Genomic DNA, 72,089 nt, shown 5'->3' on the forward strand with positions numbered 1-72,089 from the left:
AACGGGTTATTAGTTGATAGCGCTATTTAGGTGTTTACCAGCCTCACACCGTGCCCTGGTTTGGGATCGGTCGTGAACTAATGTACTCAGGCATCCGTCAATGATGATAGAACATTGACATCGGGGCATCCTGCGGATACGCAACGGTTACCTAGTGTTCGGTATTGGAAAAACAGTTTAGTCGCTAACTTTTGGGGTAGCTCCCCAGGGCATGTATAAACGGATAAATTAACCGGTGAAACAAGTTTTTGGTAATTAAAACTGGACAACTAGTGAACTCACTCAGCATTATTGTTGACCCCTTACTGCATGCTTCGCAGGTAACCAGTGACGAAGGAGCTTGCAGCTTGGGAACGTGTAGTGTCTGTTCACCCTTGTGTTGGGTGTTACCTTATTTTGAATCATGAACTTTGTTTTAAACTACCTTACTTATGCTTCCGCTACTTATTACTGTTTTGAACTTAAAACTTTAAACTTTGAACTTAATATTTGCTAAGCTTATGAATAGTAAGTATTACTTTTGTTATCAACTTAAGTATTCGGTATAATTGGTGGCTGGATCCTGGTCAGTCACGCCCTCGAAGCGGGTGTTATCCGCAGGTGGATTTTGGGGGTGTGACAGCATGCATTAGCTAAAGTTTGGTCTATGTGTTATCCAATAAGATAGGAAGGCGTGCGAGAGTTTATGCGTTTTTCCTTTTTCTGTTTCATGTTTTTTTTTCTTGGGAGACATCTTTTTCCACTTCTTTTTGGTCGGAAAGTTTTGCCAAGGAAACAACTTATGGTCCATGGTTTAATAAAGTTTAAGCACGCCCCTTGTAGGCGTATTGTCTTACATGTTATGTACCGGCCGTGTCAGACGTCTTACCACGAACAAACAATAGCTATTATGCATGCCGTGCATCGCACGGGCTTTCTCCCTAGTTGTTTTTAAACTACAACGTATATTTTTCTAACTTATTAATACCTATTTAATAATTTATTGATCAAACCCCGTGTAATACACGGGTTTTTTAACCTAGTTTTTATTATAAAAAAAACTCTTATGTTTATATCTGTTTCTAAACTAGAAGAAGTCCAAGATCTTTTCTGAATTCAGTTCTAATAAAATTACCCCAAAAGCAAAAAGGATTTGCAGCTTATAGTGGTTTATTCCAGCTTATCCACAATATTCTTTTTTAATCCAACAATATTTTTGAATTTTTTTCATAAGCTAAATGGTGACATGAAACCCACAACCATTTTCAAAATTTACAGTTAATTAAACTAAAAAAACTAAAAAAAAAACATTGAATCAATATGGAAACTTGAATAAGAAACTAAGAGTCTCCTCCTATAAAAGTTGAATCCCAAGGTCTAAACCTTCAACAAATGTGCCTTTACCTTTTTGTTTGGTTTACATGCTTATTTTGATATAAACCCATTTTAAAACCGAAAACCGAACCGACCCTAGTCTCAAAACCTATAACCTAACCGAAACCGATCAGTTAACATTTTCTAATAACTGAAAATTTTGGTTTTGGTGCGGTTAGTGTCTAAAACTGATCGTAATAGACCCATGCACACTTGTAGGCCTTGTCTTTGTCTTTGGCGGTTTTCTTCTGTTAGTGTCTAAAACTGATCGTAAAGATTCACAATCAATCTGCCGGTTCACCACTGGTAAACACTTACCCTCATCTTTTTGATCCGGTTTCCCCCGCAAACAATTCCTCCGGTAATCGAAAACAAGCTCTGGTCTCATCGGCTTTTCACATTTCCCTTCCAACCGATCGAAATAATTATCTGAAAATGTAAAATTCAAGAGTTTTGGCAACGTACAAATAACATCAACTACCGTACCAATCAACTCATTTTGTGCAACGTCAACCATCTCAATACACTTCAAATTACCAATCCCTCTTGGAATTGGCCCCACAAAATTATTATTACTCAAATCCAAAACCTTTGTACTATGAAGCAACCCTAGTTCTTCCGGCAGGCAACCCGAGAGTTGATTGTTAGCGAAAATAATCTCGTCTAAGTTAGGCATTTGGCCAATACTCTTAGGAATGTGTCCTTTAAACTCATTATCCGCGAACACAATCACAGATGCTTTAGAATTCCCAATGTTCTCCGGGATAGTCGAAGAAAATCGATTATGGTTCAAGAAAATAGCATCAAGATCTTTGTCAAACAATTGAGGTGGTAACAATCCTTGGAATTTATTGTACCTAATATCAAGATACTTTAGTTTGGGCATATCCAAGACAACGTTAGGAAACGGTCCATCAAATTGGTTGTTACTTATGTCGAATTCGTTAAGGATTGTAAGCCTTGAGAAGGTGTTTGGGATAGTCCCACAAAATCTATTAGAGTTTATATGAAATGCGCTAAGATCGGATATTAGACCAAGATGAGGGGGGAGTTTGCCCTCGATATCGCCATGGTTTAGATCAACTACCGCAACCGTTGATAAATTGGGAGCATCGGGTGCTTTTGCACAAAACACACCATTATATGAGCACACTTCTATGCCATCCCAATTTTTGGTCATGCCTTTCGGGTCCGAAGTAATTACCTTTTTCCATTCTTGGAGGGCATAATATGCCTTTTTAAGCCTAAAATTAGGAAAATGTAAACGTACATCAACACGGATTTCAAAAACATTGTCTACAGGTTCTGGGCCTAGGCGACGACGTGTAATGGCAGTCGCGAACGCGTTGTTTAACGAGATTATGGAGATGAAGAGGAAGCAGCATAAGGCTTTCATGTTGAAAGCTAGGTTTGGGTATAGTTTGGGTTGGAAATTATGGAGGGTGTTATGAATCTTGCATCTATATTTAGCAACAAATCCTCTCCATGCACCTCTGAAACAAGATACAACTTTATTTCTAGAGACATTCCTTGATAGGCGCTAGACTTGTCATTGAAATAACAGAAGGTTGTTGTTATTCTTTCCTTAAAAAAAGTTTTAGTTATACCCCTTCACAAGACCACTTTTATGTGCCATAGTATTTTCTCTTCTATATTACAAAACATTAGTTTTAATTAGGGCTCTCAATCGTGTGAAATTAAGCATAAACAACAAATTATAATACAAAGTCCTGTATTTTTCCTAAATGGTTCAACTACACTACAAGATATATAAAACTTATATTTAGTCTCACATATACTATCAAAGTTTGTGTAATTTGTGCATAATTAGGTATGTCATCATCATCATCATACTCAGTATATCCCACCAATAGCAAAGCTAAGGTAGGGTCTGAGGAGGGTGAGATGTAGACAACCTTACCTCTACCCCGTAGGAATAGAGAGGCTGCTTCCAATGAGACCCCCAACTCGATACCAAAGACTAGCAGTACAAACCCGATATGAAAACCTAAGCAAACATTCCCCTAGAAAGACACTTGGATCTTGAGACTTGAAAGTTTTCTAGAACAGTCTAGGTCATTTTGGCATTATCATGTACTATTTCTTAAAGAAACTATAAGGGCAAACACCAAGGAAACAAGGCACCGAAGAGTTCTAATGAATAAATATCATATCAGCATTGTGGCAATTGGATCTTTAAAACAAATTCATGAGTAGAGTATCTGCATAATACACCTACTTGTATATGTATACATATAAACATACATACATATACATAAATATGAACATACAATTATACATATATGTTGTAGAATGTAGATCCATGAAATGGCTTATATCACATACATTGTAAATTCTATAGTTATCAATGCTCACAAACACAAAGAACCAAACTGTTTATATTCCCAAAATAAATAAAAAGGATTTAAAAACACATATATGTCACTAGAAAGACTTTGCCAACCACACTTCATCAAACCGCCACCAAAATGGATAAAAATATCATCTTGAAGCCCTAATGATCAGTTTTGATTATGACTATCCTACTATCTAGGGACTAGGTGAGTAGGTGTCAAGTAAACCGATTACTTAGGATATATTAAGGGTGGTGGGTGTGGGGGGCGCCACCCGGCCACCTCAGCCTCTATAGCGCCCTCAGGGGCTCCATGACCACACCCTCCATGTTAAGGAGGGGGCGCCATCAACCTTCAGCCAACATGATGGCGAGTGAGGAGGGGTTATCAGCTGGGGCCCACTTGTTTGCACCAATCAAGTTTTTTTTTTTTTTTTCTCTATAGCGCCCCTAGGGGGTTATACCACACCCTCCATGTTAAAGTGGGGGTTATAAAGCCACTTGGCTGACGTGGCGCCTACGTGGCGCTGAGGTGTCCTTTATAACCCCCAACCCACACCCTCCAGCCTAAGAATTTAAGATCGCTTATTAATCCCTCTTCTAAACCTTATTAAAAGTAATACCAAAAAGAAATATATAACTATTGAAATTATACACTAGCAATCTTTTTCAAAAAGCTTGTTAACAAATAATGTATACAACTTATTTTAATAACTGATAAAAAAATGTTGTGTTATTTCACTAGTTGAACATTATATACATTTTGGTCACTTTATCTGTTGGTTCCTAAGGAACTCCAAATTGAACAATCCAAACACTATTTCCTGCAACATGTTCTGATCAATTGTTATATTAATCTCACATACATCATTACAAAACGCACATCTAAACACCCCGTTAAAAACCATCGACCATTGTCACACCTTTCCAAACCTATATCACTATGAAACTGATCTATGCAGTTCTACACTATTTAGGACAATGGTTTACCATTCAACACATTATTGGCATGCTCACTTGTAACACTATGCATATGTAATGATAAAAATGTGACACTAAGGTAACTTATTAGGCCAAAACACATTGAAAAAAGCACAATCAGTATCATCCAATGGTTATAACTACTGAATTTTAGAAGGATGACTAACCCGGAAGGAAATTTGCTATCCGCACGAGCCTCAGCTCGAAGCCACCAAAGCATCACTTTCTTCCCACAACGACCTAGTGGTTCCACCATAGAAGCGTCCTTAACCAAAGAAAGAGGACTCCCAATATCATCCTCTCCATCCCCGGCCACCACCACGTCCAAATCTTTAATCCAATCCGGCCTAAATTCAGCTTCCTTCCATACCAACCGTGAGTTCATCACAAACCCCGACCACTCTAACTTCCTCGGCAACACAACTGCCATATCACCAATATAATTTGCATTCCTTCCTTTATATACACCAGTATTAAACGTGTGCCATCCGCTCAACCGATCAGATGCATTACAAGCCGGACCTTGAACCGCCAATGGTGATTTCTTCTCATCTTCTTCATCCACCGCTTTTTACCATGAACCTCAAACGGATCCTCATCCGAATGACTCGAATGCGAAAGAATCCCAACCGAAATCGCACCGATCCATTCCACATTTTGGATCTCATCAAAAAGCTCCAAACTATGCATATTACTATCATCAGCAAACATCACAATCCCATCCAGCTTCTGTTCTCTCACAACTCTCAAAGCCTTCAACCTCATTTCAGACTCCACCTTATGTCTCCCCTCCCAAAAAATCGGCATCTTCTTCTCAAATCCAATATGCATAACCTTCACCTTCACCTTCGATTTCGCAAGCAACGCAGCCGTCTCGTTAGTTGCACCACCGGCTTCCACAACAATCCACACCACATCATAGGGCAAATTCATCAAAGTATGCATCAATCCAGTCAAATGCAAAGCTTGAAAAGTCCTCACATAAGTCGGAGTCACAACAATCAAACTTCTAGGGTTCTTAATCCCGTACTGCACCTTCTGTTCTCGCTGAACCGCTTCAATTATCTTATGAGCCTTCATAACCTCCACCGGATCCGGATGCGGCCACGGGCGGATCCGGATCCCGTGCCGCCCAACCACCACTCTGCAAAAATAGTTATGTATGATGTGTAATTTGTAAAACAAAATTACATAGTTATACCCTTCACAAGATCACTTTTATGTGCTATAATATTTTCCCCTCTATATTATGAAACCTCAGATTTAATTATGGGTCTTAGTCGTGTGAAATTAAGCTTAAACAACAAATTACAATACTAAAATCCTCTACTTTTCCAAAAATGATCTAACTACACTACAAGATATATAAACTTATATTTAGTCTCACAAGTACTATTTAACTATATATTTTAGTTACTTTGTACAATTAATTGTATATGCTCCGTAAGTTATAAAAAACCAATTACATAGAATTGAACACCTAAGAAAAGTTGAGCGTAAGGGTGTTGTTTGGGGGTTTTTATTCAGGTTTTAGGTTATCAGAATCCAACCCGTTTACTACCAAATAAGATTTAGGTTATTTGGTATTCCAGTTTCTAAGTACAAGTATGAAGCATACACCTAGATGGCTCGTATTTTTGTATACCTTGTATGAATCCGCTGCAGTGCAAGAAATTGGATTGTAATGGTGGTCGATTAGGTTGACAGTGGCGAAGCTTGAGATTTTCGACCGGGGGGTCGAAAACGTATATACCAAAAATTTCTATACGAAAACTACATCTTCTCCACTAACAAGCGAAAAATAAAGACGATGAAAAATGGCTTTGATTCTAGAAGAAACTCCGCTTCAGGACTTATAATGGCACTTGACCTAGGCTCGTATGATATTCGAACTTATAAGAAAGCACAATGGATCTCTCGATAATATGAAGTCTTGAGCATATGAAGAGCCAAAAGATATGAAGCAAAAACCGTTAAGAACCCGTATAATTAATCGGATTTTTTTTAAAGTTTATTTGGGATAATCGTGTTAACCCGCTAAAAACAATTTCCTAATTCAAATACCAATTTCGGGTTCAGGTTAATCCTTAAACGAGTTCGGGCTAACCAGGTTCCAGGTTCGGGTACATACGACACCCCTGTTAAGTTACTTTAGAGGAAAATAAAAACCTTTGATTCACATTAGAAAAACACCAGATAACTTGATTCCTATTGGGTAGAATTTTATTCCTAAATCATAGTACCATTTTTTGAACTTAATTTAAACCAAAATCTTTATATTTTATGGGTCGAGTTAACATTTTACTTAAACCTGTTTACAATACCCTTAAAGAAGTGAATCAATCTTCAATATCATAGTGTTGAAACATTAGTGGTGATAAGCTGATTTACTTCTTTAAAGAGTGGTGTATCTTATCTATACCGCACTAGTGGTGATAACTGATAAGTTGATTGAATTTAATCAATTTATTGAGTTCAAGTAGCTAAAAAATAATGTTTGGGTACCAGCATGATGTTCTAGTAATCTGATTTAAGGAGGTTTTATTTGTTTGCGTGTAAAGATCTTCTTTTTGACGTTTCGAATAGTCAGGACACCCATTCGTATTATGAACAGAAGTAATTAATCAACTTTTAATATCATAATGTTAGGTCATTGCTTTTGAGAAGCAAATGATGGGGCCTAGGTTCACATATATTCATGAACTCTTGTGACCGAACATGTTGAGAAACCTCGGAGCATCTTGGGAAATTAAATGAACATACAAACAAGAAAACCTAAATCAAAACGCGCTTAACATGCTTTGTTGTAAGTGCAACGTAGTGGTCCAGCCTTGGCAGTAAGACCAGGCACTTGAGACCCGTGAGCAACTGGGAAAGATTGTGCTCCCGTATAACCTGGAGCGCAACTTCCCCATCCAGACGGAATGAAATATGCTCCACCCACAAACACGTCTTTAGAGGACCTCCATTTCCAATTCGTCCAACCTTTCTTAACCTCCCTTTTAGTCACCTACAAATGATTTGACAATTAGATCTTTAGACGTATAATTGGAAATCCGAAAACCCTAATTATAGCTATTCAAGTCTGTACCTCTTTGTGAAATGGATTTTTAGACGCGAAGTAATAGTTCCCTTCACTTAATATTGTTGGATTCGCGCTTCCACCAATTGCATACATGTCCCATTCATCGTAACGATTGTTTGCCACATGTGCATAACCTAACCGCACCCTGATATTTCATTTGACATGTAAGATCAATAAAGTTACAACGTTTTTAATCACACTCATTTCGTAAATAAAGATACCTTGGCATCCTTTGTACTAGTCCTGGACCAAAATGGTTATAAACAACAGTCACTTTCATAATTTTATCTTCCATATTGTTGTCGTTGTGGCCGAATAACATAACCTGCATCATTTAGTACGGATCAACACGCGATCTTCATGATATTATCATTTAACTACACATGATAAGCTAGAGTTTTTACCTTATCATGTTGAGAAAAGAAGTTATTAGAGATTGTGACGAAATTCGAAGCATGAATGACATCAATTAGCCCATCATACGCTCGGGCCAGGTAGCAATGGTCAATCCATACGTACCATGATGCAAATATTTCAACTGCGTCTCCATCTGAGCCACGACGGTGGCCCACATGCATGGGAGTGCTTCTTACAAGGCCCGCCTTCCCGGGCTTGCAATCATGAATGCTTATTCCATGTATGATCACATGGCTCACTTTTTGTATAGTTATACAAGGCCCGTTTGCGATTTCCACTTTCGCCCCTCTTCCATCGATGGTCTTGTAACTATTCATTATGAGTTCATTCTTGAGATTGATCACCATATCCTTAGCAAATATAATCCACAATGGCCTAGTTTGGATCACTCCATAACGAAGTGTGCCTGGTTTAGGGTTGATGGGATCGTCTGAAGGGTCTGTAACCACATAAATTGCACCATTTTTTCCTCCTATGGCACCTTTACCAAACCCAATGGCACAATCAGCTAATGCCCGACGATTCGACGCCCATTTTGGAGTCTTAAGCCGACAAGCATCGATCAAGTTAGAGGCTTTGGAACTCGTTTTTGGAATGTAGGTGGTGAGTGATTTAGGGGCATTATAGTAAACTGCATGCGAGATTGAAGCATGAAAGCATAGGAGGCATAGGATGAAGAATAGTGAGGCCATTGATCTTGCGAATTGAGATGATGAAACCTTCTGAGAGTTCATCAAAATATATAAGATTGGATAATTACATTTTTGAACCCTTAATTTTGTCTTTTCTTTATTTTGCACCCCTCGTTATTCTTTTATTACAATTCATACCTTTAGTATACAAAGCCTTTGAAATATCAACTTAAATCGGAATCAGTTTGGGTCCAATAATTGTATTTGTTGGATAAGGTGTCAAGTATACACAAATATAAGGTAGTTATATGCAAATAAAGCTATAACAATGTGGTACACACGATTTTGACTTGCAAATTTGCAATGTGTGTGGAGACGTGAGGGCACGAACTTATGGAAAGTCAACTTCTAAAAAATTGTTTGGTCAAAGAAGACTTTATTTCCGAAAACTGTTAGGCTTTTCGATAAAGGCCTTCCGTACAAAGTTAGAGTTGATATATCTTTTAATTAGGTTAAAACCACGTGTATTACACGAGATAGCATAAATATAATTTTATATAATAAATAATAAAAAGATATATCTTAAAAATCTCGTATACTACACGTGTTGAAAAAAATGTCATATGTTAATAAAATTAGTCATCAAGATTTATCTTTTAAAAAGAGTAAACTTTTATTTTGCTCTCTTTGGTTTGGTCGTTTTAACGGTTTTCCCACAATCATTTAAAAATAGTCATTTTCCTCCTATAGTTTGCTATGTTTTTTTTCATTTAACTCCCTGATATTAACTCCATCTAAAATGTTTGTTAGGGGGATGGGTATTTAAGTAACTTCAAATATAAAACTAATGGTATTTTAGTAAAATTACAAATAAAGATAAATCAACTTATATCTTAAAATAAAAAATAAGACAACTGAAGTTTTCCAAATCTTAAAAGATAAGTCACGATTTCAATTAATAACTTAATTCGAAATAGTGAAAGATAAAACTGATATTTTAAAATTAAATAAATACATATATAACTTTTATTTTAAATTAAACTAGGGAAAAAGCCCGTGCGATGCACGGCATGCATAATAGCTATTGTTTGTTCGTGGTAAGATGTCTGACACGGCCGGTGCATAACATGTAAGACAATATGCCTACAAAGGGGAGTGATTAAAGTTTATTAAACCATGGGCCATAAGTTGTTTCCTTGGCAAAACTTGCCGGCCAAAAAGAAGTGAAAAAAGATGTCTTCCAAGGGAAAAAAACATGAAACAGAAAAAGGGAAAACGGATAAACTCTCGCACGCCTTCCTATCTTATTGGATAACGTCATCCCCAATCCCATCACCAGCCAACTGACTGCAGTGAAATAACGAAAAGAAAACTATTAAAAATGGTATACTATGTTTATGTATATATGCATCGAAAAGTAGTACAGGTTTTCATTACTAACACTAAGTGCAGACGGCATACCTTTCATGTGGGTCACTGTCAACTGTTTCTTCTGAATCCGAATCTGCATAAGCAGGCCTGCGAAGGAAAAGCACGAAACATTTATGTAGACGATTATCTAAAAATAAATATGCACAATTACATTGTTTATGGAAATCAATCAATTACAATTGAAAGTTTTTTTGTTGCCTTTCAATTTATAACGATACCAAGTTTATTTTTTTTCAAAAGCCAACTTCTCCCCTTATATGTCTTTACACATTCGAAGTGATGCGTTACCAAGTTTTTTTATTCCTATTTTTTTAATGTAGAGTAATGCACTTTTATATTTATGAACTCAAGTTTCCGACTGTTGTAGCCTCCTAATTTTAAAATAGAGTAAACATATACCAGGTATGTAAATAACATTCAGATCGAGTAGAAAAGTAAATAGCACATCTTTAATTAAAATGGTTTATTAAACAGGGCACGAATAAAGTGTAAGCCGATATATACCTTACGATCGCTTCAACGCGCTTAACTTGTGTCGGTATAGGTAGCACCCCCTTGTCTTTAGCTGGGATCGATGGAGGTGTGGAAGAACCAAAGGGCTTACAACCATCCCCATCTAGCAGGACATTCTTGCAGTTGTGGCAGAGTATCTTTTATTTCCACAAAAAATTAATATCATCTAACCTCATCTTCTAGGACAATTGATTTTATCAAAGAGAGCATGTGATGGGGTAAAATCTATCACATGTGCTTAATAATTCTGAATTTTCTCACAATTTCAGTTGAGGGCTTTCCTCTATGACATCAACAACAATTGCAGCATTATATAGATACAATCATTACACTCTTGTCTCAAAATAGCAAACCATATTTTACCAGGCACAAAGAAACCATTTTTTCCTAGGCACAAGGCTTTTCCCAAGCCACCTGGTTTAATATCTAAAAAATAAAATTAGATAAATATAAAAATACAAAGATTACTAACTTATAAAAGAAAAGATAAAAAATACAAATCAAGTCATAAATTTCCATAGTCTATCCATGTGTGCCATTGGCCATTAATCTTAAACTTAATCCACTTTTGCTAGAAGAACACAACATGAGTGTACATGCTCACAGGCAACCTCATACGCCTCACGGTCATGGGAAAACATTTCAGCATACTTTCAGTATACTATATTAGTAACAAAATATTAAGCTCGAGCCAAGATACAACAAACGATCAATGTTTAAGTTGCATATGGGAATATTATAGGAAACGTTCAACATTAAGCAACTATGGTGGATTTTTATATAACTTACTTGCAGTGAAAATTTTGCCTTATAGTTATTTGGATGCGGTGATTAATCAACAACCCAACAAAAGTGGCAGTTACCCCTTCAAGATCTGCTGGTCAATCTGGTTATCTTTAGTCTTTTATCAGATTGTTTTGTTTATCGGGTCAAATCCGTTGATAAAACAAAACCCTCCGTCGTGCAACAATAATAGAAAACCCAATTAAAGTAACTCTTAATCAGCATCTATCCTATATCGACAAAAAAATATGCAAGTCAAGAATGCGCAAAGCACATATGATTAGCCATTTGCAAAAACATCTCATATTTGGCCAATTTGATATAAAGCATATACCAAACATGTCCATTTAAACAATTAATTAATGAAGTATATACATAATTGGAGGCTTTTAGCATAAATATACCTGAATTTTCATGAACCTATCAATCGTGTCAGCTTGTCTTGGCAATTCCCGTTTAAGTTCATCTTTACGAATAATAAGCAATATGAAGCATGATCATCGACAAATTCTTATATTCGTAAAACAAATGATTAAAATAGGAGTGTGTACCTAAACTTGCGAATCGAGTGATGATCGGCTATTACTCTGGCTCTACACCCTCACACTATACTTCCCAAGGCAGCTTACCTGTTTCCTGAACAAAAAAATAGCATTGCATCACAAATTCTAATCAGAAAGAAAACTATAGATGCACGCATATGGGTTGTTGAAACAAAACACACTGAAGCAAAATAATGCACCCAAAAAGGTTGCTGGCGAGAGACGCTATAAAACATTTATTAAAATGTTTAATTAATAAACAAATTACAGAGCCACAATGAACATGAAAAATATAAACATTCACCTTAAAAGCATTAGGGATAGTGGATTTCATGCGATCTAGGATAAATTCACATGGCTACTACCCCCACAATTGTAATTCCTCCAAACAACAAATCAGCATTGCTCTGCAAACTATAAAAAAAAAAAAAAAACTCAGGCTTTTCTTTCTTTATCGCCACATAATTAGAAAAAAAAAATCATACCTATTGAAATTCATCTCCACTCAAGCATGAGCCCAAAAAAACACTCAAATATAAGAACATTAACCTAAAGATAACTGAAATTAGAAAGCTTGTTCGTACCTGTTGGAGCCCTAATCTCTGACGAAACCGTCGCTTGGGTTGTGGAGCCCTAAGGCCGACTTCGATTTGGGGAAGATCGAGGGTGAGGCAACGTTGGTTTGAGCCAGCGCGTGTGGAGTAGCGGTGTGGCTGCCGGCAGAGCGCTGGTAATTAGTGGTATTAAGTGGAGGAGTGGTGTCGATGGCCTAAATATGGATGCAGTATGAGCGATGGATGACACGTGTTGGTACTGTTTCTAACATCCTACGCAAAATGTATATATAGAATAATTTCATGGCGTCGGTAGCCTGTGACGCCGGGAACAGAGGCGATGGTGAGTCTGGTTGGACGGTGGTGACAGCGGCGGCAACGGTGACAATCGGTTTGTATTCGTGGAGCCACAGTGGGTGGGTGTTGTGGCTTGCAGAGACAATTGAACGATTGTATAAGAACCGTTTAATAGCTTGAACATCTAATTTTCATCATAAATCCTCAATAACTATCAAAGTCGGTTTAGAATTTGGACAGTTTGTGTTCTAGAAGATTACATTAATAATATTCATGAAAAAAAATCAATTAATGATGTGCCAAAATCACTAAAATACCCCTAAAGTGTCTTAAATTTTTGAACAATTAGCAACTTTACCCCCTCTAAAATGGCTTGACTCTTTTGTACATGTTGCTTGAAGATGTGTACGTATAGCAAAATTACTAAAAGGGTAGAAAACCCAGTTCTCTTAATAAAGGTATATAGATAGATATAGTATTATTTTAATTAATATTATTTTAAGTATTGCATTTAAAACTTCATAAATGTTGATTTTAAAATAGAACAATAATTTACGGTATAAACACATGCGCAATGAATGTGGAGGTCAATATTACCATTCTATCAAATGCCAATTAAAAGACTATGTAACTGAAAACTCTTAAATTATGCAAGGATTCATGTATGTATTTTTGTGTAAATTCATATACGTTTTTTTTTAATATTTACTTAACAAAAACTCATGATATTAGTTATGTTTATAATTCTAATTTCTCCTTTAATTCCATTAATTTAGAGTTAATGGAAGGAGATGAAGAGTTGTTCCCTTTAATTCTATTCTTTAATTCCATTAATTCAGTTACGTTTATCTTTAATTTTATTTTAAGCCTAATTTGTTAGAATTATAATATTAATTTTGTTAACTAAATTTCTACATATTTATTTTAATCAATATTATTTTAAGTATTGCATTTAAAACTTCATAAATGTTGGTTTTAAAATAGAATATGTAACTAATTTTAGATTATATATAGATAAATACATATATTAAATAATGGGTTTAGGCGATGACTCACCATATAATGACATGTGTTCTCAATTGAGTTTCTTTTATTATATAGTACTAGCGGACCACGTGTATTACACGAGATAGCATAAATATAATTTTATATAATAAATAATAAAAAGATATATCTTAAAAATCTCGTATACTACACGTGTTGAAAAAAATGTCATATGTTAATAAAATTAGTCATCAAGATTTATCTTTTAAAAAGAGTAAACTTTTATTTTGCTCTCTTTGGTTTGGTCGTTTTAACGGTTTTGCCACAATCATTTAAAAATAGTCATTTTCCTCCTATAGTTTGCTATGTTTTTTTCATTTAACTCCCTGATATTAACTCCATCTAAAATGTTTGTTAGGGGGATGGGTATTTAAGTAACTTCAAATATAAAACTAATGGTATTTTACTAAAATTACAAATAAAGATAAATCAACTTATATCTTAAAATAAAAAATAAGACAACTGAAGTTTTCCAAATCTTAAAAGATAAGTCACGATTTCAATTAATAACTTAATTCGAAATAGTGAAAGATAAAACTGATATTTTAAAATTAAATAAATACATATATAACTTTTATTTTAAATTAAATAAATACATATATTATATAATGGGTTTAGGCGATGACTCACCATATAATGACATGTGTTCTCAGTTGAGTTTCTTTTATTATATAGTACTAGCGGTAAGACCCGTGTGCAAACACGAGTCGTTTCTTAGAAAAACATGCATAACATATATTGACAGAGAGTAAAAAAATAATTACTGCAGACTTACAAAATTGATATAAATTAATGATCAATAGCTTTATTCAACAGCAATTCCTTTATGTTGAGAGCAAACTACTTTACAAAATTACTTTAATGATAGGGTGACTTGGGATTTTGTAAAAATGTTTGTTTTTGTACTACTTTACAAAATTACATAGAATTCAAGAAAACGAAACAACAAATTAAACAGATATTGAGTTATTCAAAGTTCTGTTGAATACTAAATGAGATGTTGACCAGAATTAAAACAGATGTTGACCAAAAGTCAATTAGATGTTGACCAAAAGTCAATTAGATGTTGACCAATAGTCAAACAAATATTGACCTTAAACAGATGTTTGGTTTAACGCCACAGATCTGTTTATGGCCATACATCTGTTTAAGTCCAAATATCTGACATAGAAGGCCAAGCATCTGTTTAAGGCAAAACATCTGTTTAAGGTGAAACATCTGTTTATGACCAAACATCTGTTTAAGCACAAACATCTGTTTAAGTCCAAACCTCTGATATAAAAGGCCAAACATCTGTTAAAGGCCAAACATCTATTTAAGGCCAAACATCCGTTTAAATCTGAACAGATGTTTAACTTAATCAGATCTACTGTCTTCTCACACTGTTTTCCTCTTCAAAACACTGTTGAACCTAACATTGGTTTCCATTATTGACCAAAAGTCAAACAGATGTTCAAACCACTGTTTGTTATTGTATTTCCATTAACTATTGATCAAAAGTCAAACAGATGTTCAAACCCTGGTTTTGACAACATGAAACACAACATCATCATGCCAAATACAGTCATATACATCCATCCATTATTCTGAATTCATAAACCCAAAAATGCAGAAGAATATCACATTTGAGATTAATAAACCAAGTTTCTGCTAATTGCAGTTACTATTAGCAAAAAGAAGCATGATATCATCTATATATAAAACATAAAGTGCTAATAACAGTGTTTTATCATGTTAGCTATACATAGCAGGAAAACATCAAGTTAATAATTAAAAAAAAACATACAATATCACCATCAAAAAATTCATAATTATAATATCTGATATCAGAACATACTTAAATGTCGTTGTTAAACTGAGGTAACTTGATTTAATATGATCTTCTGTTCCGAAGACACGTATGTGAAGTGCAACATATCACCAAATCTCAACTTATTCTCAGTCATAAACTTTCGCCAACTGTCCAACGCATAACGTGGCTTCAAATCATTTAACTCCGACTTAACATCATAAACCTCCACAACTCCAACCATGTTTTGAACTTTCAAAGGATGAAGATCAACAGAAAGACCTGCTCGTCTGGCAACTTCAACAGGAAGACGCTACATGAAAGAATGTGCTTGACATACGTACCTTGAATACATTCTCAACATAATCAGCCTTCGATATCTCAAGCACACTATCATCATCAAATTCAGGTTTCTTCGAAAAGCAAATCTCAGTCTCATCTCTATAAACTACTATGTCAAAAACAACATCATCAATTCTGCTAAACACAAGCAAATCATCCTCCAGTATTCCAACATCTTTACACATTTCCGGCCATCCTCTAGCAAATACAACTTTCGTATCAACCTTAGACACTTCATCATTCCACTAGGAACCCTTATAACAGATTTGAAATTTGCCACTTGGTGGGCTGTTTTCGTAAAATTGTTTAATGAAGCAGTCTTCGATTACCTGCATAAAATTAAAAATAATGAATACTATACGTGAAGTATGTGACTTATGAGAATAAGCATTGACAGATTTAAGATGCAAAAGGATTCAAGTTAAGATCAATAGTCATACTGTAAAACCAAATCTTGCATAACGATTTAACGTGAAATAAGATTCACCACACATGCCATCAACAAAACATGAAAGTTCAAGCCCAAAATCACCTAACACTCTGAAAACCAACAAAGTATCCCTCGGCAAAGTGAGATCTTTAACAACACTGTCCCAACCGTCAGTTATTATTGGCGTTGAATTTTCTATTCTGACCCTCACAAACCACTTTTTACCAGACTCATGATAGATTCGCTACTTATTTTTTTGGCAACAGTCTCCCCACTTTTGATTAGCAAAGGCTATAGGTACATCCTATATATAATTTTTAAGTAGTGTAAGAAAATATAAACTATAATAACTATTAAATATATATCTCAATAAAAATAAATTATGTATATAAAAACATGTCATACCAGTTTCAAAGATTCTGGGTTACCAAGAAACTTGACAAATGTAGTATACATGACAAAACCTGAGTCAGTAAAGATGTTAAAACATTGAAATTAAAAAGTTGGCTTCGAAGATGAACATTAACTTTTTGTATTAACAGAGTATCTACTGAAATTAATCATAGAAACAGAGTATGAGTTAAAAATTTTCTGCAAATAATAACTATTTTAATATGTTATCAACAAATGATCCAAACACCTAACTAAACCCTTCTTGAATGTATAGCAATAAACTTAAAATCGTATTTGTAGCAAGATAAGATTTGAATTTTTTTTTGAATTAAAATCGGTTAAACAATATAAAGTATTACAATATGAATTTACATACCAGTTGTTGAAGAAAAAACAACAAAACCTCCAGTGATTAAAGTGTAGAAGACCGAGAATAAGAAAGTTGAAACCCTAGAAAATGACTGGGAAGAAGAGATTTTTGAAAGAAGTCAGATGATAGATGTTTGATGTGTAATAATGCTAAAGAAATAATGACCGTTGTGTTTTCGTTTTCCCATATTTTCAACAAATGAAAAATATTTACATATAGACCCCTTATTGAATTTGTTATTTACATTTAAAACTTAATAAAAGATGTCTAACAAAATGTGTTTGGAAACCTCTATTGGTCGTTGGAAACAGTGTAAGTCAAACAGTTGTTAGATAAACAGAAGTTATGACAATAGATGATAACTTTCAGCAGTTGTTTTATTTTTAGCTAACATCTGTCCACGTCAGAACCTCTGTTATCATAATGCATGACAGTCAGCAGTCAGCACTATAGTAAATGAACAGTCATTAGGAAAAACAGAAATTATGATAACAGACGGTACCATTTAGCAGTGGATGTGTTTTAGGCAAGCATAAGTTTCAAAAACAGTTGTTTTCAATCAGTGTAACTCAACAGTGGTAAGTCTAACATCTGCTATTAGCCCAACCACTGTTAGGAATGACTGAAATAATTAAAATGAAGATGCGACAACAAAGATTAATACTATTTAAATTTATGTCATTTAGTCAATAGTGGTAAATCAAACAGTCGTTAGCATACACAGTTGTTTCATCATCAGCAGATTCTTCAAAAAACTACTATCAATGATCAAATTCTGAACATTTGTTTTATCTTTGCACTCATCTGTTCACCATCAAACCAACCCCTGATGCTATAAAACCTCTGTTCACTTACCAAGCAGATTCAGACAGAATTCAACATCAACATAATATGTTAACCATCAAACCAACCGTTGATATTATTAAACCTCTGTTGACTTACCAAACAGATGTTCAGACACAATTCAACATCAACATCATCTCTTCGCCATCAAACCAACCCTTCATATTATTAAACTTCTGTTGACTTACCAATAATTAAACTAAATCAAACTAAAAAACTAAATAAGTAAAACTAAAAGGCAACATAGATTCATAAATTTAAAATTTATTCATTTATTCATGACATTAAAAGTCCAATAATTACATCACATACTGAACAACATTAAAGTTCAAATCTAACACTAACAGCAAGAATGAAGAAACTTTAGCTTCAACTCCATTGATTGCTGAACCTCTCGATGTATGTCCTTCAGCATCGCCATGAACTCCACGTCTCTATCACCGCACTCTATATTACTAACAACACAAAGCTCACGAACGGAAGTTGAAGGCATGCGCATAAGATCTCTGGAAACCTGCTCTCTAGTGAACAGGCCAACCTGCAATCCATCAAAACATCTCTTCAACTCTTGAAGAGTAGCCCTGTCTTCATACACCTGTTCCTCGATTTGTCTGACAAAACGCTGCTTGAAATCATCCGATTTTGCATCTGTGAATGAGGCATTTGAATAAACTATATTACTCGACTTTCCTGAAAGTATGATATCTTCTTAGGAAAACGTGACGAAAAAAAGGTGAAGTGACTATGAGTTTATATACTGAACTTTGTAATTATGAAAACGTGTAGATTTAATATATATAAACATATTAATGTAAAATTCAAAACAACAGTCTTTTAATGCAAAAACCTTTTCAAAACCCCAACTTTTATGGGAAAACCGTAAAATTAAATATCAAGAAACCCAAGGGACAAAATATCGAAATTCAAAGAACAAAAGCAGATTATGAAAATTACAATTAAACGATTCATTTTCCATGTAAACGCATTTTTTTAAACTCTATAAAAAACCGATGATTAGTTTTGATTCAAAACATCAACAACTCGTCCTACAAATCACTTTCTGTCAAAAATAGTTCCAAATCAGAAAACCTACAAAAAATCTACATAGCAAAGTTCAGTTTCTACCACTGGTCAGACACCAACGATCTTAAAAAACAATTCTTGATGTGGTCACTCAAAGAACAAAGAACAAACCAAGAAGTAAACAGGAAAGTCGACATAATCAACAACACTAATAACAACAAAACCTGGAACAGCATAGTATTGCTCGATGAAGTCCTCCACTCTCCTCCATCAGACTTCCAGAAGAATGCAGAAGAGTTTCTTAAACAACTTCTAGAACAGGATCAGAAAATCTGCAACATGCTAACTGACCTGAAATTAAAAAGAGAGCATGAAATCACATGGAGAAAGGCTAGAGTCTATGAAATCTTAGCAAGTGTTAACCCTAGCGTGTAATACTTTATAAATATTTCATTAAATTCCTATTTTTATCTATAGTAGTTCATTTTAATAATATAAACATGCATCTTAACAGTTAATAAAAAATAAGAAACATACCTAAAATGCAAAGGTCTCTTCTCAACTGGTGTAGCACAACCAGGGGCGGATTCAATGTGCACTTAGCCGTAGCACGGGCTACGGCTCAACCCGGTATTCGCATTCGCAGTGTAATTTTTTTCCGATTTTATACATAAGATACCCCTAAACATATACGATGAAACCCCTAAGAGAAGATTATGAAACTTGATATTATTCATTGAGCCCAAAACATTTAGGGGCTGTTTGGCAACATCTGAATGGTTAAGTGCTGAACCAGTAAGAGGTCTGAACCATTAAGAGTCTGTATAATGCTTAACCGTTCAGAGGTAAATGTCTGATCAATTCAGATTAGAGGTCTTACCCATTCAGTATCTGTTTAAATCTTAACCATTCAGAGGCAAATGTATGAACCATTCAGACATCTGCTTGTGAAACAAACAGTCTGAACCATTAAGTGCTGAACCAGTAAGAGGTCTAAACCCATTAAGAGGTAAACAAACAGCCCCTTAGTAACTAAGAGCATTTACATCCAATCCATCAAATTATACATACATTCCACTAAAAAACAACTCCTATATCAATATATTTCCACTAAAAACAAATACTTTTTCTCTCTCCTTTCAATTAAATAATATTATCATTACATTTTTCTCTAACTTCCACACACAACCACTTTCAAAATATATTAAAAAATTATAACGGGTGAACAGTGTCCCCCCAAATATACAGATGAACAGTAACATTTTCTCTCTCCTCTACTCACAACCACTTTTTATACCCTTTATAATATAAAAACCCCTCCTCACATAATTTGATGGTTAGGATGTGAATGCTCTAAGCCCAAAAAAATAGTTTTATGATAATTGTAATAACTAATAAAGCCTAAATAATAAAATAATCTATTTGAACAATGCCCTGGTTTGTGCAATTGAAAATGATTTTTTTATGACGACGATGTGATGGAGCGATTTCAAGCCATAAAAAAAGAAGAGGACAAATCTATTAGGTATTTGCTTTACTTTATTTATTTATTTATTGTCGTTTTTCTAACATTGTATGACTGCACGGTAAAAAAAATTTTGGGATACCCCTGATTTAATGGGCTAGTTCCGCCACTGAGCACAACTGACTTTTTCACGATAGAAGATATATATCGTCGGTTGAAGTTACAACTCTCCCATCAAAGAATGTAACACATGCAACTTTTCACGATGTTACAACAATTATATTGCAACATCGACATTGAAAGGTTGATGTGTGATGGCCAACATCATTGAAACGACGATGTTGGAACAATGATACCGGAACGATAACATGTAAACAGAATCATCAAATATTCGAACACAATTGTGTAATCGGAGAATAGCGGCTGAATCACGAGAGTCGAGAAAGATGCATTTGAGAGAGAGACACGCTTGCAGATATCAGCGAGAGAGATTTGAATGTGCAGCCAGATAATTATGTCTTATTTATAGAATTAGAAAATATGGTTTGAATTTTTAATTTTGAATGTGGAGCCAGAATTTGAATTGGGAACAGATGTTTGATTATAAAATGTTGAGGACAGATGTTGATTAGAGAGAGTAATTGATATGTTATATATATGGAGCCACTGTAATTTTGAATTTTGAATTTGGAGCCATAATATTGAATCGTGAGACGTTTTGAAGTTTGAATTTTTAATCATCAGTGGTTTGGTTACAGTGGTTTGATTACATTCTTTTGAATGGGCAGACCTTTGAATGGACAATAGTTTTGATTACAGTGGCTTGAATGGACATTGGTTCGTATTATAACAGAGATTTTGAATGGGTAGACCTTTGGAATCTAAATGTGGGCCAACTTTGAATTTTAAAGTCTTTTAATATTAGGCTTTATGATGTAATAATGAGATAAGAAAAGCCTTGTTGGACACTCTCTCCTGCTGACACATCAGCTTTTCTTATGTCACTTGGGTTTCTCCTTTAATAGAAAGTATAGATTGATTTAGAGTTTTATGAGTTAAATGCCATTTTAGTCCCTGTGGTTTGGGCCATTTTGCCAGTTTAGTCCAAAGGTTTCATTTTTAACCCGTGGGTCCAAAAAGGTTTCACAGTTGCCATTTTAGTCCACTTGGTTAATTTCAACCATTTTTTCTGTTAACGAGAAGGCCAATTTGGTCATTTTGTATGTAATTCTGTTAACTAAAAGGGCAATTCAGCCATATAAAATGACCGAATTGGTCTTCTCGTTAACAGAAAAAATGGATGAAGTTAACCAAGTGAACTAAAATGGCAACTGTGAAACCTTTTTGGACCCACAGGTTAAAAATAAAACCTTTGGACTAAACTTGCAAAATGGCCCAAACCACAGGGACTAAAATGGCATTTAACTCTTTAATTTCACTAGTAAAATTTGCGTAGGAAATTTTGCCAGTGTTGGTTTGGTTCATTTTGGCACCAGCACTCGCTACAATAACCGAAAAAGAAAACCTAAAGGGAAAATTACTTTTTGAGTCTCTATGTTTTAGGGGTTTTAACCACTTGAGTCGAAAATCAAAATGTTTAACGCCCTGAGTCCCTACAACCACTTTTTTTTAACCATTTGAGTCCAATTTTTTAACTCTGTTTGAATTTTTTGTTAGTTTTTCATTAAAAGACTAAAATACCCCTGCATATTATTATTATTATTATTATTAATATTATATTATTATTATTACTATTATTAATATGTTACACACTCACACACACACACTACACAGTGATTACTCTCCCTCTCTTTCTTCCTCATCTCTCTCTTCCTTCTCCCTCTCTCAACCCTAACACCACAATCACCATCAATCACCACCAATCCTAACACTACCATCACCGTTGCAACACTCATCTCTGGCACCACCACCACCATCACCACTGCACCTCCACCAACGCACCATCACCTCTGCCCGAAACCCTAACGCCGCCATCACTGAATGTTTTTTGTTCACCGTTTTTGTTATCTGTGATATCTTGATTATGCTTTAATTTATCTTAATTTTGAGCTTCCAATATTTCTTACAGGTAATTAGGATTCTTAATTACTGGGGAACAAAGAGTAAAAGAAAAGTATTTGCTCATAAACTAGTTTAGGGTTTACAAACTCTTTATCATTTAGCGGTGGTTTTTGTTTGTATATGGTCTCTGTCTGATCCACAAGGATTTAAAAGGAATAATTTTTTTTATTTAAATGGTATCCGTTGTTGAGGTTGTTTAGTTCAATGATGGAGGAGTTCCGTTGAGATATCAGTGCCGGAGAGTAGGTAGCGGAGACGGAAGAGGTGCGACGGTAAGTGTGGTTTTGGCAGTGGTGGTTACAGTGAAGTGAGGGTGGGACGACACTGATGGTGGAGGGATCTCGGCAATGGGGGTGAGACAGTGTTAGTAGGTGTTCGGAGGTGGAGGTAGTGGGGGTGTCAGTGGGGTGTTAAACATTTTGATTTTATATATTAAAAGTTTATGCATTAAATACTTATTCCTTGTACTCATGTGTATATAAGACTTGTACTTTGTGTATAAATGACCAAATTACCCTAATAGTTAACAGACTTGGTGGATGGTGTTAGAAATTTAGACTCAAATGGTTAAGAAAAGTGACTATAGAGACTCGGAGCATTAAACATTTTGATTTTGGACTCAAGTGGTTAAGACCCCTGAAACATAGGGACACAAAAAGTAATTTTCCCAATACCTAAAAAACTAAAGTTATGATCCGCCCAAAAAGATATCGACACTTATTTTACATTGATCAAAATCTATAGTATCAGTATCGGTACGGTACCAACACTTGTATAGATTCAAGTCGTGATACGCGGTTGTGCTTAAGTTTTTTCTCGCCATTACAATATAAGTTGCATTTGAAAAAAGGTGTATCGAAATAACTGTAAAATGATGAACTGACTTGGTATATTAATATCCACAATGGTTTTATTACACAGAAGTTGTAGAAGTTGTATGATGTAACTCAAAAAATAATGTCATCTTTTAAATCCATCGACCATAAAAACGATACCGATAGCGATATCGAAGTTGTTGGTCGGTACAAACTTAGGTGTTGTTCGTTTTTTTTCCAGAAAAGCTCTGCGCAGGCTCTTTTGTTTGCGCCACGCAGACCACGCGCAGACTGTTTGTTTTTCCAAAGACGTTTCTTAAAAAAACGTCTTTGCGAGCTCTTTTTGGTGCAGACTTGGCCCAACCACTTCTAAGATCTTCTAAGGTTGCAGAGGGTTACACACCACCACCCACCACCACCGTCCATCGCCAACACCACGACAACCACCGTTCACCACCCACCACCGTCCATCACCACCGTCCACCACCCACCACCGTCCATCACCCCCACCACCATCCATCACCACCACCACCGTCCACCACCCACCACTACCATCTACCACCATCACCATCCATCACCACCACCACCACCACCTACCACACCAGCTTATTTTAGAAGTCTATTGTCACACCCCAACCGATGGCGGAATCATCGGGGTATGGCACTGAGCAAAACAGATTGTCCAGAAGTTTTCATAACAACTATCATCACTATTCATTTTAAATAACACGTCCCATACCGTGTCCCAAATAATAAAACAAATTATTACAGATAACAACCAGTCAAATATTCTGTTCCGACAACTCAGATTTAAATGTAAATAATAAAATATTGTTCAAATGCTTCTAGTGACCCGGCCTGACAAGATCTACAGATAATTATGCTCTAGCTGCTTATTCCTGACAGACAACTATTTGCTGGGGGGCTCTAGAGCTTTATTCTAGCCTCGCTTTCCTAGCAAGCAAACATCTTAAATACCTGTCACATACGTTAAAATAAAGTCAATACATATAATGTAAAGGTGAGCATACAAGTTTGATAATAGCATAACAGAGTTCGAATAGTTTACGCATAACCAGCACGTACACAGAGGAAAACGAAGCATGTTAATTATCGACATGGATCTATCGATACCAATGACTGCGGGTTGACTGTCCGAGACAGTTCGCAATACATGATTACCACCGTAATCCATGCAAGTAATTGTCCTTAACAACCCCCGTGTGAATGGGTGCTGAGTCCAAACTATAGTACTACGTCGTTAAAGCACGTAGACAGCATTCCACGTGTAAACATAACAACAAGCATTCATTTAGTCACGTAATTCATGCGAATCGGTTAGCGTTCAAATAATTGAGTAGTGTGACCGATTTTGTTTTGAAATAAGTAACGTGTGTAACACCCTGCTAAAAGAAAAAAGGGGATCGAGTATACTCACAGCGATTGATTGATGGATTGAAGGGAGCGCTTGAGAGTAGGGTTAGTCTGAACAGTTTGATAGCATAACGATGAATACACATAAAAAGGAAACAAGGGATAGTGGGTCGAACAGCCTAGTCGATCGGATTGTAGGTTCGATCGGATGGGTTGTTCGTTCGGAGAACCAGTCCGTTCGGACAGTCTGTCCGGTCGGTTGGTCGGACCGATCGGATGGACTATTCGAGTGGATTGTCTCTTCCTTTGGAAAGGATGTGTTTGTGTATGATGGTTTGACCTTTTGAGGTTTTCGTCGTGGTATTTGAGAACATTGAAGTGTTCTTACCTTTCAGGTCGATCGATCGAACGGGTCGTTCGATCGGTCGGCTTAACCGATCGGTTAGACACTTCCGTGGTGAGTCCTCAGCAGGATGTCACCTGATCAGACAACATGTTCGATCGGGTGGCATTCCAATACGTCGAACGAGTTGAAAATAGATTAAGTGTTGAAGCATACTATCTCATGATCCGAAGAGTAATGTTTACCAATCAGTCATTCGATCGGACATCACTTCGTTCATTACCATACTTTGTGAATTTGTCAATTTGTGGGGCCATATGCTAGCCGATCGGCTGGCCCGGTCGATCGGCTGACATGTCCGATCGGTTGGGCTGTCCGTTCGAACAGCCTAACCGTTCGGTCAGCATCCAAACCTGGTCGGCCTGTTCGTCTAACACTTGGCTGGTCTGATTATTTGACGTTATGTTGAGGTAGTTTAACAACGAGCTAAACCATGGAACTTTCGTTCTTAATTGTTTTCCCTGCTCGGACAGGAATCACCCAAGTCCGGCCGGTGAACTGTTCTGAACGGTAGTTTGATGTTTAACTTGAAGTCGATGAACCTCGTGGATAGAATCAGAATCTTGAACCACTCATCCATTAGAATGATTGGTGAGTCGGCTTAAGCTCCGTTTCTACCGGTTTGAAGGCATTGAGTGTAAAAGAGTTGAAAGGAAGTTGGAAATCCTTCTTTCAATCCTTCACACCATGTAAAGTTCAGATCTGTGATAGATCTTAGTTTGTTTATGTGGAAATCAGTTAGATCCAAGCTATTCATGGTGAAATGAGGCCAAAACATGATGTTCTTGAAGAACACCATGATGACATCATCCTAGAATGCTTAGATCTTGATGATTTCATGGTTAGAAATCAAGATTTGAAAGATAGAAAGGTGTAGGAGTGTGTATTGATCAAGAAAGTACAAGATTGAGGATGAAAACTTACCGAAATTGGAAGAAATAAGGGGAGCACGAGCTGGTCGGTCAGAGAGTTTCCAAAAGTGGAAAGAATGACAATGACAGCCCTATTTATAGGCTTCCCAAAGAGGAAAGGGCTGGCCGATCGGCCAGGCATCCCGATCGAATAGCCTGCTCGAGCAGACAGTCCGTCCGATCGGCCTGGCTGTTCGATCGGCTGATAGCCTGATTGATCATCAGCCTGGTTCGAGTGTTCGGTGCGATGATTTTTGACGTTTCGATTTCGGTTGAAGATGATACGAATACGATAGAGTTTCCTATTCAAATTACTTTTAGTCCCAACTACTATATCTAACATACAATCATCTACATCTAGCATAGTCTCTTCTCTGCCAATTATCACAACTTGATTTCGATTGAGTTTCGAGTTTCGATTCGATTGATTCGATTGATCACCACACATTACATAAAATAAACACGCACAAGTAACATATAAGGCACACACACGTATAATAACAACCAAAGTTCGCGTAATTCGAGGTTCGAGTTCGATGATGGTTCGATCGGTTTGATTATTGATTAGTTAACTTTATCGCATTGTTACTTCCTACTATTCACAGTCGTAAATCGTTTCGCGTCGATTAAACATTCGATTAGTTCGATCCTCGATTAACAACACTTACTCCACATAATACAAATAAATCTTAAAATAGACTATTTACAGTCAAAGAAGTCAACTCGACATTCGAAAACACGGGGTGTTACAGCCTCCCCTTGTTTAGGGAATTTCATCCCGAAATTAGGCTCGAAGCTGCACATCACCGTGAATGATTTTACCAATTTCTCGCTTCAGATCTTCATTCAAACAACTGCGGGTACTTAGCCTTCATGTCGCTTTCGAGTTCCCTAGTGAACTCTGCGCCTCGTTTGCCTTCCCATCAGACCTTCACGATAGGGATGCGTGAGCGCCTGAGTTGCTTGGTTTGGCGATCCATGATTTCGACAGGCTTCTCCACAAAGTGTAGCGTTTCGTTTACTTGAAGGTCATCGAGCGGTACAATCAGATCATGATCAGCGAGACACTTTCGGAGGTTCGACACATGGAAAGTTGGGTGGACGTTACTAAGTTCCTCCGGTAGTTCGAGTCTGTAGGCGACTTTTCCGATTCTTTCCAGAATCTTAAAAGGTCCAACATATCGAGGCACTAGTTTCCCTTTCTTGCCGAATCTGACCACACCTTTCCAAGGTGATACCTTTAGGAGTACGTAGTCGCCAACGTCAAATTCAAGGGGTTTACGTCTTCTATCAGCGTAACTTTTCTGTCTATCCCTAGATTTCGACAAGTTATCGCGAATCTGGAGGATTTTTTCAGTCGTTTCTTGTAATAGCTCGGGACCAGTTAGTTGCGAATGACCGATCTCATGCCACACAATAGGCGAACGACATCTTCTCCCATATAATGCCTCGAATGGTGCCATTTGTATGCTGGCATGATAGCTGTTGTTGTACGAGAATTCGACTAACGGTAGGTATTTGCTCCAACTACCACCGAAGTCTATAACACACGCGCGGAGCATGTCCTCAAGAGTACGGATCGTCCTTTCGGTCTATCTGTCGGTTTGAGGATAGAATGCAGTACTCAGGTTAAGCAACATGTAACACCTCGAAAATTCACGCCCTATAATGTAATGACACGTGTCATAAGCTTAAACGTGAGAAAGAATACTCTAGAGGGACTAAAGTTGACAAACATGGAAAGTATGTGAATATAAGGGTTCAAAAATGTCAATGATGGATAAATATATTCTAGAATAGCCCTACAAAATGTATATACCTTCAAACGAATAAATCATGGATCATACGGAGCTAAATGTGAAAGAAAGTGAGAGATTACAAACTACAGGGGTTAAATGTGTCAACATGTTTAAGTTATACCTCTGAGTGACCTTTTAGCAAACCCGAAGCTTTGTAACGGTAAATTATGCTCACTAGAATGCACGGTAAAAATTTCATAAAGTTTCGTTATAATATGAGGAAGTTATGATGAAATTCGTATATGAGGGGTTAAAGCGTAAACATTGAAAATTATGACTTTTCGGGTAATAACAAAGTGACCAAGGACTTAACAAAGTGGGTATAAGTCTCGAGGTCCTTATACGTAAATAAGAAGGGCTCATAATGCAAAGAATACCCTTTCGAAGAGCCAAGAGCCAACATGTAATAATTGAAAGATTTGAAATCTTACAGCAGGTCTCAGGCGGGCCGCGTAAGACTTAACAGAGTTTTACGCGGGCCGCGGCAGATGCCCAGATATAGAAAATGTAGACAGCAGCCTGTTCAGCCTTTTAACCGACTTAGAACGATTATTTTCCAGCATGGGCGACCCCTAAACAGTTCCTAGGCCTTAGGGGCCCTTGTAAATGGTCTGGGAACAATGCTAGACTTAGTTGTCATGATCACAAGCCCTCAAGAACACTATAAAAGGCCCTTCATGTTGCAACATTTGATCACACCTTCCATCTGCTTTCTTGGACCTTCCTGGAGCATAAGAGCAGACCCAAGCCATCTCTAATAGTGCATTAGACTTTGGTAAGTATGCTTGACCTTCCTTGATTGAGTTTTTGCTTAGTTTTAGCTTAAAAGTCAAACCGTCGTAATTAACGTTTGACTTAGCGATTAATCAGTAATGGTTCAGTGTTTAGTCGAATCAAAGGTAGTTATAAGTTGGTAATCATGTGGGCTTTAAACCCTTAAAAGGGCACCCTCTGATTCCCGCTCTAACTAGATCAAATGTCGGGTCAAAGCTTGTATTAAAAAGTCAATAGAAGCATGATTTTTGAATTAACATATAATTAGCAATGCTGAAGGTGTGTAACCTATTTTACCACTCTTATAACTTAGTAATAAATGTAAGAACATGTCTAAACATGTTCGACCCGACAATTTTCTGTTTAGACCCGGTTCAGAACCGAAAGTCGCAAAACTTTGACTTTTGCTTTGACTTCAGTTCTGACCCAATATAGTATGACTTAGATATGCCTTAGAGCTTCCTTAGGACCAAGTTACATAATGGTATAACCCTCTGTGATTGTTTCGTTGTTTGTCGATTTCATTTGCACGTTTCCGTTAAATGCTCAATGTTGACCATAATGCCCTTTTGACCATAAAACAAGAATTTTGGAAATGTGAGAGGACAATAATCTTTGCTACTGATTTATTAACATGTCCCTAAAATTTCATGTCAGTTAGAGGTCTAGAATAGGAGTTATGCTAAATAGCGCATTTAAGAAATCTTTTGTTAATTAAACGGCGCACTTAGCATAAAGCCTATCTAAACCCAATTTCAACACCAAACCTTTTACACACTGATGTAATATAATATTTTGGGATTTTTAAAGATTTTTAATTATTTTTAACCTGCTTATAACCAAAGGTTATGACCTTGATTCGGTAAATACCGATTATACCCTTTTTGGTTATAAAAAGAGCTCTACATAGTATTTTGACGCCAATCCAATTGGTACTGATTTCATATAATAAATTAAGTATTTTGAACCTTATAACCTAATCGGAAAACTCAGATTTCCTGTATAACCCAGAAATCGCTTAAAATGGCTTTTTACGCGTATTAAACACCTAGTATGGGTTTAAAACCATTTTTGTCATATAAGACTTATTACCAACTGATAAGATCTATTAAAATAAGTTATTTTACTGATGTATCGAGACCCGAGTCTCAGAATTATAATTAATCTCTTTTATAATCTTTAAAATGACCAAAATACCCCTAAGGGGCTTAATATGAGATTAAACTCGTTTTGGGCATAATGGAAGGTATCCTACTGATATAACAACATATTTAGAGCATATTGACTTAGGAAACCTGTATAGGACTCTTACGGTTACCCGTTACGCTAATTACGCGTTCGGTTCGGTTTATGTAACTAGTTTGCATAAATTAGCCGAAACGGGTCAAACCATGTCGTTTTATCTCAAAATCCAGAATGTGGTTGGATTACCCATATTATACAAGTCTTCAAACTTGTCGGGTCTAAATCACATTCTATTCCGGTCTTCGCTTAATCACGCGTTCGAACCGTATCCTTCTTTAAAAACTAACCGGTCTAAGTTTAGACTTAATTAAAGACCCGTTAGGATTCTAATAGGTTATTATAAACCTTCGTTCCAGAATAGGAGGCCTGGTAAAAGCTACTTGCAATTGCTGTTTGTGAATTATACTTTGCAAAGGTAAATACTTTTAACTTAATTTTCCCTTATACGGGCTTGGGGTACGGTATATAAAATACTGCTTGGTCCAGCATTGAATCTTTAATCGAGTAGAGGTTAAATCATTGATATGCTCCGTTTTGAAATGTTTTGTTTGCTTAAAGCCTTTGGAGGGTTAATGACCATGTCATGGATATCCTTGGCATTATCTTACGAGATGGCCACGACCTGAGCACGGGGTGTAGGCGTACACCCGTCAGTGCATAAATATATAATGTGGTGTGTCTGTTAATCTTTAACCCGTTCTACGGATCGGGCTACTGAACGCATAAGGAACATGTAATTCTTTAACAAGTATTATATTCAAATAATTATCCCAAGTTATAAAGAGTTTGTGCCATGTGCATTCAAACCGATTTTATTAAACCTTTTCAAATGAGTCAGTTGAATGTATTTACCAGTGTAAACTGATGTATTTTCCCAAAAAGGTTAAGTGCAGGTACTACGCGAACTAGGCTGGCTTTCTCCTAGCGTCCACAATAAGTCTCGCAAGCTTGGATGTCAAACTGTTGAACAATGTTTCCTATTTATTTTTGATCCACCTGTGGATTACTTTCAACTGTTGTGGTACTTGATATTACAATTCATTAAAGTTGAAATATATCTATCTTTTGCTTCCGCTGTGCATATTTAAATATTGTGTTGTTTGACTGTAACGTTACCAACCACGTCACGATAATCCCCCACCAGGCCCACCGGTAATACGTGGAAATATCGGGGTGTGACAGGTTGGTATCAGAGCCAACGTTGAGTGAATTAAACACTAGCCTTTTGTGTTTAATCTCAATGACACAATTGCACATAATCGAGTCTAGACAAGAACTTAGGATGATTTCTAAATTGTTTTAATTATCCTTATTAGTCTTGTTGTTCTTTCATTTATTTACAAAGGAAAATGCCACCAAGATTCAGAAGAGGAGGACGAGGCAAGGGGCCAATCGCCGTTCCCAACGACCATGAGGCCGGGCCCTCTCAACGGCGAGCTTCTTCTGCTACAGCGAGTGCCGAACGGCAAGGACCCTGGAGGACCTACACAGAGCCCGCTAGACGATCTGTCTCGTATAGCTCAACGCCTCCTTATCATCACTCATTTGGACCCCAGTCCGAAAGTGAGCCCAACAACCCAAAACCTTCATATATACCTCTCCAGCGATCCCTTTCGCACCACTCCTTTGGCGACCCTACCCCTGTCTTTCAGGGCCGGTTTAACCCGACAAACTTTATTCAAGAACCGGTAGGTTTTAACCCATTGGGACCAGAGGATCATTTTTCCGAAGATCATGCCATGGATATGGATGAGGACACCGACCCTGTTGAACCACCAGCTGGAACCCCCACGCATCCTATTGAAGTCTCTGATGGATCACCTTTCCATGGATCACCTTACCGTGGTCCAGACATTTACCAAGCAAGGTTCAACCAACATGAATGGTATTTTACGCCCTCTCACCATTCATCACCACACCAGCAACAACAGCAGCAACAGGATCCCTCCGAGGATTCACGTTTCGTGGCAGTCACGCCACCAACACTGCCAGTACAACTAGCACCTCCAGAACCCCCGAGGCATAGAAGGACAGGCGCACGAATAACCACGCGAGGAAGGGGTTTTCACTTTAGCACTCCCCGTCACTCAAGTGGAAGTCACTACCCGCCACTGCCTGAAGACGCACAAATGGGTGGGCCTTCAAACCCATATCAGGAGGTGAATTCTGCACCTGTTGCACCACCGCCGCCACCATTCGGTTATGATAACCCGATTCCTGCATACGCCGGTTCGACGAGGTACAATCCGTTTGAGCAACCGACGCACACGAACTACAATTATGCTGAAGCTGACCCATACCTAGTAGCAGCAAACTACAACGCCCTTCATCCCGAAGGACCATATGGAACTCCCTGGGGAGTGGGATACCCAGCTCATGGGTATCAAATACCTGCTCGACCTTCGATTCAACAGCAGTCGCAGCCACCACGTTTTTCCCCACCCGAGCAGGAAGAAATCCTTAACCGGTTAATCAGGGTGGAGCGAGATTTTGAAGAAGAGCGTAAGAACAACCGTGGATTCCTCAAAGGCCTGGCAAGCTTGTTAAAAGGAAAGAAGAAGAGGGATCATTAATCCCTATATGTACTGTCGTACTTCCTATTTTAATCAAGTCCCTGCGTGGACATTTATCTGTCTTTTCAGTCCCTGCGTGGACTTGTCTTTTAGTCCCTGTGTGAACTTGTCTTCTTAATCCCTTCGAGGACACCTATCTTAGTATTTGGTCCCTGCGTGGACTTGTATTTCAGTTTAACCTCTGCGTGGGTAATTTGTCTATTTAAAAAGTCCCGTTTAGGGCAATGTGTAATCCTTTTTAATATGTATTGGAATGCTAAGTTTATAAATTTCATCTTGTCATTATATGCATAAATATATGAAATAAATAAATCAAAAATCATTCCTTTTAAAATAGATCTGCCTATTCAAATATTAATTTAGAATCTTAACGGTATAACCTAGCTTTCGTGTCATTATAAGATCTAGCCAAGATGGTAAGACCTGGTTAAAAGATTCAAATCTTTGTTAACGTCTGAAAACATGTTAACACTCTTGGCAGACGTGATTCGTTAAAATCACACGCGTCATTCTTATATAAGGATCCTTCAAGGGATTCCTAAACCTAACTTAATGATTTATAAATCATGGGTTTAAATCATCAGTTAAGATGATCACATGTCAAGCATCCATTAGTGATGTAGTGCCTACGGGCCATACTCATTGTCATATAAGACAAGAGACAGTAGTAGTCTATGTCTCCCTGTCAAGAAAAGGTAAAGAACTATGTTCAAACCTTCATGCCTTGATTCTCTGAAATCATGGCTTATAATTTAGGACGTCCCTGTGACTAGGCTTTTGTGCCACTAATAATACTGCTATTGTTTATAATTAGGATAAGTTATAAATAAATGTGAGTAACAAATTAACCAAATATGGTCTATGTTTACCATGGTTAATGAATTGCCCAAAAAGGCAATTCCATAATAAACTCCCAAATAAATTTTTGTCAACACCTTATGTAACAGTTCAAGATACAATGGCTGATTCGGATGTAATAAATAGTCACCCAAAGGAGAATCAGAATGATGCTCGGATTAATATAGCGGGTGCTGAACTGCAAGCGTTAATAGACAACGCTGTTACAAAAGCCTTGGGTAGGCAGTATAGTGAGTCAAGCAGTACTCGAAGCAGGACCCAATCAGTACCCCACTCCAAGCCTAAGACTCATTCAGAGGCTCATAGCAAGCCACCCTCCAAGAAGGACGAGCCAAAGAAAGATGATGAACGCCACTCATCAAACCTAAGGAGTGTTCCCTCTCAAAGGACCATACTGAACCAAGGACACCGTGATAAGGGTTGTTCCTACAAATACTTTGTGTCATGCAAACCCAGGGATTTCACTGGGGAAAAAGGGGCTATAGACTGCATGACTTGGTTGGATGAGTTGGACACAGTGGTTGATATCAGCGGGTGCGCTGATAGGGATGTGGTAAAGTTTGTGTCTCAATCATTCAAAGGTGAGGCCTTAGCCTGGTGGAGATCATCAATTCAAGCTACGGGAAAGATTCCACTACAGTATGTCATGGGAACAATTTGTTGCCCTCATCAAGGAGAACTACTGTCCTCAACATGAGGTAGAGAAAATTGAGTCGGATTTTCTGTCATTGGTTATGAAGAATCTGGATTGCCAAGCTTACCTTATGAGCTTTAATACAATGTCAAGGTTGGTTCCTTATCTGGTGACCCCGGAACCCAAAAGAATAGCTCGTTTCATTGGGGGCTTAGCCCCGGAGATCAAGGCAAGTGTAAAAGCCTCTCGGCCAGCTACTTTCAGATCGGTAGCTGATATATCCTTGTCCCTCACACTGGATGCGGTCAGGCAGAGATCGCTGAGGAACACGGATGTCGAGAAAAGAAAGCGCGATGATGACAACTCACGAAGGTCAGACAAGAAGCACCGGGGAAACAATGACCACAAGAAGGGGCCTGGTTCTAAGAAGGATGGGCATCAATCTGGAGATAAGCCCAAGTGTAAGACTTGTTAGAAATATCACTTTGGGAAGTGCAGACTTGACTCAAAATCCCAATCTAAGCCAAGGCCTTGTAGGATTTGCAAGTCTTCAGAACATAAGACCCTAGAGTGCAAGAAGCTGAAGGATGCAACATGCTACAGTTGCAACGAAAAAGGGCACATCAAGACAAATTGCCCAAAATATGCAAAGAAAGCTGATGAAGGAAAGAAGACCAATGCTAGGGTCTTCAGAATGGATGCAAAGGAAGCTGTGCAGGACGACAATGTGATCACATGTACCTTCCTTATAAATGATGTTTATGCATGAGTGCTATTTGATTCAGGAGCTGATAAATCATTTGTAGATGATAAGTTTTGCAAATTGATGAATTTACCTGTCAGAACCTTAAGTGTGAAGTATGCGGTGGAACTAGCAGATGGCACCTTAGAAACTGCCTCAACCACATTAGAGGGATGTTTCCTATCCATTAAGAACCACTCTTTTCCCTTGTCCCTACTTCCTTTGAAGTTAGCCGGTTTCGACATAGTTTTGGGTATGGACTGGTTATCTCATAACCAGGCCCAGATTGTCTGCAATAAGAATCAAGTGGTGATAGAGACTCCGTTTGGTGAGTCACTTACCATTCAGGGAGATACCCAGTATGGACTGTCGGAGCAAGTATCTATGCTCAAGGCCTCTAAGTGTCTGAAGAAGGGATGTGTCATCTACAAGGCACAAGTAACTATCGATGAGCCGAAACCCAAGATTTAGGATATCCCTGTCATTTCTGAATACCCTGAAGTATTCCCCGAAGAACTACCTGGATTACCCCCAGATAGGCAAGTGGAGTTCAGGATTGACATTATTCCTGGGGCAGCACCTGTTGCAAGAGCACCCTACAGATTGGCACCAACAGAGATGAAGGAATTGAGAACACAACTGGATGAATTGCTAGCCAAAGGTTTCATTAGACCTAGTTCGTCTTCTTGGGGAGCACCAATCCTATTTGTCAAGAAGAAGGATGGATCGATGCGTCTGTGCAACGATTACCGTGAGCTTAACAAGGTCACTATCAAGAATAGGTATCCATTACCCAGGATCGACGATCTGTTCGATCAACTTCAAGGGGCAAGCTACTTCTCTAAGATCGATATGAGGTCAAGCTATCACCAACTGAAGGTTAGAGATGAAGACGTACACAAGACGGCATTTAGGACCCGATATGGTCACTACGAGTTCCTAGTGATGCCTTTCGGGCTCACTAATGCACCAGCGGCATTCATGGACCTCATGAACCGTGTCTGTAAACCATAGTTGGACAAATTTGCCATCGTCTTCATTGACGACATCCTCATCTACTCAAGGAACCAAGCTGATCATGAAAAGCATCTTCGATGTATTCTTTCACTACTTCAACAGGAAAAGCTTTACGCCAAATTTTCGAAATGTGAATTCTAGCTTCGAGAAGTCCAATTCCTTGGACATATGGTGAGTGAGCGTGGTATCCAAGTGGATCCCGCTAAGGTGGAAGCTGTCATGAATTGGCAAGAGCCGAAGACGCCCACAGAAATTCGCAGCTTCTTGGGATTGGCAGGTTATTACAGGCGCTTTATTGAAAATTTTTCAAGGATTGCTACACCCTTAACTTCTTTAACTAGAAAGAATATTAAGTTTAACTGGGGCCCTAAGCAACAAGAGTCCTTTGATATCCTTAAGCAGAAGCTAAGCAATGCACCTGTGTTGACATTGCCTGATGGGATAGAAGAGTTTGTGGTATACTGTGATGCATCACACACCGGGATGGGGTGTGTGCTTATGCAGAAAGGCAAGGTTATTGCCTATGCTTCACGTCAGTTAAAGGTGCATGAAAAGAATTACACCACCCATGACTTAGAATTGGGTGCCGTTGTATTCGCACTGAAGCTATGGAGGCACTATTTATATGGAATCAAATGTGTGATCTATTCTGATCACAAGAGCCTCCAACACTTGTTTAACCAAAAGGATTTAAACATGAGGCAGCGACGATGGATGGAGACTTTGAATGACTATGATTGTGAGATAAGATACCATCCTGGCAAGCCGAACGTAGTCGCTGATGCCTTGAGTCGAAAGGAAAGGGTGAAGCCTATAAGAATCAATGCCAAGAGCATTGAGATAAAGAATAGTTTGAATGAAAGGCTGTTAGCTGCACAGAAAGAAGTTGTACTAGAAGCTAACTATCCTAATGAAAAGCTAGGAGTAACTGAAGAACAGTTATCCTATGGAAAGGACAGAATTCTAAGGTTAAACGGACGAATATGGGTTCCAGTTTATGGAGGACTACGAGATGTTATCCTCCAGGAAGCCCATAGTTCCAAATACTCCGTTCATCCTGGAGCTGACAAGATATACCAGGATTTGAAGGCAAACTTTTGGTGGATAGGCTTGAAGAAGTCTATAGCTACCTATGTAGCTAAATGTTTGACATGTGCGCAAGTCAAAGCTGAATATCAGAAGCCGTCAGGTTTGCTACAACAGCCTGAACTTCCCACATGGAAGTGGGAAATGGTGACGATGGATTTCATCACCAAGTTGCCAAAAACAAGGAAAGGAAATGATACGATATGGGTAATAGTTGATAGGTTGACTAAGTCAGCACATTTCCTGCCCATTAAGGAGACTTACAACTCCGACATGTTAGCCCAATTGTACGTAGATAAGATTGTATCTCTACATGGCGTACCTATGTTTATTATCTCTGACAGAGATACTAGATACACATCTCATTTTTGGAAAAGTTTCCAACAATCTTTGGGCACGCGCTTAAATTTCAGTACGGCTTACCATCCTCAGACGGACGGACAGAGTGAGCGTACAATCCAAACTTTGGAAGACATGCTTCGTGCATGTGTGATTGACTTAGGTGGTAGTTGGGATAACCACCTGCCATTAATCGAGTTCTCATATAACAATAGCTACCATACGAGCATTAAAGCTGCTCCTTTTGAAGCCTTGTATGGTAGGAAGTGCAGAACGCCCGTTTGTTGGGCGAAAGTAGGAGATGTCCAGTTGACAGGACCTGAAATAATCTTTGAAATGACGGACAAGATTGTCCAGATTCGTGACCGTCTGAAAGCTGCCCGAGATAGGCAGAAAAGTTACGCAGATTTGAAGCGTAAACCTTTTAACTTCGAGGTAGGTGACAAAGTACTGCTTAAAGTATCACCCTGGATGGGAGTGATGCGATTTGGTAAGAAAGGCAAGTTAAGCCCGAGATACATTGGACCATTCGAGATCATCGAACGTGTCGGATCAGTTGCCTATAAGTTAAACTTACCGGAAGAGCTCAGTGGTATTCACAACGTTTTCCACATCTGCAATCTGAAGAAGTGTTTCGCTGATGAATCACTAGTCATACCGCATACAGATGTACACATAGAAGAGAGCTTGAAGTTTGTTGAAAAAACTGTGTCGATCGAGGATCGACAGGTTAAGAAGCTTCGAAGGAAGTATGTACCGATTGTAAAGGTTAAATGGGATGCCCGTAGAGGTCCCGACTACACGTGGGAGGTAGAGTCCACAATGAAAGAAAAGTACCCTCATTTGTTTCAGTAAATCTCGAGGTCGAGATTTCTTTTAAGGGGGTGAGGATGTAACACCTCGAAAATTCACGCCCTATAATGTAATGACACGTGTCATAAGCTTAAACGTGAGAAAGAATACTCTAGAGGGACTAAAGTTGACAAACATGGAAAGTATGTGAATATAAGGGTTCAAAAATGTCAACGATGGACAAATATATTCTAGAATAGCCCTACAAAATGTATATACCTTCAAAAGAATAAATCATGGATCATACGGAGCTAAATGTGAAAGAAAGTGAGAGATTACAAACTACAGGGGTTACATGTGTCAACATGTTTAAGTTATACCTCTGAGTGACCTTTTAGCAAACCCGAAGCTTTGTAATGGTAAATTATGCTCACTAGAATGCACGGTAAAAATTTCATAAAGTTTCGTTATAATATGAGGAAGTTATGATGAAATTCGTATATGAGGGGTTAAAGCGTAAACATTGAAAATTATGACTTTTCGGGTAATAACAAAGTGACCAAGGACTTAACAAAGTGGGTATAAGTCTCGAGGTCCTTATACGTAAATAAGAAGGGCTCATAATGCAAAGAATACCCTTTCGAAGAGCCAAGAGCCAACATGTAATAATTGAAAGATTTGAAATCTTACAGCAGGTCTCAGGCAGGCCGCGTAAGACTTAACAAAGTCTTACGCGGGCCGCGACAGACGCCCAGATACAGAAAACATAGACAGCAGCCTGTTCAGCCTTTTAACCGACTTAGAACGATTATTTTCCTGCATGGACGAGCCCTAAACAGTTCCTAGGCCTTAGGGGCACTTGTAAATGATCTGGGAACAATGCTAGACTTAGTTGTCATGATCACAAGCCCTCAAGAACACTATAAAAGGCCCTTCATGTTGCAACATTTGATCACACCTTCCATATGCTTTCTTGGACCTTCCTGGAGCATAAGAGCAGACCCAAGCCATCTCTAATAGTGCATTAGACTTTGGTAAGTATGCTTGACCTTCCTTGATTGAGTTTTTGCTTAGTTTTAGCTTAAAAGTCAAACCGTCGTAATTAACGTTTGACTTAGCGATTAATCAGTAATGATTCAGTGTTTAGTCGAATCAAAGGTAGTTATAAGTTGGTAATCATGTGGGCTTTAAACCCTTAAAAGGGCACCCTCTGATTCCCGCTCTAACTAGATCAAATGTCGGGTCAAAGCTTGTATTAAAAAGTCAACAGAAGCATGATTTTTGAATTAACATATAATTAGCAATGCTGAAGGTGTGTAACCTATTTTACCACTCTTATAACTTAGTAATAAATGTAAGAACATGTCTAAACATGTTCGACCCGACAATTTTCTGTTTAGACCCGGTTCGGAACCGAAAGTCGCAAAACTTTGACTTTTGCTTTGACTTCAGTTCTGACCCGATATAGTATGACTTAGATATGCCTTAGAGCTTCCTTAGGACCAAGTTACATAATGGTATAACCCTCTGTGATTGGTTCGTTGTTTGTCCATTTCATTTGCACGTTTCCGTTAAATGCTCAATGTTGACCATAATGCCCTTTTGACCAGAAAGCGAGAATTTTGGAAATGTGAGAGGACAATAATCTTTGCTACTGATTTATAAACATGTCCCTAAAATTTCATGTCAGTTAGAGGTCTAGAATAGGAGTTATGCTAAATAGCGCATTTAAGAAATCTTTTGTTAATTAAACGGCGCACTTAGCATAAAGCCTATCTAAACCCAATTTCAACACCAAACCTTTTACACACTGATGTAATATAATATTTTGGGATTTTAAAGATTTTTAATTATTTTTAACTTGCTCATAACCTAAGGTTATGACCTTGATTCGGTAAATACCGATTATACCCTTTTTGGTTATAAAAAGAGTTCTACATAGTATTTTGACGCCAATCCAATTGCTACTGATTTCATATAATAAATTAAGTATTTTGAACCTTATAACCTAATCGGAAAACTCAGATTTCCTGTATAACCCAGAAATCGCTTAAAATGGCTTTTTACGCGTATTAAACACCTAGTATGGGTTTAAAACCATTTTTGTCATATAAGACTTATTACCAACTGATAAGATCTATTAAAATAAGTTATTTTACTGATGTATCCAGACCCGAGTATCAGAATTATAATTAATCTCTTTTATAATCTTTAAAATGACCAAAATACCCCTAAGGGGCTTAATATGAGATTAAACTCGTTTTGGGCGTAATGGAAGGTATCCTACTGATATCACAACATATTTAGAGCATATTGACTTAGGAAACCTGTATAGGACTCTTACGGTTACCCGTTACGCTAATTACGCGTTCGGTTCGGTTTATGTAACTAGTTTGCATAAATTAGCCGAAACGGGTCAAACCATGTCGTTTTATCTCAAAATCCAGAATGTGGTTGGATTACCCATATTATACAAGTCTTCAAACTTGTCGAGTCTAAATCACATTCTATTCCGGTCTTCGCTTAATCACGCGTTCGAACCGTATCCTTCTTTAAAAACTAACCGGTCTAAGTTTAGACTTAATTAAAGACCCGTTAGGATTCTAATAGGTTATTATAAACCTTCGTTCCAGAATAGGAGGCCTGGTAAAAGCTACTTGCAATTGCTTTTTGTGAATTATACTTCGCAAAGGTAAATACTTTTAACTTAATTTTCCCTTATACGGGCTTGGGGTACGGTATATAAAATACCGCTTGGTCCAGCATTGAATCTTTAATCGAGTAGAGGTTAAATAATTGATACGCTCCGTTTTGAAATGTTTTGTTTGCTTAAAGCCTTTGGGGGGTTAATGACCATGTCCCGGATATCCTTGGCATTATCTTACGAGATGGCCACGACCTGAGCACGGGGTGTAGGCGTACACCCGTCAGTGCATAAATATATAATGTGGTGTGTCTGTTAATCTTTAACCCGTTCTACGGATCGGGCTACTGAACGCATAAGGAACATGTAATTCTTTAACAAGTATTATATTCAAATAATTATCCCAAGTTATAAAGAGTTTGTGCCATGTGCATTCAAACCAATTTTATTAAACCTTTTCAAATGAGTCAGTTGAATGTATTTACCAGTGTAAACTGACGTATTTTTCCAAAAAGGTTAAGTGCAGGTACTACGCGAACTAGGCTGGCTTTCTCCTAGCGTCCACAATAAGTCTCGCAAGCTTGGATGTCAAACTGTTGAACAATGTTTCCTATTTATTTTTGATCCACCTGTGGATTACTTTCAACTGTTGTGGTACTTGATATTACAATTCATTAATGTTGAAATATATCTATCTTTTGCTCCCGCTGTGCATATTTAAATATTGTGTTGTTTGAATGTAACGTTACCAACCACGTCACGATAATCCCCCACCGGGCCCACCAGTAATACGTGGAAATATCGGGGTGTGACACGACGTACCAAGAGCCGCTTGAAACGTTTCCCACAATCGTGAAGTAAACCGAGCATCACGGTCTGAAATGATATCACGAGGCGTACCATGATTACAAATGATCTCGTCGGTGTAGATTCGGGCTAGTCGTTCTACCTTGTAGTCTTCCCGTATTGGCAAAATGTGGGTTGATTTGGTCAGACGATCAACTATGACCCAAATGCTGTCGTGACCTGATGGCGTGGGCGGAAGTTTGGTTATGAAATCCATAGCTATACTCTCCCACTTCCATATGGGGATTGGAGGTTGTTCAAGTAAGCCAGAAGGTTCTTGCGCAGGTTAGGCATCTTCCAACATAGAGAGCAATATCCCGTTTCATGCCTGGCCACCAGTACTTGTAACGAAGATCCTGGTACATTTTATCGGCACCGGGATGAATAGAATAGCGGGATTTGTGGGCTTCGTCCATTATTATCTGTCGCAAATCTGAAGGATCTGAGTTTGGATTGATTGTGATTTGTGTTTGAATTTAGATGAACAAATGAAAGAGTAGCGCAACGGAATATTAAATGGAAGCAAACTTTTCACAATCAAACAGAAGAAATGCTTTCAATCATACATTTTCAAAACAGAATCAAATGATTAAATTTATTTTTAAACTCTGATTACAATGCATGTATGATTCGCAAACTCCCCCTCAGCCCGAGCTTAGTGTTTGTTCGTGCAGGAAGAAGATGGTGAAAAGAGCTGAACAGAACAGTACAGAGTACTGTTCTATTTATAGGCACTTGCAAACCACTGAGCATCTAAGCTGACGTCACCATGAAAGTGACATCTAACCTCCTAACAAACTCTAACCTCTGATCTATACAAACACTGCTATGCTAACTGCTGATATTACATTTCAATATATAAAACAAACATAAACTGCTGCTACATCCTTCCACTGCTGTGAACCCAGCAGTACTTGTCATGATCAGCAGTGCTTGAACCATGGCAGTAGATTGAGCAGCAGAGCTTTAGTTCTTCAATCAGACTTTGACTTGATCAACAGTTGTAGGTCAGCAGTTTGCATGATCAGCAGATAGGAGGTCAGCAGATGTTGAAACCACTTTCAAGGGGAGAGACTTGCAACCAAACATCTGCTTATTCTGGATCCACTGCTCTGATCCAGTTTTGGCTTTTATTATCTGTTCCTTTGGCAGGGTTCAATCCCAACAATCTCCCCCTGGAACAGACAATGCCAAAACTCTTCATTATTGTAGATCTTTATTGCCTCATCAACAGTTCCCTTATTTGCCCTTTGAATTGCAATTCAAAATTTAAGGCATCTGTATCATCATCATCCCTGCTAAGTGGAAGATCAAGGAGATCCTGCAAATCTTCAAGACTCAGGCCAATACTTGTTCCCTTGTTAGTTTCTTCACTTCACCATCAGACCTGAACACAGTCAATACGTGGGTCTGTTTATCAGTTTTCCACTTTAGTACTTTTGAGCCTGATGGGTTTCTTGGGAGATTTTTATTTGCTGAGGAGTTTGGTGATGTTGGCCTATTCATGACTGGCTGAGCAGTACTTACAGATTGGTCCAACTCAAGAGTTTCTTCAATCATTCTTTTTATGCCTTCTTTCACAAGGTCATCACCAGCAATTAACTCTTGAGTTGTTTCAGCATCCAACTGTTTTTGACTCCTTCTTTTGTAGATGGCAGCACCAGTAGGAGCGGTGGTTCTTTTGACTTGCAGCTTTGGTGGTCTTTTTGAGACCTCTGCTTTGGAGTAGTCAGGCTTTTGTGGAGCTGTCGGATCTTTCTTCCTAAGTTCCTCCAACCTTTTATAGGTGGCCCTGACCCTAGCTTCTCCCCACTTTGACACAGAATTCCTTGACCCATATTCAGCAACTATAAGCTCCTCTTTCATTCTCTTCAACTCTGAGGCTTGTCAGCTTCAACCTGTTTGAATTTTACAGGGGGAGTCTGCTGGACATTATCTTTGATCATTTCATGAATCCTGGCTACTTCTTTTTCAAGCTCAGGAATGGTCCAGTTTTTGTACATGTGTTTCTCCCCCTTGTATTTCTTGTAGGTCATGATATTTTCAATGTAGTCTTTTCTTAGGGTCTCATCTGCCTTTTCTGAAATTTGTTGACTAACATTTTTGGCAAATTGTTCCATTGATCTGACCTGTGTAAGAAGAAACTGATAGTTTTGCTGAAATTCCCTATCAGATTTCCCTTGTTTGTTTTTGTTAGCGATATCCTCTGCTTGCTTGGCTTTGATTTCTAAATATTCTTCAATGTTGTTTGGCCTGGGATATCCTCTAACTGAGGGTAAGCTCCTTTTGGTAGGGTTATCCTCATAGTAGAAAGATTTGATTTCATCTCTAACTGCTATGAGTTCTAAAGGAAACACAACACCTGCAGGAGGTAATGGCTTTTGAATTTGAGTTGAAGAGAGAGGAATGGGTTTTGAAACTGTGATAAGTGCTTGGGATTTTGAAGCTGTTGGTGGTGGTGATGGAGAATCATCATCTGATATGATAACCCTTCTCCTTTTTATTTTAGGAGAGGCATATGATGTTTTGGGTGGAACAGTGGAGGTGGTTTGTGACTGACTAACAGTTGTTGAAACAACTGGTGTTTCAACCACTGTTGTCATTACAACAGATGTTTTAACATCTGCTGTCTTCTGCTTTAAGGCATGAACTGATGATGGAGATATTGTTTTTGGTGGTGGTAAGGCAGTGGTATTGGTGTGTGTTGAAGTGGTATGTTTGAAGTGAGAGCAGTTGTTGTAACAACTGAGGTACCAGCAGATGTTGATACAACATGAGTTTCAGCAACTGTTTGGATGGAGGTTTGATGTTGGTGGCTTTTGGATGGTGGTTTTGGAGTATGCTTTGGAAGACTGGATGGTGTGGACTTGGGTTTCCTTACTTTTCTAGTAAGATTTCTTTTTGGAACAGGATTTTGATCATCCTTTTCACTAGAACAACCCTGCTCATTCAGCTTCATGAAAGCTCTTTTCTCCTCATTCCACCTTGACAAATCCTTTGCCGCTCTATCCCTTTTTACACTTGTGACACCATCATCAAGTGCATTTTGGGTAACATCAACCTTCTTACTACCATCTGGCAAGGGAATTTTTCTACGCATTGCATCCTTTTCTGGTTCAAGATACACCCCATTATCAATTCCTTTCTTTATCCACTCCTTCATTTTCTCCCCCTTTTTGGCATTATCTGAGGGGATTTCATCGATGAACAGAACTGTTGGAGGAGGAGTGCCAGTGGTTGCCAACAGATGCGTTTTTAGAGCCTTGATGTCTGCTTGTGTGGTTTTAAAACTGGACTCCATCGCTTCTCTGAGCTCTTGAACATGTTTTTCATGCTGCTGCTCAGCCATCTGTTGTTGCTGGTGGAGAAATGGTTGAAAAAGATTCCATAGCTCATTTGTAACATCTGCTGATGGTGGAGCAGGTGCTTGAGGTGGAACAGCAGTGGATGGTACCATTTGAACTGTTAACAACTGTTGTAGCATTTCTTTGATTTCTACAACAGATGTATCCAGTTTTTCAACTCTTTCCGTCAATTCCTGGTACTTTAAACCATCACCCAATTTAATGGGATCATCTGATTTCCCACTAGCAGTGGTTTTATCAGATTTTGAGGTAGGGAGTGTACTCCAAACATCAACAACTGATGCCCCTTTTTCTTGGTACTGGGGTCTTCTTCCTTCAACACTTGATAATCTTTTGATGGAACCAGTGGTTAATACAAACTCACTAGCAGATAACAGAGGTGTTATGGAAGGAATTGCCTCCAAGGAAGTCTTATTGATGTAACCACTGTCCAAGTGTAAACCTGTAGGTTCAACACTTGTAGTGGCTGCTTCACTTGGATTACCACCAAGAGTTACTTGTAACTCAAGGGGTGTAATCTCCTCAGGTTGTGTTGGTGGGTTAGCAAAGATTGATACATCAGGCCCAGTCTGTTGTTGAGGTATATTCTCATGGACAGGTGATTGAGAAGGACTGGTTTGTGCTAGGTTCAGATCAATTGCATCCAACAGTAGTTTGGTATTAGGTGGAAATGGGGATGTGAAGGTAGGTTTAGAAAGCGGAATTGCCCCGGGCATTGGGCTGTGGATAATGGAAACGAGTGCTTCCAGAGCATCATGATGTGGTGACCCTATTTGTACAACCTGTTCTTTTTGTGAAGAGACAGGAGGAGTTTCAGGTATGGGTTGAGATATTTTTACCAACTGCTGTGAGGAAGAAGCAGCAGTGGTTTGTTGTGACTTTTGTGTTGTCACAGGCAGTTGCCCTGGTATCTCATCCTCCAGAGTTGCCTTTTTGGTAGCTTTTGGGGGTTTTTGATTTTTCTTTTTCTTTGGCTTTTTGGTGATTGTAGGTGTGGGTTTCAAGGCAGTTGTTTTGCTACCTTGATCACCTTGAGCAGTGGGCTCAGCAGCAGATGCCTGAGGAGCAGTGTTTGCTGCTAAAGTCTGCTCAGGCACCTCTGCTTGTGTTTTGCAAGGTGTTGACATTCTTGTAAATGTTTCAGCAGTTAAGCTGTTTATTTGAAAAGAGTCACCTTAGTTTATTACCGCAATATCATCCTTACTGAATTTTTTCTCAAAATAATAACTTAAGAATCTTGGAAACAGTAAGAACGATTTTGTTTCAACATTTTTAACCAAATCATTGAAAATTACCTTGGAATAGTTAAAATTTTCTTCTTGTAAAATAGCATATCCCAAGTTTTGAATTTTCATTGGTATTTCATTAAAAGATGTGGTTTTATTTGAAACACACATGAGAAGGGTATGGAATAAAAATCTTGTTGCAGGAGGGAAGAAACCTTTTTGTAAGGTATCCCTCTTCATCATTGTGTCTGCATACCCTCTCTCAATGAAGTCAATTTTTAACTCGTTTTTAGGGAAAGAATCTTTACCTTCCTGATCAGCGAGCTGAAAGACCTCAGATATGGATTGCGGTGTTATTTGAACTGTCTTTTTCTGCAGAGTAGAGTTAATGGCTATGACATTTTCACCTTGTTTTTCAAGGGTACAATTTTTCCAAAACTCTCTCTGAGTTTGCAGGTAAATGGGTGCATCAACGGTTAACAAAGTTTTGTACTTTGATGCGTTGATCATATCGAGGATGGAATCAAATGTATCGATGTTGTTGGGTTTTGTGAGAAGACCCAGTAGATTATGAGACGGTTTGTGTGGGATTTCTATGGAGGTAGCCTTTTGAGAGGCCCCTTTGGAAGATTTTGCGGACGATTTCGATTTTGTCATATTGAAGATGAGGATCGAAAATGAGTTTGTGAAGAAATTTGATGGAATGGATTGGAAACTGCTTTGAGAAGAGAACTTTTAAGAATTCAATTCGACAGTGAAACCCTGTTTGGGCTTTGAAAAGGGGGTTTTATAGAGGAAAAGTGAATGCTGACCTGGCAGCGGTTACAAAAGGTCTGACCACTATGTACTGTCCGCATGCCATCCCCTGGTGAAATGAAGGACAGTACTTTTGAACAGTACTTTTTGTGAAAACAACTGGTGAAGACAGTAGTTGTAATGGTAATGGAGAACAGTGGATGTTTTTAACTATCAGTAGATAGCTCAACAGTGGATACAACACTGATTTTGAACATTAGTGCTTATCAAAGGAAAATGAGAATAGGGGATGACTTTCTGCAGTGGACAGACTTTTGAGGTAGAACAGACTTTTGAACCCATCAGTGGTAATGGCAGACTTTTAGGATTTTAATGAAAAATTCATTTTTAGCTATTTTTAAGGATGGATTTTTGATTTTCTAAAAACATTTTAATGCTTTTATTCATAGAAAAACAGGATTTTGCCTGTTATTCCATGTTTAGCATACCAATCCTAGAGATCAAGCTTTCAAAGGTGGATGTGTCTAATGCTTTGGTTAGCACATCTGCCAGCTGATCCTTAGTTGGAACATGATGCAGAGAAATCAAACCTTTTTCATAGCAATCCCTCACAAAGTGATGTCTGATGTCGATGTGTTTGGTGGTTGAATGGGAAACTGGATTTTTGATGATATTTTTTGCTGCCTGGCTGTCCAACATAAGTGGTGTCTTCAAGGCAGTGATACCAAAATCCAGTAACTGATTTTGAAGCCAGAGCAGTTGGGCTGTACAGCTTGCAGCAGCTATATATTCTGCCTCAGCAGTGGATGTGGAAACAGCTGCTTGCTTTTTGCTTTTCCAAGACACTAAGCAATTGCCTAGGAATTGGCACCCTCCTGAAGTGGACTTCCTTGTTTTATCACATCCAGCAAAGTTACTATCTGAGAAACCTGAAAGCTCAATTTTACCATCATCTGGATAACAGATACCAAGTATGGGAGCACCTTTGAGGTATCTGAATATCCTTTTTACAGCAATAAGGTTTGACTTTCTAGGGGCTGATTGGGATCTTGCACAGACACATGTTGCAAACATAATATCTGGTCTAGATGCAGTTAGGTACAATAAGGACCCAATCATGCTTCTATATAAGGTCTGATCAACCAAATCATCCTTTTCTTCAGACATGACCAATTTATTGGTTGCAATGGGTGTACTACATGGCTTACAATCATCCATATCAAATTTCTTTAAAAGTTATTTGGCATATTTGCCTTGATGGATGAAGGTACCATTTTGCAGCTGCCTTACTTGGAGACCAAGAAAGCACTGGAGTTCACCCATTGCACTCATTTCAAACTCAGATGTCATGAGTTACCTGAACTCTTCACACATTTTATTACATGTGCTTCCAAAAATGATGTCATCCACATAAATCTGGACAATCATCAAATCCTTCCCTCTCCATTTTAAAAATAGTGTTTTATCAATCCTGCCTCTGGTGAAACCAATGGAAAGTAAAAAGGTGGACAGAGTTTCATACCAGGCCCTTGGTGCTTGTTTCAAGCCATACAGAGCTTTATTTAGCTTGTAGACATGATCTGGATTAAATGGATCCTCAAAACCTGGAGGTTGACAAACATAAACCTCCTCTTGAATCTTACCATAGAGGAATGCACATTTGATATCCATTTGATACACCTTGATGTTGTGGTTGACAGCAAAGGCTAGAAAGAGTCTGATAGCTTCAAGTCTTGCTACAGGGGCAAATGTTTCATCATAGTCAATGCCCTCTTCTTGTCTGAAACCTTGAACCACAAGCCTGGCTTTATTCTTGACAACAATACCCCTTTCATCAGTTTTATTTTTGAAGACCCTTTTTATGCCAATAGGACTTACACCCTCTGGCAATGGAACAAGCTCCCATACTTGTTGTCTTCTAAACTGTTGGAGCTCCTCTTGCATAGCTTCTACCCAGCTGTTGTCTTTCAGTGCCTCTTGGTACTTGACTGGCTGATGGAGTGATAGAAAACCTGCAAAAAGACAAATGTTTTGGGACTGCTTTCTTGTGAGCACCCCTTCATTGATGTTGCCAATGATTTGATCTGGTGGATGAGATTTCAAGAAGATGAGCTCTCCTTGGTATGGAACAATGGCATTGAGTGGTGAGGGTTGCAGATGTGTATCATCTGAGCTAACCACTGCTGGTGACTTTGATGACCCAGCAGTGGCTTCAAAAGGTGGTGGCATAAGGGGTAAAGGTGTGGACACCTGCTGACTTTGATCCACTGTTTGAGGACTTTTGTCAGCAGTGTTTGATGAGGTGGAAGCAGTGGTTAAAGGGCTACTTTGGTCAACAACTGTTGAGGTGGCAGTGGTTGAGCTTTGACAACTGTTTTGAACAACTGATGCTCTCCCTATTGAAGCAGACTTTTGAGGAATGATGATCACATATCCATACTCTGGTGATGAATCTTCTGATGGACCTGCACTGTTAGTCTTGACAGTAGTATTTTCAAAAGTGAATTTTTCAAGATCAAACAATTCTACAGGATTTGCAGGGATTTTCATTGATGAAAGTTCATTGAACTTTACATTCAAAGTCTCTTCCACTGCTTTGGTCCGTGTATTAAACACTTTGTAGGCCTTAGCAGTGGTTGAGTATCCCAGGTGGTATCCCATATCAATTTTGGCTGCAAACTTTGAGATAGAATCTTTTAAGTTTAGAATGAAACATGGGCAACCAAAAACTTTGAAATATGAGATTAATGGCTTTATTTTATACAGAATTTCATAAGCAGTCTTTTTGTGCCTGGGGTTGATCAAAACTCTGTTTTGGACATAGCAAGCAGTGTTTACTGCCTCTGCCCAAAAAGTTAATGGCAAACCTGAATCTGCAAGCATGGTTCTGGCAGCCTCAATCAATGTTCTGTTCTTTCTTTCAACAACCCCATTTTGCTCTGGTGTTCTAGGGATGCTGTACTGCCTTACAATCCCTTTCTTCACACAGAAGGCATCCAACTCCTTATTTTTGAATTCTGTGCCATTGTCACTCCTGAAGACTTTTACTGGAAGGTCAAATTGCTTTCCAACCTGTGTCACAAAGACTTGCAAAATGCCTGTAGTCTCATCTTTTGAGTGTAAAAAGAAGGTCCATGTAAACCTAGAGAAGTCATCAACATTAACCAAGCAATATCTCTTCTTTTTGAGACTCATGACTTGCACTGGGCCAAACAAATCCATGTGTAGCATTTGCAAACACTGGGTTGTTTTGGACTCTTCAATGGGCTTAAAAGAGCTTTTATGATGTTTTCCTTTTAGACAGGAAACACAGTGTTCAGGACATGAAAACATTTTTTTGTGGTAAGCCTCTCACTAAGCCATTTTTTGAAATTTCATTGATTGTTTTGAGATTTGTGTGTCCCAGTCTTTTGTGCCATAGCTCTGTCTCTTTGTTAGAGGCAGCTGAGAACAGACAGGCATCAGCTCTGGGACACTCTCTTGACATGTCAACAACATAAACATTGCCACTTCTTTGCGCAACAAGTTTTGTTGTGCCTTTCTTGATTATTGCTTCAATCTTACTAACCATTTCTGGTCCAACAATCCTACAACAATCCTTTGTGAAGAATGAGCCAAACCCTTTATCACTCATTTGAGATACACTCAGGAGGTTGAATTTTAGATTGTCAATAAGATTGACATTTTCAAATTTTACATTTCTAGACTTTACTGTACCAGACCCCATAACCTTTCCTTTACTATTATTACCATAGGATATATCACCCCCTCCATGAATTTTGAAATCTTGAAGAAGGGCTTTACATCCTGTCATGTGCTTGGAGCCTCCACTATCTACATACTAAAGACTATCTAAGCATGCAGAAGCTCCCTACACATGAAGTAAAAGGATTAGTTCATAAAAGTCTCCAAAGCCAATAGGGCTTTGGATGGGGTCTCAACAGTGTCTGGGATGGATGCAGATGTATGGACAGTGGTTAGCACAGGGGTTTGGATATTTTTTAGAATGTTTTTCTCTAACCACTGTTGGGGATCTTGACCCATCATCTGTTGATAACCAAAAGGATGCCTGTTCACTCTTGGTTTAGAGGGCTTTTTGTAAGCCTCATAAACGTGTGGAATCCTTTGGTAAGATGCTTTATCCTTGCCTTTTCTGAAATGATTGGCTGGAGGTGCATCAGTCACTTGTACATCCCTTTGAACAGATGTTTGGTTCAGCTGTTTTGTGACAGCAGTTTGGACAGGGACAAACAGTGGTTGTTTCTTGGTGAATTTAACAGATGATGCTGATGAACTTAAGGATGTTTTTGCAGTGTATTCTTTCTTCTTCTCATCAAAGTTTTTGAGATACACACATTCCTTAGTTTTGTGATTATTTTTACCACAGATGGTGCAGCTTTCAGCAGGAACAATGACGTTTGTTTTGTTTAGATCATGTGCTTTTAGATGAAAACAATCTTTTGTTAGATGATTCTTCTTTTCACAAAAATCACAAAACAGGTTTTTAATCTTTTGTCTTTTCTTCCTTTTCTCAGATTCCTTTGCAACAGAGTTTTGAACCTCTGTTGGGATATCTTTGATAGGAATGATTCTTGCTTTTGGAGCTTTTACACCATCAGTGGTTGTGAAATCCATTGGTTTGAAATTTTCCAGGATATCACACTCATCAGACCATGTGGGTTTAAATTGGTATTTCTCAATTTCCTCAAAAGTTGAGGATCCCACAGATCTTTCCAGAGTTATTTTGTTACCAAGTTTGTCGGTTATTTTAACCTCTTGGCCATTTTTGTTGGTTGGAATTATCTCAGTTGAACCAGCTTGTTTTCCAGCAGTGTATTCAAGATCATCATATTTTCTATGTCCAATACCAAATTTAACATTGCTTTCAAGCTGTTTTGCAAGCAAAACCTCATACCCTTTACAAGACTCCACCCATCTTTCACAGGTGATCTGGGTAGACTCCAACTCCTTTTTGCAAACTTGGTATTTTTCTACCATAGTTTGGAGTTGAGTTTTGTTATGCTTTGCTCTTCTTTTAAACTACTAATCTCTTTATCTTTTTCAGTCAATTTGTTTCTAATTCTTTTAATGACTTTTCAAATTTGACTTCATCAGATAGGATTTTATTCCTAAGGTTTTCATTTACCTCTTTGATGTTAGCAAATGCAATAATACATTTGTCTGAACACAGTTTTTCAAGAACTTGAGGTGATACCTTAGCAGCAGCCATCATGGCATAGTCACATTGATGATCACCTTCTTCATCAGCTCTAACTTCTTCCTCACTAGCTTTCTTCTTTTCTTCTTCCTTTTTGTCTTCTTTGGACCAGGGGTCAGACAGTGGTTCAAGCAGGGTTTCTGAATTTTCTCCCAGCAGTAGTTCACCAGCAACTGTAGTAACCACTGCTTCAGCAACTTCATCCACTGTTTCAGCACTTAGCTGTTCACCTTCAGTTTCAACCCCTTCTGGTATTGACTCTAATGCCATCAAACAAAATTCTTCATCAAAAGCATCATTAGAAGCATAGAGAGCAAAATTTATATCACCAAGTTCATCAGGCATGCTGCTCCAGTCAACAAAGCCTTGTGTGAAAAAGCTTTGCTGATCTGGTTGTGTCACTGTTGGAGCAGCTTGTTGAGGTGCAGCAGGTTGCACTTATGCCTGAGGAACAAGGGCTTGAACATACTGAATTTGTGGAACAGTGGTTTGAACATAATGCACAGGCACAGGGGTAGCAGCATAATGAGCAGTGTTAACATGTGCTGCAGGGGCATATTGGGTATAGTGCACAGTGTTTTGTTGTTGTGGTCTAGGGTTTGAGCCAGGGTGAGTGATTATGGGACCAGTGGTTTGACTCCTACATTCCCTAGCAAAATGACCTAGCCTGTTACACTTGAAACACTTGATTTTTGATTTATCCAACCCCACCCTTAAATTCCCATGAAGTCCTGGGAATTTTCTCCCTGTTCTTTTGTAGAATTTGCTTTTTCTAACACTAAGCAAGGCCAATTGATGCAAGATGTCCATCTCTTCTAAGTCAGTGGGATCAAAATGTTGCAAATCATTCAGCTCAAAGCACAAATTGTCTGACATCTGGTTTTCAGTATTTGCAGTGAAAGCATAATTTGCAGAGTGAGAATCAGAGTCGTTAAAATTACCCCCAGCAGTTATGTCAATAAAGTGATCATAACTCTGATCCTTACTGCTGCTACCAGATTCTTCCTAACCAAACAGAGCTGTGCTGCCAAATGAATAGTCATCAGCAACTTTACCAGACTCTTGCAACTTCCTTTTCTGGTTTAACTCCCTTTCATAGGTCAGGAGTCTACCATGGAGTTGGGTCAGGGTCAGATCTTTGAACTCAGCTGAATTTCTGGTGACAAAAGCAATTGTGTCCCATTTTTCTGGCAGTGATCTAAGGAACCTGCTATTTTGGGTTGCATTTGGAAATGTAACCTTAACAAGCCTTAGTTCACTGATGAGACAACTGAAACGTTCAAAATTATGAGTTAGTGATTCCCCTTTGATGTGACAAAATGTTTCATACTGCTGATTCAGAATTTCCCTGTTGTTTTCGATAACCTCTTCTGTCCCCCCAAATTGTTCCTTCAATGCATCCCATAATTCCTTGGCACTGTTACAGTGTAACATCCCAACATAAATTTCATTGGGCAATACAGAGGCTATGATGCTAAATGCTTTGGCATCCAGTTCGAACTTCTGAAAATCAGATTCAGTATAATTTTCAGTTGGTTTTGGAACGAACTTTTTGGTGTCCTCATCACTTGGCACCATAGGAACATGAGGACCGAAAACAACAGACCTCCAACATCCAGTGTTCTGTTGAGTAAGGATGTGACACATCCTTCTCTCCCAGATGTTGTATTCATTTCTTTTAAGCATAGGAGGCTTAAAAAGCGAGCCAATGTTATTCTTATCATCTTGAGACTGTGACGACATCCTGGTTGTTTTACAGGTACTGATTAATCAACTTTATCGGTGATTAAACCTTACTCTGTTTTTCAACACAACGAACAAACTATCAGTATCAACAATTTCGAGCTGAACTATTTACGTCAAAATGATTGTTAAATCAAATTTGACTGTCCAAGCTCTGATACCAATTGTTAGGATCTGAGTTTGGATTGATTGTGATTTGTGTTTGAATTTAGATGAACAAATGAAAGAGTAGTGCAGCGGAATATTAAATGGAAGCAAACTTTTCACAATCAAACAGAAGAAATGCTTTCAATCATACATTTTCAACACAGAATCAAATGATTAAATTTATTTTTTAACTCTGATTACAATGCATGTATGATTCGCAAACTCCCCTCAGCCCGAGCTCAGTGTTTGTTCGTGCAGGAAGAAGATGGTGAAAAGAGCTGAACAGAACAGTACAGAGTGCTGTTCTATTTATAGGCACTTACAAACCACTGAGCATCTAAGCTGACGTCACCATGAAAGTGACATCTAACCTCCTAACAAACTCTAACCTCTGATCTATACAAACACTGCTATGCTAACTACTGATATTACATTTCAATATATAAAACAAAGATAAACTGCAGCTACATCCTTCCACTGCTGTGAACCCAGCAGTACTTTTCATGATCAGCAGTGCTTGAACCCTGGCAGTAGATTGAGCAGCAGAGCTTTAGTTCTTCAATCAGACTTTGACTTGACTAGCAGTTGTAGGTCAGCAGTTTGCATGATCAGCAGATAGGAGGTCAGCAGATGTTGAAACCACTTTCAAGGGGAGAGACTTGCAACCAAACATCTGCTTATTCTAGATCCACTGCTCTGATCCAGTTTTGGCTTTTACTATCTGTTCCTTTGGCAGGGTTCAATCCCAACAATCTCCCCCTGGAACAAATAATGCCAAAACTCTTCATTATTGTAGATCTTTATTGCCTCATCAACAGTTCCCTTATAACGGTCCGCCTAGGGATCCAAATTCGGTCCAGATAATAGAAAATCCCATTTGCTTTGCTTACCAGTTGAGCTCCATCGTGGTAGATCCTCTCTTTCTTCAAATTGCGTTCGTTAAAACAGGCATGCTGGGCTTCGCGGATGAGAGTTTCGAGATTGTGCTGGGCTTGGGTATTGCGAATACTGAGCAAATAACTCCGTCTGCTGAGCGCGTCGGCAACAACATTTGCCTTGCCTGGGTAATAACGAATCTCACAGTCGTAATCGTTAAGAAGTTCTACCCATCGGCGTTGACGCATGTTAAGTTCTTTCTGATTAAATATGTGTTGTAAACTCCTGTGATCGGTGAAGATCGTACAATTGGTACCATACAGGTAGTTTCGCCAAATCTTCAATGCAAAAACAACTGCGCCTAGCTCGAGATCGTGGGTTGTATAGTTCTTCTTGTGGATTTTGAGCTGACGAGATGCGTAAGCTATAACCTTGTCCCGTTGCATGAGAACACAGCCGAGACCAAGGTTGGAAGCATCATAATAGACAATGAAATCGTTGTTTCCGTCTGGCAACGCGAGAACAGGAGCATTGCAGAGCTTGTGCTTAAGGGTTTGAAAAGCAGACTCTTGTTCAGTTCCCCAAACAAAAGACCTGTCTTTATGGGTGAGAGCGGTAAGCGGCACAGCGATCTTAGAGAATCCTTCGATAAATCGTCGGTAATAGCCCGCTAATCCAAGAAAAGAACGGACTTCAGACGAGTTCTTTGGCGTAATCCAGCTCTTAACCGCTTCAATCTTCGCGGGATCGACATGAATACCTTGACTATTCACGATGTGACCCAGAAACTGAACCTCCTCCAACCAGAATTCACACTTTGAGAACTTGGCATAGAGTTGGTTCCCCTGAAGTAACTCGAGAACCAAATGTAGATGTTGTGCGTGTTTGGCTTTCGATTTGGAATAAATCAAGACATCGTCGATGAATACGATGACGAAATGGTCAAGATAAGGCTTACACACGCGATTCATCAGATCCATAAAAACTGCGGGTGCGTTGGTTAGACCAAAAGGCATAACAACGAACTCATAGTGGCCGTATCGAGTGCGAAAGGCGGTTTTGGGTATATCCTCCTCTTGTATGCGTAACTAATGATAACCTGAGCGTAAATCGATCTTCGAGAAACATGATGCACCTTGTAGCTGATCAAACAAATCGTCGATTCGAGGTAGAGGATAACGGTTCTTGATGGTCAGCTTATTCAATTCCCGATAGTCAATGCACATCCTGAACGACCCATCCTTCTTTTTGACGAAAAGGACTGGTGCGTCCCAAGAAGAGGTGCTCAGGTGAATAAAGCCTTTTCAAGTAACTCCTGGAGTTGGTTTGAGAGTTCCCTCATTTCGGATGGCGCGAGTCGGTAAGGGGCTTTGGCAACAGGGTTAGCTCCAGGAATAAGGTCGATACGAAAGTCGATATCACGACTTGGCGGTAGTCCGGGAAGATCATCAGGAAACACCTGAGGAAATTCACAAACCACTGGAAAGTCTTTGACTTCCGCCTTCTTTTTCTTTTCCTTCTCCGCTACTACAATGTTGGCCAAGAAGGCGCTGTATTCCTTGCGGAGATACTTGCTAGCTTGGACGCATGACATGAGCTTGAGACCTTTTGAAGCTGTTTCACCGTACACACATAATAGGTCACCATTTGCGAGCGAGAATCGAATCATCTTTTCAAAACATACAACTTCAGCATGGTTTTCGCGAAGAAAGTCCATGCCTACTATGACGTCAAAACTTCCGAGTTGCATCGGGATAAGATCGATCGGGAAGATGTGATTGTTGAGCTCGAGGGTACAATCACGAAGAACAGAGTTAACGGCGACGGTTCTTCCAGTAGCAACTTCGACTTCGAATGACGAGGGAAGATAAGAGCGCTTACGACTAAGAAGCTTCTCGAATTCAAACGACACAAAGCAGTTATCGGCTCTAGTATCAAACAAACATGATGCATAAATACCATTCACAAGGAACGTACCATTAACCACGTTGTTGTCAGCCTGGGCTTGACGGGCGTTGATGTTAAAGGTTCTGGCACGGGTTGCTTGCTGTTGCTGCTGAGGTTGTTGCTGTTGCTGTTGCTATTGTTGTTGGGGCTCTTGTTTCACCACCCTGTTTGGGCACATGTTTGCAAAGTGGTTAGGATCACCACATGCAAAGCAGACTCGAGCATTGAACACTGGTGCTTGAGCTGCAGGTTGGCCTTGAGGGGCTGGGAGTAGAGCTTGATGAGCGGCGGCTTGAACTGGGGCTTGACGGGGACCATAGCGACAGTTCGCAGTGAAATGCTCGTAGAGGTTGCAGTGGGCGCAAAAACGACAGGCGATTCCCACCGGATGATGATATGAGCATGTTGGGCAGAGCGGGTGGGGACCTATGTAGGCGCGCTTGGCTGGCGGCGCATTGATCACTGGAGCTTGTCGGTGGTGAGACTGCTGCTGAGCCTGTATGGCTTGCAGAGGGGCAGCAGTCGTTGTCACAACACAGTTCTTGTTGTTGGAGCTGTTGTTGTTGTGCTTCTTCTTTCTTCTTGATGACTTGGAGGGTTGAGCAGTGGTGGTGTCGACGGTCGATGTGGTGGTGGCTTGGTGTAGAGACTTGGTATGCTTATCCCAGAAACCAGACTTCACCCGCTTGTCATTGATCTCGGCGGCAAGCAGGTAGGTTTCCTCGATTGATGATGTCTTGGCAGCATGAACAAAATCGGAAACACAATCCGGTAGAGCTCGAATGTACTTCTTGATGGCCATGTCTGGCGTCTTGACTTGGTCGGGACAGATGATGCTAAGCTGCTTGAAGCGAGCAGTTAAAGCAGCGTTGTCTCCGTCCTTCTGCTTGATATTCCATAACTCGTCCTCCAGCTTTTGGCGTTCATGGGGAGGGTAGAATTCGTCCATCATGATAACCTTCAACTCCTCCCAAGTCAGCTCATAAGCTGCATCATTTCCGCGCTTGTTTCGTTCGGCCGTCCACCAGTCTAGAGCTCGGGACTGGAAGACGCCTGTAGCATTGAGGGTGCGGAGATTCTCAGCACAGCCGCTTTGGCGCAGAGTGACTTCAACTGAATCAAACCATTGAAACATGGCGGTAGGGCCATCTTCTCCGGTGAATTCTTTGGGTCCGCATGCTTTAAACTGTTTGAAGCTGAAACCAGTCTTGTTGGAATCCTTAGGAGCTTCAGTTCGCGACTCCTCGGACGACTTGCTGACATTTTCATACACCTCGCTCACAGCTTTGCCACACTCTTGGCAATGATAGCAGCGAGACGCTTGTCTCTCTTCTCTTGGCGAGTAAGATGGTGTCGGGATCCGGACGACATTGTCTGCAACAGACAGCGTCACAGGACTCAACACAACATGATTGAATCTAACATCACACGTCTACTACCTATTAAAGCTTAGGAACACATCGAAATACGTACCACACAAACACACAGGCACATAACCACAGATTTACGTAGTCACAGAAGCACATAAGCACGTAGGCACGTAGAGTACAGAGACACGTAAGCACAGAAGCACATACTCATTTAATCACAGATGCAGTCAGAATACAGAAACCTATCTTTCAAGTTCGCACGTCGTTCGTATATAGTGATCGCGTATAGCATATCTAATAGTATCGTGTAATTGTATAGCATGTCGAGTATAGTATAGCGTATATCGTAGCATAGTATCGCCTAGATTTGTAACGATTTGTTAGCGTATTGAGATAGAAGAGCAATGCGAATCGTGTGTGTCGATCGAAGTGATAGAAAAAATCGAATAAATCCTCAAAATCTTAAACATATAAACAGTTAAACACATATAACACATAAAAGCAACGAATCATCAGATTCGGCGGCTGCGGCTCAGAATCGAAAACACATAGAAATCGAGAGATAGATTGTCTGCGGCTACTAGACATTGACTACCCAAAGAGGTTCGACTATTCACAATAGACTTGTCGTCACTTTTAACCTTCGGGCTCGTGTTGCTGCCTCGATTCTTGGGCATTCAACACGTATACCCTAGGTCATACTCGTGAGTTCAGGTCGTTAGAGTCCGTCGAGGCTTTGGTGAGATGAGTAAAAGTTGGAATAAGTTGCTAAGGTTCGGGTTTCACCCCTGGCTTAGCAATTCCTTCCTTGTTTTAGTAAAATTGAGGAGATTATTCATCAAAATATGGATTTCACTCCTGATTTGGTATAATTCTCCTCGTTTGTTATGGAAAAAGTAATGAAGAATCCCTTATTTAGTGGATAAAACAACATTGATCCATCAATTTTGTGACACTCTAGGTTTTTCCGAACGAACATCTTGTAATATCTTTGTGTATATATATGTTACTAAATGGAAACATGACTTTTTGCATGATATGTGTTGTATGTATGTATTATATATATATATATTTATGAGTGATGCTAGTGACTCGAGACCATGACTCGCAACCCCTCGGTTTCGAGTGGGCCACTCGGTCTCGAGTGGGCCTCTTGGGCCGTAACCGGTTTGGGCCGAAACCCCTTAGCCTATTTTGAAACCTCATATAAAAATCCCAATCTTTCCCCACTCCTTCATTTGTTACACAAACACAAACACTCCTTTCCCTCTCATTAGAAAACCCTCAACAACACCACTTTCCTTCTCTAAATTCTCGGTTCAAGCTTGGAGCAAATCGGTAACAACAAAGGATCTCGGTCAAGAAACTCGGTCAAGATCATCACCACAAGTCGGACATTTCATTCTCTCATTTTCTTCCTTCATTTCGGCACCTTCTTCATAACCGGTTAGTGTTCTATTTTGTGTATAGAATTTATGTGTGTTGAATGAACTAGAAAGTGCTTGGTTAGAAGTGTTATGCATGATTTTTAGGATGATTTGTGAAGTTTGACAATATGTGTAAACCCTTATGTATGAATGCTTGATAACATGTTTAAAAATGACTAACAAATGGTAGTTTAAGAGTATTCATGACCAACCAAACTATGCTTCATTGTTCTTGCAAAATGATGTTGTTAATCATAAGATTTCGGTTCAAAAATGTATGATTATGTTAAGATGAAAACCCTAAATTGATGAACTTGTGATGAACTTGTTGAAGATGACTTGAAGGTTTAAAAAGGGCAATGTTTGATCCATGTTTACTAATGGTAAGATTAGGAAAATTGTTAGTTGAAACCTTATTGGTTGTTTCCTGATTTGGGCCTGATGCCTTGTACCATTAGCCTGACTAAGTCTGAATCAACACGTGAACAAGAAAAGGACAGCATTGCGACTCGAGACCACACGGTTGCGACTCGCAACCACAGCGTGACAACTCGAGACCACACGGTTGCGACTCGCAACCACAGCGTGACAACTCGAGACCACACGGTTGCGACTCGAAACCAGCCAGCACAAGCCGAGACCTCCTGGTTACGACTCGAGACCACCTGGTTGCGACTGGGCTGTCCACTTAGGTTATTGGGCCATAATGTGTTTAATATGGGCTACCTGTTAACTGGACTATGTGTTGCTGAAGTTCTGTTTGATGTGTGAATGTTAGGGCCGGCCCAATAACCCACTGTATGTTGTATGCATGCTACGTGTTAGTTAAGTGTAGATTTTACGTGATTGCTTGTACACCAAACCTGACGTACTAGTGACCATGCTAGGACGTGGTGACCAACGTGTTTGACAAAGTAACCTAATCTGCCGAGCAACCCAAGGTGAGTTCACACACTAAAAGCATGCGTCCCGTGGAGGGACACGGACCAACTACCAACTTTGGGAAAACACTTTTGAACCATTACTTCCGGGGGAAAACAGAATGGGTAATTACTATCTCCGGGGGAGATACGTTTGGATATTATTTATGAATCACAACTAGCCATGCTAAACGAAACTCTATCACTTTAAGTCCCTGCTTACAGTACCGATTAATCGCAGGGGGCGAACGGGTTATTAGTTGATAGCGCTATTAGGTTTGACAACCTCACACCGTGACCGGGGGAGATCGGGCGTGAACTAGTAGACCTTGCAACATGGTCATTGACGATAGACATTGACTCGGGGCACAACAACTTTCCGTCAACAGTTTCGGTATCTACAGTTTAATGAGCTTACAGATGGGGTAGCTCCCCACAACGTGATTATAAATGCTTTATCTAAACAACTTAAGTTTTTGGTAAACTAAAACTGGACAACTAGTGAACTCACTCAGCATTATTGTTGACCCCCTTACTGCATGCTTTGCAGGTAACCAGTGACTGAGGAGCTGCTGCTTGGGGATGTGTAGTGTTCGTCAAAACCCGTGTGTTGGGTTTACTTATCTTGAACTAAGAACTATCTTTAAAACTATTTGGATTATGCTTCCGCTGTTTTGTTTAAAACCAATTATCGAACTTAAACTACGATGTTGCTAACTACTTTGGATAGCAATTATTTCTACTATTAATCAATGCTCAGTATAATTGGTGGCTGGATCCTGGTCGGTCACGCCTCCAAGCGGTGGTGTTCCGCATGTGGTCTTTTGGGGGTGTGGCAGATTGGTATCAGAGCCATTGGTTATAGTGAACTTGGTTTTAAAAAGGGGAAAATCTTTTTGGAGAAAAACCAGACTATAACCTGTGACTCGCGACGACACTACACTCCAAGTGCAAGGCTCAACACATTGACCTCATAGCTCGGACTAGTGTTTACTTGTTTGCTTACCTTATGTTTCCTGTTTTACTATACGTACTAGTGTGCCTAACTAGATAGATACACCTCTCTCTTCTATCTCATTCTCGCTACATTACAACATCACACTCATACCATGTTTTCTGGTTATGAAGACAATGAGTGGACGTGGAAGAGGAAACATGAACATGACTCAGGCTCAATTCACTAACCTGCTTAACACGGTGGCTGCAGCTTTCGCAGCTCACCCTGGAGGTAAACTCGTTACCCTAGGATGTTTAGATCCTACCGCCACATCGCCTTTTATCCTTAAATCCATACGCTTCGCTTCTCACGAACAGGTCAGCATGCACCTGCGCAACCACCCGTGTGTACTTTCAAAACTTTCATGGATTGCAAGCCTCTCCCTTTCAATGGCACTGAGGGTGCCATAGGTCTTCTGCACTGGATTGAGAAAGTTGAAGCTGTCTTTGCTGTCTGTGAGTGTCCCCCTGCGAATTGGGTGAAGTTTGCTATTGCTACGCTTGAAGGAAACGCGCTTTCCTGGTGGAAGGCGCAAATTCAGATGTTTGGATTGGAAACTGCTAATGCTACTGCGTGGGAGGATTTCAAGGACATGATTAAGGAGGAGTACTGTCACCGGGATGACATCCACAAACTTGAGAACGAGTACTATGCGCTTAAGATGGTTGGGTCAGAAATTGAAACCTACACCAAGCTGTCCAATGACTATGCTGCTCTTTGCCCAAACATGTCTCGACCTATGTATCGAAGAATCGAATTGTACGTCAAGGGTTTGGCTCCAGAAATTCGAAGCCATGTAACTTCAGCCAACCTCACTACCATTCAGCTGATCGTTCGACTTGCTCACAAACTCACTGATCAGGCCGTAGAAGAGGGCAGGTTGCCCAAAAGGATCAGTGCTACTGTCGGAACCTCTAGTGACAACAAGCGTAAGTGGGAAGGAAATCAAAGCAAGGATGCTAACCCCACCCAGGCCCCAGCACAGCAAAGGAAAACTGAAAACAACAAGGGCACTCAACAACAGGGTGGCTATCGCGGTAACCACCCCAAGTGCAACAAGTGCAATCGACATCACAGTGGGCCGTGTGGGAAAAGTCAGTGTCAGCGATGTAACAAGATGGGGCATGAGGCCAAAGACTGTAGGAGTCCACGTCCCGTGGGGCAGAACCAGCAGCAACAACATCACGGGAACGCTAAGGGTTGTTTCCAGTGTGGAGCTGAGGGGCACTATAAGAAGAATTGCCCTGAACTGAACCAGAACCGCAACAACAATCAGGGAGCTGGAAACAACAATCAGAACAACAATGCTGGGAATGGTGCTAGAGGAAGGGCTTTTGTGATTGGAGCTGGAGAAGCAAGGAATGACCCCAATGTCGTGGCGGGTAAGTTCCTACTCGATGATCGTTATGTTTCTGTATTATTTGATTCTGGAGCCGATGCTAGTTATGTGTCCTTACGTGTTAGTAAGAAGCTTAAGCGTCCGCTTTCGTTACTAAGTTCACATCATATCGTCGAGTTAGCTAATGGTAGAAACATCGAGGCCTCACATGTTATCAAAGGCTGCAAACTAGAATTGTCTGGTCAGACGTTTAGCATCGATCTTTTCCCTGTTACACTTGGAAGCTTCGATGTTGTTATCGGTATGGATTGGTTATCCAAGCATCGCGCGGAAATCCTCTGTCAAGAGAAAGCAGTTCGTATTCCCCGCCGTTCTGGCGAACCCCTCATTGTACAAGGTGGCAAAGGCGGAGAAATCTCCGGCGTTATCTCATTCTTGAAGGCCCAGAAGTGTTTACGAAAAGGGCACACCGCTATCTTAGCACTTGTCACCAACACGCAGGAAAAGGAAAAGAGGATTGAAGATTTTCCAGTAGTGCGTGACTACCCCGAGGTTTTTCCTGAAGAATTACCTGGACTCCCTCCCCACCGTCAGGTCGAATTCCAAATCGAGCTAGCTCCCGGAGCAGCGCCCATAGCTCGTGCACCTTATCGACTAGCCCCCGCAGAATTGAAGGAGCTCTCTACACAACTACAGGAACTATTGGATAAAGGGTTTATCCGCCCTAGTTCATCACCCTGGGGAGCACCGGTACTCTTTGTTAAGAAGAAGGATGGCACGTTCCGAATGTGCATTGACTATCGTGAACTGAACAAGGTTACCATCAAGAATCGTTACCCTCTCCCGCGAATCGACGACCTATTCGATCAGTTGCAAGGATCGAGCTACTACTCTAAGATCGACTTGCGATCGGGCTATCATCAGCTAAGGGTCCGTAATGAAGACATCTCCAAAACTGCATTCAGGACTCGTTATGGTCACTATGAATTCCTTGTCATGCCCTTTGGAATGACCAACGCGCCCGCGGTATTTATGGATCTCATGAACCGAGTGTGCAAACCTTACCTTGACAAATTTGTGATCGTGTTTATAGACGACATCCTGATCTACTCGAAAAGTCAAGAAGAGCATGAACAGCACCTACGCCTTATCCTCGAACTCCTTCGCAATGAGCAACTGTATGCCAAGTTCTCGAAATGCGACTTCTGGCTTCGAGAAGTCCATTTCCTTGGGCACGTGGTTAACAAGGATGGAATTCACGTCGACCCAGCTAAGATTGACTCAATAAAGAATTGGCCTACCCCTAAGACTCCGACCGAAGTCCGCCAATTCTTGGGACTGGCGGGATACTATCGAAGATTTATCATGGGATTCTCAAAGATCGCTCAGCCTCTCACGGCTCTTACTCAGAAGGGTATGGTTTATAAATGGGGTGAAGCTCAGGAAACCGCATTTCAGAAACTAAAGGATAACCTCTGTAGTGCTCCTATTCTCTCGTTGCCTGAAGGCACTGACGACTTTGTGGTTTACTGCGATGCATCCATCCATGGGCTCGGTTGCGTGTTGATGCAACGCGACAAAGTTATTGCTTACGCCTCTCGACAACTTAAGACGCACGAAAGGAACTACACTACGCATGACTTGGAACTAGGAGCAGTGATCTTTGCGCTTAAGATATGGAGACATTACTTGTACGGTACCAAGTGCACCATTTACACCGACCACAGGAGTCTCGAGCATATCTTCAAGCAAAAGGAATTAAACATGCGGCAACGTCGATGGGTCGAACTCCTGAATGATTATGAATGCGCCATCAAGTACCATCCGGGCAAGGCCAATGTCGTGGCAGACGCCCTCAGCCGAAAAGACACTACGCCCAAGCGCGTGCGAGCGTTACAACTTACCATCCAGTCTAATCTCCCTACCCAGATTCGAAATGCTCAGACTGAAGCTCTGAAACCGGAAAACATCAGGGCTGAGTCCCTGTGAGGATCGAGACAACGATTAGAGCAAAAAGAAGACGGCGCTTACTATGTGGCAGGGCGCATTTGGGTTCCACTGTACGGAGATCTACGAGAGCTTGTGATGGACGAAGCCCATAAGTCCCGTTATTCAGTACATCCTGGTTCAGATATAATGTACCACGACTTAAGGACCACTTACTGGTGGCCTGGCATGACAACCCACATAGCAACATACGTTAGCAAATGTTTGACCTGTGCAAGAGTCAAGACTGAATATCAGAAACCAGCAGGCCTACTCCAGCAGCCGGAAATCCCGAAGTGGAAATAGGAACAAATTTCCATGGATTTTGTTACGGGGCTACCTAGATCCCAACGCGGGAATGACACTATTTGGGTGATAGTAGATCGATTGACTAAGTCTGCACACTTTCTGGCCATTAAGGAAACAGACAAGTTTTCTACCTTGGCAGAAATCTATTTAAAGGAAGTAGTCTCGAGACACGGAGTGCCAACTTCTATTATTTCCGACCGAGACGCTCGTTTTACTTCCGAGTTGTGGCAAGCTATGCACAAATCCTTTGGCTCACGTTTGGACATGAGCACCGCTTACCACCCACAAACGGATGGGCAGTCTGAACGCACTATCCAAACCCTGGAAGACATGCTTAGAGCATGTGTGATCGATTTTGGCAAGAACTGGGAGAAGCATCTACCGCTGGTGGAATTCTCCTACAATAACAGCTACCACACTAGCATTCAGGCGGCACCTTTTGAGGCATTGTACGGTCGTAAATGCCGATCACCTCTTTGCTGGGCGGAAATAGGTGACAGTCAAATCACAGGCCCAGAACTAGTGGTAGATACAACGGAAAAGATTACCCAGATCAGACAACGCATGGCGGCAGCTCGTGACCGTCAGAAAAGCTACGCTGATAAGCGTAGGAAACCGCTAGAATTCCAGGTCGGGGACCGGGTTCTACTTAAAGTCTCACCCTGGAAGGGTGTGGTTCGTTTCGGTAAACGGGGCAAGCTGAACCCGCGATATGTTGGACCATTCGAAATTACCGAGAAAATCGGTAAGGTTGCTTATAGATTGAACCTGCCTGCAGAGCTGAGTGTAGTGCACAATGTTTTTCACGTGTCTAATCTGAAGAAGTGTCTGTCAGATGAAACACTCATAATTCCTTTCAAGGAACTCACTATTGATGAACAGCTACACTTTACTGAGGAACCGATTGAGATCACGGATCGAGAGATCAAAACCCTCAAACGTAGCCAAATACCTCTCGTGCGAGTCCGTTGGAACTCACGGCGTGGCCCAGAGTTTACCTGGGAGCGGGAAGACCAGATGAAGTGCAAGTATCCCCAGTTGTTCCCAAACGAAACCCCCAGCACTGAAGCTACAACCGAATTTCGGGACGAAATTCCAAACTAACGGGGGGATGATGTGACACCCCGTTGAAACACTCTAGCTTAACAGTGGCTGCCTTAACTTTCGGGACGAAAGTTCTTAAAACTTGGGGATAATGTGACACTCTAGGTTTTTCCGAACGAACATCTTGTAATATCTTTGTGTATATATATGTTACTAAATGGAAACATGATTTTTTGCATGATATGTGTTGTATGTATGTATTATATATATTTATGAGTGATGCTAGTGACTCGAGACCATGACTCGCAACCCCTCGATTTCGAGTGGGCCACTCGGTCTCGAGTGGGCCTCTTGGGCCGTAACCGGTTTGGGCCGAAACCCCTTAGCCTATTTTGAAACCTCATATAAAAATCCCAATCTTTCCCCACTCCTTCATTTGTTACACAAACACAAACACTCCTTTCCCTCTCATTAGAAAACCCTCAACAACACCACTTTCCTTCTCTAAATTCTCGGTTCAAGCTTGGAGCAAATCGGTAACAACAAAGGATCTCGGTCAAGAAACTCGGTCAAGATCATCACCACAAGTCGGACATTTCATTCTCTCATTTTCTTCCTTCATTTCGGCACCTTCTTCATAACCGGTTAGTGTTCTATTTTGTGTATAGAATTTATGTGTGTTGAATGAACTAGAAAGTGCTTGGTTAGAAGTGTTATGCATGATTTTTAGGATGATTTGTGAAGTTTGACAATATGTGTAAACCCTTATGTATGAATGCTTGATAACATGTTTAAAAATGACTAACAAATGGTAGTTTAAGAGTATTCATGACCAACCAAACTATGCTTCATTGTTCTTGCAAAATGATGTTGTTAATCATAAGATTTCGGTTCAAAAATGTATGATTATGTTAAGATGAAAACCCTAAATTGATGAACTTGTGATGAACTTGTTGAAGATGACTTGAAGGTTTAAAAAGGGCAATGTTTGATCCATGTTTACTAATGGTAAGATTAGGAAAATTGTTAGTTGAAACCTTATTGGTTGTTTCCTGATTTGGGCCTGATGCCTTGTACCATTAGCCTGACTAAGTCTGAATCAACACGTGAACAAGAAAAGGACAACATTGCGACTCGAGACCACACGGTTGCGACTCGCAACCACAGCGTGACAACTCGAGACCACACGGTTGCGACTCGCAACCACAGCGTGACAACTCGAGACCACACGGTTGCGACTCGAAACCAGCCAGCACAAGCCGAGACCTCCTGGTTGCGACTCGAGACCACCTGGTTGCGACTGGGCTGTCCACTTAGGTTATTGGGCCATAATGTGTTTAATATGGGCTACCTGTTAACTGGACTATGTGTTGCTGAAGTTCTGTTTGATGTGTGAATGTTAGGGCCGGCCCAATAACCCACTGTATGTTGTATGCATGCTACGTGTTAGTTAAGTGTAGATTTTATGTGATTGCTTGTACACCAAACCTGACGTACTAGTGACCATGCTAGGACGTGGTGACCAACGTGTTTGACAAAGTAACCTAATCTGCCGAGCAACCCAAGGTGAGTTCACACACTAAAAGCATGCGTCCCGTGGAGGGACACGGACCAACTACCAACTTTGGGAAAACACTTTTGAACCATTACTTCCGGGGGAAAACAGAATGGGTAATTACTATCTCCGGGGGAGATACGTTTGGATATTATTTATGAATCACAACTAGCCATGCTACACGAAACTCTATCACTTTAAGTCCCTGCTTATAGTACCGATTAATCGCCGGGGGCGAACGGGTTATTAGTTGATAGCGCTATTAGGTTTGACAACCTCACACCGTGACCGGGGGAGATCGGGCGTGAACTAGTAGACCTTGCAACATGGTCAATGACGATAGACATTGACTCGGGGCACAACAACTTTCCGTCAACAGTTTCGGTATCTACAGTTTAGTGAGCTTACAGATGGGGTAGCTCCCCACAACGTGATTATAAATGCTTTATCTAAACAACTTAAGTTTTTGGTAAACTAAAACTGGACAACTAGTGAACTCACTCAGCATTATTGTTGACCCCCTTACTGCATGCTTTGCAGGTAACCAGTGACTGAGGAGCTGCTGCTTGGGGATGTGTAGTGTTCGTCAAAACCCGTGTGTTGGGTTTACTTATCTTGAACTAAGAACTATCTTTAAAACTATTTGGATTATGCTTCCGCTGTTTTGTTTAAAACCAATTATCAAACTTAAACTACGATGTTGCTAACTACTTTGGATAGCAATTATTTCTACTATTAATCAATGCTCAGTATAATTGGTGGCTGGATCCTGGTCGGTCACGCCTCCAAGCGGTGGTGTTCCGCATGTGGTCTTTTGGGGGTGTGACAAATTTAGTCGGGAGTTTACAGTCTTCACACCTGATCCTGGCCAAATCGCCTTCTCATTATTGAAAATTCGAGTGTAGTGATGGGGTAGAATAACAGGATTTAGCGTATATGCTTGGTCTGTTGGTTCCTAACTATAGTCGAGGTCGCTAAGACAGCGACCCGGACTAGGTCGTGTCTAGCCTAATTCCCTATAGTTATGGCTCTGATACCAATCTGTCACACCCTAACCGATGGCGGAAACATCGGGGCATGGCACTGAGCGAAACAGATTGTCCATAAGTTTCCATAACAACTATCATCACTATTCAGTTTAAATAACACGTCCCATACCGTGTCCCAAATAATAAAACAAATTATTACAGATAACAACCAGTCGAATATTCTGTTCCGACAACTTAGATTTAAATGTAAATAATAAAATATTGTTCAAATGCTTCTAGTGACCCGACCTGACAAGATCTACTGACAACTATGCTCTAGTTGCTTATTCCTGACAGACAACTATTTGTTGGGGGGCTCTAGAGCTTTATTCTAGCCTCGCTTTCCTAGCAAGCAAACATCTTAAATACCTGTCACATATGTTAAAATAAAGTCAATACATATAATGTAAAGGTGAGCATACAAGTTTGATAATAGCATAATAGAGTTCGAATAGTTTACGTATAACCAGCACGTACACAGAGGAAAACGAAGCATGTTAATTATCGACATGGATCTATCGATACCAATGACTGCGGGTTGACTGTCCGAGACAGTTCGCAATACATGATTACCACCGTAATCCATGCAAGTAATTGTCCTTAACAACCCCCGTGTGAACGGGTGCTGAGTCCAAACTATAGTACTACGTCGTTAAGGCAGGTAGACAGCATTCCACGTGTAAACATAACAACAAGCATTCATTTAGTCACGTAATACATGCGAATCGGTTAGCGTTCAAATAATTGAGTAGTGTGACCGATTGTGTTTTGAAATAAGTAACGTATGTAACACCCAAAAGTGCTAAAAGCAAAAGGGGGATCGAGTATACTCACAGCGATTGATTGATGGATTGAAGGGAGCGCTTGAGAGTAGGGTTAGCCTGAACAGTTCGATAGCATAACGATGAATACACATAAAAACGAAACAAGGGATAGTGGGTCGAACAGCCTAGTCGATCGGACTGTAGGTTCGATCAGACGGGTTGTTCGTTCGGAGAACCAGTCCGTTCGGACAGTCTGTCTGGTCGGTTGGTCGGACCGATTGGATGGACTGTTCGAGTGGATTGTCTCTTCCTTTGGAAAGGATGTGTTTGTGTATGATGGTTTGACCTTTTGAGGTTTTCGTTGTGGTATTTGAGAACATTGAAGTGTTCTTACCTTTCAGGTCGATCGATCGAACGGGTCGTTCGATCGGTCAGCTTAACCGATCGGTTAGACACTTCCGTGGTAAGTCCTCACTAGGATGTCACCTGATCGGACAGCATGTTCGATCGGGTGGCATTCCAATACGTCGAACGAGTTGAAAATCGATTAAGTGTTGAAGCATAGTATCTCATGATCCGAAGAGTAATGTTTACCAATCAGTCGTTCGATCGGACATCACTTCGTTCAATACCATACTTCGTGAATTTGTCAATTTGTGGGGCCATATGCTAGCTGATCGGCTTGCCCGATCGATCGGCTGACATGTCGTCGGTTGGGCTGTCCGTTCGGATAGCCTAACCATTCGGTCAACATCCTGACCTGGTCGGCCTGTTCGTCTAACACTTGGCTGTTCTGATTATTTGACGATATATCGAGGTAGTTTGACAACGAGCTGAACCATGGAACTTTCGTTCTTACTTGTTTTCCCTGCTCGGACAGGAATCACCCAAGTCCGGCCGGTGAACTGTTCGGAACGGTAGTTTGATGTTTAACTCGAAGTCGGTGAACCTCGTGGATAGATTCCGAATCTTGAACCACTCATCCATTAGAATGATTGGTGAGTCGGCTTAAGCTCCGTTTCTACCGGTTTGAAGGCATTGAGTGTAAAAGAGTTGAAAGAAAGTTGGAAATCCTTCTTTCAATCCTTCACACCATGTAAAGTTCAGATCTGTGATAGATCTTAGTTTGTTTATGTGGAAATCAGTTAGATCCGAGCTATTCATGGTGAAACGAGGCCAAAACATGATGTTCTTGAAGAACACCATGATGACATCATCCTAGAATGCATAGATCTTGATGATTTCATGGTTAGAAATCAAGATTTGAAAGATAGAAAGGTGTAGGAGTGTGTATTGATCAAGAAAGTACAAGATTTTGGATGAAAACTTACCGAAATTGGAAGAAATTTGAGAAAAGAAGGGGAGCACGAGCTGGTCGGTCAGAGAGTTTCCAAAAGTGGAAATAATGACAATGACAGCCCTATTTATAGGCTTCCCAAAGAGGAAAGGGCTGGCCGATCGGCCAGGCATCCCGATCGGACAGCCTGCTCAATCGGACAGTCTGTCCGATCGGCTGGGCTGTTCAATCGGCTAATAGCCTGATCGATCAACGGCCTGGTTCGAGTGTTCGGTGCGACAATTTTTGACATTTCGATTTCGATTGAAGATGATACGAATACGATAGAGTTTCCTATTCAAATTACTTTTAGTCCCAACTACTATATCTAACATACAATCATCTACATCTAGCATAGTCTCTTCTCTGCCAATTGTCATAACTTGATTTCGATTGAGTTCGATTGAGTTTCGAGTTTCGATTCGATTGATTTGATTGATCACCACACATTACATAAAATAAACACGCACAAGTAACACATAAGGCACACACACACGTATAATAACAACCAAAGTTCACGTAATTCGAGGTTCGAGTTCGATGATGATTCGATCGGTTTGATTATTGATTAGTTAACTTTATCGCATTGTTACTTCCTGCTATTCACAGTCGTAAATCGTTTCACGTCGATTAAACATTCGATTAATTCGATCCTTGGTTAACAACACTTACTCCACATAATACAAATAAATCTTAAAATAGACTATTTACAGTTAAAGAAGTCAACTCGACTTTGACTTTGACCTTGACATTCGAAAACACGGGGTGTTACATCTATATATATTAAAAAACAAACAGACTTCTTCTTGCAGACTGTAGAGGTTTAGTCCACCTCTTCTTCTACAGATGTGGTACGCAGACTGCATACATTTTATCTCTTAAAAAACAAACAGCACCTTAGTTTGTCAATATACCATTATTTCAAATACAACTTCGTTTTAAATATAATTTACATCGGAATATCGAGAAAATTTTTTTTAACACAAATACTTAGTTAGTTTTTAAAAAATAAAATAAAAACTAATGTATGAAAGTTGTTAGAAAAAAAAATAAAAGTATTTGATTAAATACGTATACTATTTATTGTATAAGATTAGTAATCGAAAGTTATAACAAAAAAAAAAAAGAAATAAAGATAAGGAATGTCAAGACAAATATTCTT

At 39.6% G+C, this 72,089-nt stretch overlaps 2 protein-coding genes, 1 long non-coding RNA gene and 1 pseudogene across 3 annotated transcripts; all 4 read right to left on the reverse strand.

Annotated features, from left to right (window-relative positions):
• Positions 1-1,528: 1,528 nt before the first annotated feature.
• LOC110936217 (pollen-specific leucine-rich repeat extensin-like protein 1) lies at positions 1,529-2,749 on the reverse strand. The gene has a single exon (XM_022178584.1). The coding sequence runs from the start codon at positions 2,747-2,749 to the stop codon at positions 1,529-1,531; it is 1,221 nt and encodes a 406-aa protein (XP_022034276.1).
• Positions 2,750-4,679: 1,930 nt separating this feature from the next.
• LOC110936140 lies at positions 4,680-7,198 on the reverse strand (annotated as a pseudogene).
• Positions 7,199-7,289: 91 nt separating this feature from the next.
• On the reverse strand, positions 7,290-8,881 carry LOC110944483 (putative pectate lyase 2). The gene is made up of 4 exons (XM_022186149.2): positions 8,177-8,881; positions 7,994-8,097; positions 7,779-7,917; positions 7,290-7,697 (listed from the first exon to the last, which is right to left on the reverse strand). Exons 1-4 carry the CDS (start codon positions 8,879-8,881, stop codon positions 7,479-7,481), a joined length of 1,167 nt encoding a protein of 388 aa, XP_022041841.1. The 3' UTR covers positions 7,290-7,478.
• Positions 8,882-10,762: 1,881 nt separating this feature from the next.
• On the reverse strand, positions 10,763-12,521 carry LOC110935425. Its single transcript, XR_002589098.2, has 5 exons — positions 12,395-12,521; positions 12,100-12,184; positions 11,953-12,014; positions 11,555-11,778; positions 10,763-10,902 (listed from the first exon to the last, which is right to left on the reverse strand). It is a non-coding gene; the product is annotated as an uncharacterized LOC110935425 (long non-coding RNA).
• Between the last annotated feature and the right edge of the window lie 59,568 nt (positions 12,522-72,089).

Source organism: Helianthus annuus, chromosome 1 (genome assembly GCF_002127325.2).
Source record: "Helianthus annuus cultivar XRQ/B chromosome 1, HanXRQr2.0-SUNRISE, whole genome shotgun sequence".
Taxonomy (NCBI): Eukaryota; Viridiplantae; Streptophyta; class Magnoliopsida; order Asterales; family Asteraceae; genus Helianthus; species Helianthus annuus.

What these genes read in the sequence shown, in the direction of transcription:
- LOC110944483 (XM_022186149.2), bottom strand. Translation starts at nt 8,881, where the DNA reads ATGGCCTCACTATTCTTCATCCTATGCCTCCTATGCTTTCATGCTTCA. An exon ending in CTAGTACAAAGGATGCCAAG is followed by an intron (nt 7,918 to 7,993) that starts GTATCTTTATTT and finishes ATGAAATATCAG; the next exon opens with GGTGCGGTTAGGTTATGCAC. An exon ending in AAAATCCATTTCACAAAGAG is followed by an intron (nt 7,698 to 7,778) that starts GTACAGACTTGA and finishes AATCATTTGTAG; the next exon opens with GTGACTAAAAGGGAGGTTAA.
- LOC110936217 (XM_022178584.1), bottom strand. Translation starts at nt 2,749, where the DNA reads ATGAAAGCCTTATGCTGCTTCCTCTTCATCTCCATAATCTCGTTAAAC.